At 37.7% G+C, this 72089-nt stretch overlaps 1 protein-coding gene and 1 long non-coding RNA gene across 2 annotated transcripts; both read right to left on the reverse strand.

Moving 5' to 3' along the window:
- Positions 1-6737: 6737 nt before the first annotated feature.
- On the reverse strand, positions 6738-7442 carry LOC133517539 (uncharacterized). The gene has a single exon (XM_061850864.1). The coding sequence runs from the start codon at positions 7440-7442 to the stop codon at positions 6738-6740; it is 705 nt and encodes a 234-aa protein (XP_061706848.1).
- A 21750-nt stretch (positions 7443-29192) lies between these two features.
- LOC133517372 (uncharacterized) lies at positions 29193-32676 on the reverse strand. Its single transcript, XR_009799365.1, has 2 exons — positions 31443-32676; positions 29193-29391 (listed from the first exon to the last, which is right to left on the reverse strand). It is a non-coding gene; the product is annotated as an uncharacterized LOC133517372 (long non-coding RNA).
- Between the last annotated feature and the right edge of the window lie 39413 nt (positions 32677-72089).

The following is a 72089-nucleotide window of genomic DNA, read 5'->3' on the forward strand; positions in this document are numbered from 1 at the left end:
TTTTAAGTTTTTGGTTTTATTTTTGCATGCGAATAAATACATATACGATACAGATGTGATTTAACATATTGAATTTCTCTTAAAACTTAGTAGTATAACGCAGGTTAACATGATTTTGTTAATACAATAAACCTTTTTTTGTGAATATTTCCAAGACTTAAACCTAGTGAGCATTACTAATTCGTCATTTAACGGGCTTTTAGTATAGGAATGCATACAAATTACTTCAATATGTATAGTCATTACATAGTTAAAAAACGGTTACAGTCCAATAACGTGTTTATTACAAATGTTTTCTAGGTAATATTTTAACAGATAAAATACTATAAAATTGTTCAGTACCTTTGCGGTTATTAAGCTATGTTTTGTTTAGTACACAATTCACAATTACGATACTATAAACACGTAAATTGACTTGGCCGTTATTTAGTTATTTTTTATATGTTATTCAATTCTAAAGAACAGTTAAGGTATACTTAACGGTGTTTTAGGAGTAATATTGCACATATTTTAGTAATTATTTGCAACACTAAAACACAAAATTGTGATTTTCTAATTAATAATATAATATTTGAGGAAATGGTTTTCAAACAAAGTAAGGATAAATTTATTTTTAATTTTTGCACAAAAGAAATCCGGAAAAAATGTACACATTTTCTAGAGATATGGGTTTGAACGTTTTTTGCCCATATCTCAAAACTATAATTTGTGGGTTAGATAGGTTTTAGTGATAGGACGGCAGTTTTGTAGGGAGATATTTATATGTATGTCGTTTTGCCTTATCTCTTACAAAAAAAATATATTTAGGGTAATATAATCCCCCTAGCCCTAGGTACCGCTTGAGAGATGAAGTGCAAAAAGACCTTAGCGAACTCGGCGCCGTCGACTAGACAGAAACGGCTTTGGACAGAGAAGCATCAGAGCAGAGATCCTCTACGGAACGCTGCAACACAGCAGTAAGTAAGTAAGAATCTATCTATCCAGCTGTAGCTATGGCGTCCTGACGGTCTTCGGCCATTTGGAACTCCAAAGTACGCCCTCCAGACTGCATGATCTTCATCCATCCGGATTACGTGCCCGAGCCATCGCTCGTGCATGCGATGCATGTGCGAGCCGCTGGATAGACGAAGTGCAAAAAGACCTTAGCGAACTCGGCGCCGTTGACTGGACAGAAACGGCTTTGGACAGAGAAGCATGGCGGTCTTTAGTGTCGGAGGCCAAGATCCACTTCGGGTCGCTGCGCCACAGCAGTAAGTAAGTAAAATAATATAAACAAAAAGCCTTTTAAAAGAAAAAAAAAAGACAAAAAGTGTGGATTGAACGAAGATGGTAGTGACAAATATTGAGAAAGGTATGTTGAGAATAAAGTGAAGTATTTCAGGATGATTCACACTAGACCGGGGCGGGGCCAGGCCGGATCTTCCAGCGCTCCGTTTTCTATGGAAAGCACCACGTGATCACGGATCAGCCGTCATAGAAAATAACGTGTCTGACGTCTAGGCCCGGGCTCGGGCCGGTCTAGCGTAATCCGCGTGCGATTATCACTTACTATCTCTCTCTGTCTTCCGTTCTAAAATAAACATAATAACAAAACCTGTGATAACTCAGGGCACATTCTAGGGATGTGATAACGATAAAAAAGATGTCGATATATAAAAATACATGTGCTCAGCGAAAATTCTCGAAATAGTTTTGATAAAGAACTCGTTTCAGGTATATTTTACAAAATAAATATGGTTTGTCTTGAAATGGTTTATGTACCTAATGGTGTTTTTATGACTTAAGGTAAATTTCACATTTTATGTACTTTAAGCAATAAATGAAGATGGTGTAATGTTTAAGATATTACAAATGACGATATAAAATGATTATAATTAAACATTTAGCGCCAATGTGGAAATACTGACCTGGCAAAAATAAAATAAAAATCTTCCAAAAAACATCTTTTTAGAATTTACGCAACAGTATGCAAAGCGATTTTGTATAAACATCTTTATTTTGCAAAACATGTTTTTTTTTTTAATTCAGAAACAAACAGTCATTCAATAACATTGGACAGTAGATTAAGCAGCAGTAAATTGACCTATAGTTTCCTTAATTTACATATCAAAATACGAAGCTAATGCACTTTTTAAATACAAAAAAATATCGTATAAATTGCAAACAATTTTTACAATACTTTAAACAAATATCTACAGCTTGTCTATATACAGTACAAGTTGATTAACACCTAAAGATAAAAGTGAACATCAAAGTCATGTGAAATTTAAGCTAAATAACAAGCAAAGATGTATATATCTCAATTATTAGAAAAAATATGCTTATTTAGGTATTCTTAATACATATCATGTGAATGCGTTTTTTAGATGTTGACAGTAACATCGATATATTTAACTGTCGATAAAATATTTAACTACGTCACTTTAGTATAAGTGCCCCGAGTTATCCCAGGTTTGACAATAACATTTATACAAATAAACGTTTAAACTGTGTTGCCGCAAATAAATTAAAATATACGAAACAAAGTTACAACAACGTAATTAGACTTATTACCCGCAATCTCTTCGAAACAACTTTCGGCCGCAAAAGACACCCGTACATAATAATGAAGGAGCAATATCGTTGACAAAGAACTTGGTTCACGTATGGAACGATCTCGGGGAACCAATTAAAAGTTCTCAACTTTGATACAGATCACTTTCTTGCCAGACGAAACGTAGATTTATTGTTATGTTAATAATCAATAATAATAATAATAATAATAAATAAATAATAGTCGTTTCAACGAATGGTCTCATAGCGAAGAGTCTCGACCAACACCTTGAGAGACTCTCGCTAGGTGGTTGGATCAAGGGTCAGATGCAGAAGGCGGTGATCTTGGACACGGCGCGGATAGTCCGCCGGTTCCTCTCTCTGCGGCCCTGACCACCGGCAGCTTGGGCCCTGCCCCGCTGCTGGCGGCACCCTAGGTTAGGTTTTTTATAATGTGTTTATATATATTTTGTATTGTTTTGTAAGTGTTTTTATATTTTACTTTTATATTCATATTATAAATGACCTAGCCTAAGACCAAAAATAAATAAAGGGAATAATAATAAATAAATAATAATAAATATTATAGGTCATTATTACACAAATTGACTAAGTCCCACAGTAAGCTCCACAAGGCTTGTGTTGAGGGTACTTAGACAACGATATATATAATATATAAATATTTATAAATACTTAAATACATAGAAAACACCCATGACTCAGGAACAAATATCCTTGCTCATCACACGAATAAATGCCCTTACCAGGATTTGAACCCGGGACCATCAGCTTTGTAGGCAGGGTACCCACTAGGCCAAACCGATCGTCGATGATGAAATTAATAACTCAATGTATATATTAGGTAATCCGTAATTTTTGACATTAAGATTTTATTCTAGAACATTTCTAGACTAGTATTTTAATACAATTTTGATGTTTGACGATCAGGTTAGACGATTCAATTTGACATATCTATAATAATTTAATGTTTTATAAGAAAAATATTAACTGCATCAATAAATTGTTCTGATATTTAGATTAAGATGATATTTGTAAGACTTGAAAATATTATAAATATACTACCAACACATTTATTCAGCAAATACAATACAGATTATAACTTACACTTACTTACTCCGTTGGCTCAGCGACCCAAAATGAGACTTGGCCTCCGACTCAAGACAGCGCCACCTTTCTCGGTCCTATGCGACCTCTCACACAGATTATAACAGTAGAAATTAAATAAATAAATATCTGGTAAAACGTCTGTCAGTCGGAGTGTGGAAGGGCGGCACCATCATTTGTAAAACTTGATAATTTAAAAGTGCTTGTTGCTAGGCCTATTTGAATAAAGAATATATTGACTGATTTTAACTTGAATTTAGATTATGACACATGAGTATGAGGCGATTTACGATCACCAAATATTAATGTTGCAGCCAACTGGTAAAATGAACTAGCTAATTAGTCGATTGAAGAACAACAAGCCAAGTCATTGATCGCAATGTTTAACAATATCGCTGAACGTCGTGTAGTCATTTAGTTAATTTGGACATTGCAGAATTTGATGTTTGGTTACGATAGGTTAGTGTTTCATTGTAAATTTATTAATTATTTATTTATTTTATCTTATGTAATTCCATTTACGTATAAACGTTGAGTGGTTTTTTAACCGACTTCAAAAAAGGAGGAGGTTCTCAACTCGACGGGATTTTTTTTTTGTATGTGTTACTCGATATCTCCGAGAATCGTGAACCCATTTTCAAATATTTTTCAAATATCTACTAGTGTGCTCAGCTTGAGTGTGTGTGTGTGTTTTTTAATTAGTTTTGTCCACTAATGACTGAGTTGGATATTTTTTTATTATACATATAGGAGGCAAATGAGCGGACAAAGCGCCTAATGGTAAGCATCAATTACCGTCGCCCATGGAAACTTGCAATACCAGAGGGGTTGCAAGAGCGTTGTCGGCTTTTAAGATGATAGTACGCTCTTCTTGAAGGTCGTATCGGTCCGAAAATGCCGTAACAAATGTGACAAGTACATGTTAAAGAGATAGAAAAAAGCGTGACAAGGTTGGGTTAGGTTAGAGGTGCCAAAAACTCGAAATTTTGTGTGACATAATTAATGGATGACGCCTCACTTAAGACGAAAGTGGAGGACCCGCGCGAAAGCGCCCTTTCATACAAACGTAGTCCTCATTTTCCTCTTTGGGTAGTAATATTTTTGAAAAGGTTATGATACAATTTATTGTATATCAACCACAGCTATGCCCTTGCGTTTGATTCATGTTCGATTTTCTAATTATTATAAAAGTTAGGAGTTAAAAAGTCAAACGCGTAGTTTAAGCTATGTTTAATATACATCAAATTATGTAAAAATATTTCCCAAAATGTCAGTATCCAGAGAGGAAAATGGGGACTACGTTTGCATAGAGAAGCGGCCGTCCCCTTTTCTCTCTAAACTGGACAGCATGCAAAGCATAACCTAGATAACCTTAAGTGACTGTGAACGTAAACATTTCATACGGAGTCTGCAGTTCGTGGTCTAAGCCCCCAAATACATCGGCTTTTTATACCCCTTTAATAAGGTTGCTTTTAGGAACTTGGCCTATTGATGTTTGTGATAGTTTAGGCTTTTTGTGTTAAATACGTTTTTGTGTTAAATAAGTTTTTGTGTTAAATACGTTTTTGTGTTAAATACGTTTTTGTGTTAAATAAGTTTTTGTGTTAAATACGTTTTTGTGTTAAACACGTTTTTGGGCTATATACGAATTTAAGAGTGAAGTGATCGTCCATAAAAAGAAAAAACTTTTTTCCACTTCTTAATATTTTCCATTCTCCATGATTTTTAGAGCTCCGTACAAAACTTTGTTGACGGAGCTCTTATTTAGTATATTAATAATAATTTAATAATAATAAATCTTTATTGCTTTAAACCTTACATTACAATTCATATTGTAAAATTTATGAGTAAGACAGGTGTATTAGGTTTGTAACACATTTAGATACATATTATTGACACATTGAAAAAATTGTTTTTAGGTTTTTTTTTTCAAAATTTGCAAAACAAAAAAATTTAAGCGAAACCTATAAACCTAAAATATATAATGCTGAAGCGATCGACATAGGTCGATCTGTGTAACACTTTCCTATCATATTTAAATATAAAATAGGTTCACTAAGCGATTGGAATACCACCTGTGGGCCTTTTTGCCTTCAATCTCCATAAATTACGAAACGACTTACAAAACCGAGTTTTAATTATCGTTTAGGCTTTGTGGGTTCGTTTTTAGGGTACCGTAGTCAACATCTATGTTAATGTCTAAAGGTGACGTTTAGATTCAGACTGCACTAGCATTACTGCAGTATTGCAGCGCGACATTGCTGCTAACTGCATAGCTGCCGCGTCTGTCTCAGGCAGAAGGGGCAAAGTCCCCGCTCTGAGTCGTTCCTGGTGCAAAGGCTGTCCATAATCCAGCGAGGAAATGCTGTGAGCATCATGGGCACCTTTGCACCGGGGACGGTGAGGAGCGGTTTGTTTGTATATATTCAAACCTGCAAGAAAAGAGCGTAATCCCATCTTAAAGGCCGGCAACGCACTTATAACCCCCCTGTTGTTGCAGGTATCCATGGGCGTCACCTCGTTTGCCTTCTGATATCATAAAAACAGAGTTTTAATTTTTAGTTGTATTATTTATTTGTATTTTAACTGTGTTTTGTAATATTTTGTTATAGTGACTGAATACAATTTATTTATTTAAACTTTATTGCACGATATAAAATTTTACAAATGGCGGACATCATGCCTTAAGGCATTCTCTACCAGTCAACCATTGTGTCAAACGGAAACTTGTAGTTTTAGGTAGGATTGTGCACAACGAGATGAATATGAAACACAAATCAAGTTATTCAAAACAATATAACTGTTTCCGCCGAAAGCTGCCGAGTTCTTCTTTTTGCCATCAGATATTGGTACTTGGGTAACGTTGAAATGACACTCCAACACATTAGATTTTTTCCATATGTATTAAAATGGTTACATCGTAAAAATTACAAATATCGAACAATCGATAGCAAAACATGCGCGTGAGCGCGATGAAGATCGTAGGGTCTCTGCCAGGCAGCGCCGCGGCGGTGAGAGGGGAGGGCGGCTGCGCCTGCCGGGGCCCGTTCCCCGCGCGTCTCCTCCCGTGCGTCAACGCTTTATGTATTGGCGTTAACATCCTCGGGGGCCTTGAAACCTCCTGGTTTCAAGATCGTTGCTTGGTCATCGTCTTCTTGGTTAGAAGGTAGGGGACGGAGCTTAGAGACAGCTCGTCGAACCAGCCCTTTTCCTGTTCGGACGTCTACAACTCTCGTGACGCCGTCGGATCCTGGGTGCAGAGTTTCGACGCGGCCAAGACTCCACTTCAATGGCGGTAAGTTGTCGTCTTTGAGAATAACTAGGTCCCCAAGTTTGACCCCGTGTCCTGTGGCTCTCCATTTCACACGCTGTTGAAGATCAGAAAGGAACTCCCGAGTCCATCGCTTCCAGAAGTGTTGTCTAAGGGCTTCAAGATGATGGTAGCGGTTGAGGTTCATCTTCTGTGTAGGCGGAGATGGCAACGAAGCCAATGGCCGCCCGATCAGGAAGTGACCAGGTGTAAGCGGTGAGAGATCGGATGGGTCGGAAGACATAGGTGTCAACGGCCGCGAATTCAATATAGCTTCTACTTGAGTGAACAGTGTGGTTAACTCCTCAAAGGTTAAGTTAGAAGATCCTACTACACGTTTAAGGTGAAATTTCGCGGCTTTAACTCCCGCCTCCCATAAACCCCCGAAATTAGGAGAATATGCCGGACTGAATTTAAAATCTATACCGTTGCTAGATGCGAACCCATTGACGGGCTCCTGGCTTGCCTTAAGCATACGTTGGAGCTCGCTGTTTGCGCCAACGAAATTGGTACCGTTGTCGCAATAAATAGTTTTCGGTTTTCCGCGTCGCGATATAAATCTGCGTAGGCTTAAAATAAAAGAATTTGTGCTCAGGTCGCTAACGACTTCTAAATGAACCGCCTTTGTGAAAAAACAAACAAACAGGCACAAATAGCATTTTGATACTTTCGCGCCTCGACCCTTTTTGTTCAAAATGGAAAAGGGCCCAGCGAAATCGACGCCGCAGGTCTCAAATGGTGGAGCAGGAACTACACGCGATTTAGGAAGGTTACCCATAATAGGTTGCATGGTTTTAGCCTTTAATCTTTTACACGTGAGGCAGTTGTGCACAGTGCTTCTAGCCAAAACTCTACCCTTAGTTGGCCAAAAATGTTCCCGAACTCCACTGAGGAGTAGCTGCGGACCACAATGAAGTAAACGCAGATGTTCACTTTTAAAAATTAATCTAGCGAGCGGATGTTTGCCATCTAATAGCATTGGATGCCTTTGATCGTATGAACACTGAGCATCATGCAAACGTCCACCAACTCTTAGTACACTGTTATCGTCTAAGAACGGGTTAAGAGATAAAATGCTAGATTTAGCTTTCATTTTCTTATTTTGTCTCAAAGAATTTATTTCATGAGTGAAAGAAACCGCTTGTGACAATTTCGTCAACAGTTGTAAGGAAGTTTTTAACTCTTGTATGGTAAGTGAACCATTTACATTTTTATTTTTGCACGCATTTATGAAGCGTAATACGTACGCGAACATATTTATTAAAGTGCTTAATTTAGAATATTTGTTAAAATCTACCACCGTAGGGGAATGATTAACTTTTATATTTAAGTTTGTTTTTATTTCAGGTATGTCATCTTCAATGGACGTCACTTCCGGCCATGCATCATTTCCTTGAAGAAGAAAAGCAGGCCCAGTCCACCACAGAGTATTCCCATTTAATTCCTGACACTTTATACCCCTTGATGCTAGATCCGCCGGATTGTCAGTAGGTTCGTGTCTCCATGCATGTTCATCTGTTAAATCGCGAATTTCCTGTATGCGATTGCAAACGAAAGTCTTTAGAGTCTTAGGCTGAGCTCTGATCACTGCATAATGAGGAAGAACGTAGCCAAAGTCCGGTCGTGGGACCTTGGTTAAATGCCCCAGCTGTTCATACTCATGAATGAAGTCCATGTACATTTGTTTAAGATAAGGCTTACTTTGTAATTTTCTTTCTAAATTAAAGAAACGTCTTTTTGCGATACAGTGAGAATCACCAAGACTTTGCTCTGGTGACGCCTTGAGTGGCATTTTCACGGAAAATCTGCCATCGGGAAGCCGAGTAACATCAATATTAAATTGATCTTCGCAGAATTGTTCATCGCTACACAAGAGTTTGTTTTTTGTGGGTATCTCTTCGAGTTCCCAGAACATGGAAAGCCTATCTTTTATTTCTCGAGTGAAATTACATTTTATATTTTTACTGGTTTTATGGGTGCGTTCACCGATCGGTCCGGCAACTAACCAACCCAAGTGCGATTTTACTAATGTAGGTTTATTTTTTCCTAACTTGACGAGGGTTTCTTCCACCAAGTCGTAGAACACGTCACCTCCGAGAAGCAAATCAACATTAGAGGGACGGAAAAAGTCTGGGTCTGCAAGATCTATATTTTCAGGCAAATTGAGTTTAGTGTAGTCTACAGGCGCGTTAGGGAGAGTGCCCGTAAGTTTAGGTATAACCAGACATGACACCGATGTATTAAATGAATTAAGTCTTGACTTGACACTTATCTCACAATGACGTTGAGGAATATCAAAGTCGTTGTCATTGATGCCACAAATGGTAATGTAATCTTCATTAGATGCCGGTAGGTTTAACATGCTTTTTAACTTTTCAGTGATAAACGATGACTGACTACAATTGTCCAAAACAGCACGCGCGCGGATTGTATTATATGGACCAACTATGTCTACGATTGCCGTGCACAACAATACTTCCCCGCAGAAAGCAGCATTAACACGCACACAAGGATTAGGTAATTTTGGCTGCTCTTTGGTTTGCCCATCATTGCGAGGAGTATCTACCTTATCTATAGAAATGTCCTGACGATTGTCACAATTATTGTTACTATTTGCTTCATTGTTGTTGCTACTGTTATGCTGTATATGTACTAATGCATTGTGTTTTCTGTTACAGATGGTGCACGGACCCCTGCGGCAACGAGACTGGTGATGACCCGGCCGGAAGCAGTTAACACACAATTTCAACCGCCTCACAGTACTTAACCTTGACTCTGGGTTCATTACTTTAAAATTAGGACAGTACTCAAGCCTGTGGTCTTGTTGACACAAAGCACATTCAACTATATTACCACTCGTTGACGCAACATGAAGCAATTTTGTTTGTTTACCTGACGAATTTTTATTAATTGTGGGACGCTCGATACGACCTGCATCAAATTTACTATATTGTATTGTTTCTAGTACATCTGCTCGATCGCGCAAAAACTGATAGAACTCCTTTAAAGTTACTAAGTCTGACAAGGTACTTCTATGTTCCTCCCATTTGCGACCTGTGGCGGCGTCCAATTTTGAGGACATGTTGAATATGATCAGTGTGTCCCAGTGCTCAGTAGGCTCACCTAAGCTACTTAATGCACGCAAGTTTTTTGAAACGTGGTCAATCATGAGCCTTAATGAAGTATGCGATTCCTTTGTAAATGCTTCTAAATTGTACAAAGATTTTAAGTGATTATTGATCAAAATTCTTTTATTATTAAACCTCTCACATAACAGTTCCCATGCTAAATTGTAGTTATTTGCCGTAAAATCAATTGACTTTATTGCGACAGCAGCGCCACCTTCGAGGGAAGAGCGTAAGTAATGAAACTTATTCATGGGAGGAATATGATCATTATCGTGGATTAGCGATTCGAACATATCCCGAAATTCCAGCCATTTTAGATGATCTCCGTCGAAGGTAGGTAGCTTGATTGTTGGTAATTTTATTTGTTGGTAATGACCAAACGCAGCACCATCATTAGACCTGACAGATAAATGAGAGGAAGCCGCGTCATTATTTTCTACGGGGTTCAATATGATCCCGGAGGTAGCAATTAAATTACAAATCTTACTTTCGATTCGTTCGCGTTCGTCAATTTCACCTTCAAGCTCTGAAGGCATTACAAATACTTCGATTTGTGACTGAATGTCATCAAACTTTGTTGACAGTTCTTCAAATTTAGTTAATCTAATCTGAAATTCACGGGTTTGTAACGTTGTTGCATTTTCTGATTTAAAACTAGACACGTAATTTTCATACTTTGTTATTTGCCCTTTGATGCTGCTGCGCTTTTGTCTCAAAACAGCTAATTTTTGTTCCGACTCAGTCATTGTCACTTTATTATAAACGCAAACAACGAGTTTAAAATCAACGTAAACTTAAATAAAATAAAAGTGCAAGATCTGACCAGCTAGTCCTTCAATGGGCACAGCATCTAGAGGAGGTGATCTGTGACGCGTCGTCCCCAGCCGCCAAGATACTCGTAGGTACTTGGCGCACGTAATTGCGAGACTCGCGACGATCCCGTGGAACACGAAACGTAGGAAACCTGGAATTTGCGTTTTAGCGAAGTAGTTTATGTTTACAGCAAAAGCAATAAGTACCTGCAGAGATAGTTATTGTTTTTTCCTCAAAAAATATGTTAAGATTATTGCATTTAACCAAATTTTACCAATAAGTGCTTTTAAGGACTTAAAATACGTGCATTTATGCAAAAAGCCTTCACACAGGTGCGGGAATGTTATAAATAAGATATAAATGCACAAGAATAGCTTTATTTTAAATCGAAGTAACTTATTTATGTTAATGCTAACTAAAGAAAGTTATTTATTGTAAACTTTTGTAGATTTACTTGAGAGACCTTTTGTTTATATTAGTAGGCAAGCTGATTCTTTTGGAAAATGAAAAAAAAAGTGATTTTAAATTTGTATAGAAACCGAAATAGACGAAATAAAAAATAGCCCCACAAAATAGGTAAGTAGTAATGCAGCTTTTATTGCCTATCGACAACCAAAAACACGTAATACGCAACTCACTGTTCACTCAAATAGAAAAAAGCGGTACAAGCTGTACTTACGTTTTTATTACTGCATATACTTACACCAACTTAAACCTGGTACACTTTCGTCACAAACAACCACCAACAACGAATACCTATCTTCAAATATTTCGTTGCTCAGGTTTGAACTTTCAATTCAACCGCTCGGTGTCTGTGACCACAAGTTTCGATGAGTGGCGTCGTCGAAGTTTCTAGATAAATCACGTCGGGGTCACCAAAATGTTTCCGCCGAAAGCTGCCGAGTTCTTCTTTTTGCCATCAGATATTGGTACTTGGGTAACGTTGAAATGACACTCCAACACATTAGATTTTTTCCATATGTATTAAAATGGTTACATCGTAAAAATTACAAATATCGAACAATCGATAGCAAAACATGCGCGTGAGCGCGATGAAGATCGTAGGGTCTCTGCCAGGCAGCGCCGCGGCGGTGAGAGGGGAGGGCGGCTGCGCCTGCCGGGGCCCGTTCCCCGCGCGTCTCCTCCCGTGCGTCAACGCTTTATGTATTGGCGTTAACATAACAATATTATATTTGTACACTAACATATATAAAAACTATAGCAATATATACATACATATATATACAACATACATACATATATATATATAAAAAAATTATATTATCAATTTATCGTGAAATTTATATCAAATTTGACATTACGATAATGTCGACTGTATTACAGCCTCTTATGTTAAAATCGATGTTGCTGCCCGGTATTTTGACATTTGCTGCAACAATGTAGTCGGCAGTAATGCCGCGCTGCAATACTGCAGCAGAAATGACAACAGAACAAAAACATTTCGCAAATATTAATTTATTACCTACGATTTTATCTCAAAATTTATCGCAGCCCAACGTTAATTTTGTCAATAATAACATATTTTATTCGATTGAACACCAAATTCGTGAATTGTTTGCGAATGGAAATATGTGAATAATTAATTAAATTACGCAGAATCATAAAATAACCATGACAATGTTTTGGGAAAGTCAATATTTTACTAACAAAGTGAATCCTGCTAATAAGTGGGTACTTACTATTTGAATGTGATAATATGTGTTTCGATATTTATTGCAATTCGGAGGGCTCGTACCAATGAGTTTTTCGGAACTTATGTACGAACTATCATTTGATATCAGTATTTTTTCGGTGAAGGAAAACATCGTGAAGAAACCGGATTAATCCTAATAAGGCCTAGTCCACTCTGGGTTGAAAGGTCAGATGGCAGTCGCTTTCGTAAAGTCTAATGCCTACGCCAATTCTCGGGATTAGTTGCCAAGCGGACCCCAGGCTTCCATGAGCCGTAGCAAAAATGCCGGGACAACGCGAGGATAAGACATGGATTTTCGTACATAAATTCGTACATTAATCTCTGACTTCTGGATGAGCTCAGGACCGGGACAAATGGCGTACTAGAAGAGAGGCCTATGCTCAGTAGTGGGCGATAAAGGGCTTACATGATGATCATTGCTATCTCTCTTGCTATGCTGCTGTCACGCTCGCACAGTGACATTTATGAGTAAGACAGGTGTATTAGGTTTGTAACACATTTAGATACATATTATTGACACATTGAAAAAATTGTTTTTAGGTTTTTTTTTCAAAATTTGCAAAACAAAAAAAATTAAGCGAAACCTATAAACCTAAAATATATAATGCTGAAGCGATCGACATCAAAATCAAAGTGATTTGTTAAGATTTAGTGGAAAACGTTTTGTCCCGAAATGGAATTTAATAGAAAAAATACCGTTATTTCGCTACGATCGCAAAACTATTCTTGCCTCATAAGTAATAGTTTAGGCTTTAACAAACAAATTTTCATCGTCTTTATAAAAAACACAGTGACACTGACAGCCGGCATCATGGAACGGGAGAGGAAAACCTAGGAAAAGGTGGATGGATTGTGTGAGAGATGACAACGAACGCGAGTGAGTGATGAGATGACGGGTGACAGAAAGATATGGAAGGAAAAGACATGCTGCGCCGACCCCAAATGACCTGGACCCGGGTACGTCCTTGGACCCGGGTACGTCCTTAAACTACGTCCAAAAGAGAGGTATGGGCATTGTGAATTTCATCTCGATTTGTGTGGTAGGGCACAGCCAGTGGATGTCATTCCAGATCTAGAGCAGAGCCCAACTGGGGAAGTACCTCCACCTTAAGAAAACAGCAGCCAAATAACACTAGACCCTACTCATAGTGTTGTGTTCCTGTCGGTGAGTAAGGTTGCCAGAGCTCAACGAGGGGTGGCGGGGTTACGGTCGGCAACGCGCATGTAACTCCTCTAGAGTTGCAGGCGTACATAGGCTAAGGAGACTGCTTACCATCAGGCGGGCCGTATGCATGTTTGCCACCGACGTAGTATAAAAAAAAAAAATGAATGGGATAAGGGCAAGCGGATGATGACTATATATATAGTATTGATAGGAGGGCCAAGGATATTATTGAGCGCGAAAACATTTCACATCAAACGCAAAAAAAATGGAAAGCGAAAGCCAAATGACAAAGTAAATGTCCACGGCCATTAGTCCGATGCACGATTACTTACTTTAGATGGCGCATGTAATACTAATAACTCAAGGTCACTAAGTAGGGCACCAATTCTAATAAAAGTGACGTTCGCATTACTGTAACATTACTGCGTCGTATTACTGTATATATTAATTTCCTTGATAAAATGAGCGACGTTCGCCGCCGAGTTAGTACCTAATGTAGCCAGCTAACCTTTCCAATACAATATTTGAGTATTTTCTGTTCTGAGAAATCTGTCATGTTTATCAAGACTATTAAAATTAACAGTACTTATGTATTAACATGTAGGCAATGGTGTGGCTCAGATAATAATTTTATTGTAAAAAAAAAAACAATTGCTTATTATCTTGAAACAAATCTTAGAGGACGGTTTTTGGTAATTTTACTGTTTTTATTATTTAAGATTGAGGTAAACACTAAATTCGGGTTCCAATATTGGCTAGTACAGAAAATCTCAGTTCTTTTAAATACTACCGGTTCTGAAATCTCTACTACTCACAAAACAAACACACTGATAAATTATTACGCTTAAATTGCTTGATGATGCAGAGTCTAGTAGGTAGTCTGTGGTCTGACGCATAAAGAGAGATTAAACAGAGCAGATGGGACTTTTCTTTTCTTTGTTGCATAATGATGCTGTCATTGGTTTGTTTTTGGCAAAAATATGTGCCGTTTTCAACCAAAAGGATACTTATTGTCGGGTGTCAATAAGACGCTATTTTCATAAGGCTTCAATTCGAAATCAACCTTACCGACAATGTGGTACCTTTTAGTTAAAAACGTCAAAAATGTTAAAAAAAAAAAACAATGTTTAATGTTGTGTTCGTAAAGGATCCGTCCAACAAAAACATAAATGTGAAATGATGGCCAAGTTCAATATTAAGAATGTGTGTCGTTGTTGACTCGCCGACAAAAGAATTGAGATCTATATGGGTGCCAAGTTCTAAGCTGTGCAGAAAATCCTGAAATTATACAGGATTCGACTTGGCTAGGTTTTACCAACAAACCAAATTTCAATTTTAAAGTAACATAGATAAATACCCTAGCCTATACGTAAAAACTAGCCATGACAAATCCTTTATAATTTCAGGATTTTCTACACAGTACAGAACTTGGCACCCATATAGATCTCAATTCTTTTGTCGGCGAGTCAATAACGACACATATTATAGATAGATAGATAAAAACTTTATTCGTTTCCACAACATACATGGTAGGTAGGTATAGACAATAAGAAGAACATGCAGCTTAGAATTATTCTTAAAACTAGTTTACAATTCTTGAATGCAAAACCATGTGTCGTGGCAGAGAATAGGCGCTGGCTCAGCATGATGACGCGGCAAGCCACATCGCTGATATTCTGCCAGGACCTTACAAAAACAAAAAAGACAGTACAACGCTTAATTCTTATTAATATAACCTAATTATGCTCATGTTGTGTTGTGTGTGTAATGGCGTGTGCTTTTGTGTATTCGATATAGTAGGTAGCTACATTATTGAGATTTAATTTATATGTTACAATTTGACCCTAAGATTTTGTAAAATTTGAATTTAAATAAATAAATGAGACTACTTCATCTACGAGGGAGTTTCAACCTTGAAGTTTTTGATGGTTTTGGTGGATGGATGGGTTTGATGGTATTCTTAATAATGAACTTGGCTCTCATTTCAGATTTATGTTTTTGTTGGGATATTATTACATTTTGTACCAAAATTACTATAATATTAATGATGAAAGTAGCTTTGCCTCTATATATATAGAGGAAAAAATCGGAAAACTGAAAATGTTTGATAATTCGATGGCTAAAAATCATATAATGATAATTATTAGATTAATTAAGACTTATAGACAAAAACCTACCCCACTTCTAGATGACCTAGGAACTTGATATTTGGCATGAAGGTAGACTATTAGGCGAATACAAAGGAAATCTGAAAAATGTTTTTTTTTGACAATTGACCTCGCCAGGTCTCATTTTCAGCTTGGGCAAGCTCGGCTTGTATTGGAAGTACTAGACGGCAATATATATAATAAAGATAATAGTAGTTTATGTGATTGCTACATAATAAGAGGCATTAAAATACACGAGTGTGGGCTTAAGAAACGAACCAAGTGAGTTTCTTAATAGGATCACACGAGTTTTTTAATGCCTAGTTATGTACAGTTACATACACTATTTTATCTACACACATATTATAAACTTTCTATGATATATTCACTAACCCAAATGACAGCCAACGGGCATCGTCGATCTCTTGGCGGAACTCGCGGATATGTGGTGGCGTCACCGAAATATTTGTATCGCTCATTTTACACGAAACTTTTGATATAATTACTTTAAAAACAACAAAACATATTCATTTTATACTTAAAACTAATTAAAAGATAAACTGTACGTCAAATGGCGGTAAATTATAACTTTTTACGCATATCACGCATTCGTAGTTTTTTTTTAATTCAGAGACAAACTAGAGTCTGGGACCTATTTTCGTATCATTCGATACAAACTAACATGCGAGATATGTGAAAATTGTATGCAATTGACATTTCATTTCGAACAAAAAGGCATCTCGACTGATATTAGAATAGAGGTCAAATCGAATTGCTTTTTTAGGGTTCCGTAGCCAAATGGCAAAAAACGGAACCCTTATAGATTCGTCATGTCCGTCTGTCTGTCCGATTCTGTCACAGCCACTTTTTTCCGAAACTATAAAAGCTATACTGTTCAAACTTGGTAAGTAGATGTATTCTATGAACCGCATTATGATGTTCACACAAAAATAGAAAAAAAACAATAAATTTTGGGGGTTCCCCATACTTAGAACTGAAACTCAAAAAATCTTTTTTCATCAAACTCATACGTGTGGGGTATCTATGGATAGGTCTTTAAAAATGATATTGAGGTTTTTAATATCATTTTTTTCTAAACTGAAAAGTTTGCGCGAGAGACACTTCCAAAGTGGTAAAAAGTGTGTCCCCCCCCCCGTAACTTCTAAAATAACAGAATGAAAAATCTAAAAAAAATATATGATATACATTGCTATGCAAACTTCCACCGAAAATTGGTTCGAACGAGATCTAGTAAGTAGTTTTTTTTTAATACGTCATAAAAATTAAAAAAAAAAATTTTTTTCATCAAACCCATACGTGTGGGGTATCTATGGATAGGTCTTCAAAAATGATATTTAGGTTTCTAATATCATTTTTTTCTAAACTGAATAGTTTGCGCGAGAGACACTTCCAAAGTGAAAAAATGTGTGTCCCCCCCCTGTAACTTCTAAAATAACAGAATGAAAAATCTAAAAAAAATATATGATATACATTGCCATGCAAACTTCCACCGAAAATTGGTTCGAACGAGATCTAGTAAGTTGTTTTTTTTAAATACGTCATAAAAAATTTAAAAAAAAAATTTTTTCATCAAACCCATACGTGTGGGGTATCTATGGATAGGTTTTCAAAAATGATATTTAGGTTCCTAACATCATTTTTTTCTAAACTGAATAGTTTGCGCGAGAGACAGTTCCAAAGTGGTAAAATGTGTGTCCAAAGTGGTAAAATGTTGAAGAAGATCTAGCAAGTAGATTTTTTTTAATACGTCTTAAATGGTACGGAACCCTTCATGCGCGAGTCCGACTCGCACTTGGCCGCTTTTTTTCTAAACTGAATAGTTTGCGCGAGAGACACTTCCAAAGTGAAAAAATGTGTGTCCCCCCCCCCTGTAACTTCTAAAATAACAGAATGAAAAATCTAAAAAAAATATATGATATACATTGCCATGCAAACTTCCACCGAAAATTGGTTCGAACGAGATCTAGTAAGTAGTTTTTTTTAAATACGTCATAAAAATTTAAAAAAAATTTTTTTCATCAAACCCATACGTGTGGGGTATCTATGGATAGGTCTTCAAAAATGATATTTAGGTTTCTAATATAATTTTTTTCTAAACTGAATAGTTTGCGCGAGAGACACTTCCAAAGTGAAAAAATGTGTGCCCCCCCCCCTGTAACTTCTAAAATAACAGAATGAAAAATCTAAAAAAAATATATGATATACATTACCATGCAAACTTCCACCGAAAATTGGTTTGAACGAGATCTAGTGAATAGTTTTTTTTTAATACGTCAATAAATTAAAAAAAAATTTTTTTTCATCAAACCCATACGTGTGGGGTATCTATGGATAGGTCTTCAAAAATGATATTTAGGTTCCTAACATCATTTTTTTTCTAAACTGAATAGTTTGCGCGAGAGACAGTTCCAAAGTGGTAAAATGTGTGTCCAAAGTGGTAAAATGTTGAACAAGATCTAGCAAGTAGATTTTTTTTAATACGTCTTAAATGGTACGGAACCCTTCATGCGCGAGTCCGACTCGCACTTGGCCGCTTTTTTTAAGATGTTCTAAATTTGAATGTATAACCAAATCGATTTTGATGTAGTTATGATCAATTACAACATCATCACAGATAAGCAATTTGTTGTAACAAAACAGTTTATCGTAATGTTGGCCATTATTTACGGATTTTGAAGGCATCATAGAGGGTTTATGATATGTGTGTAGATAAACCACACGCCTCCGCTGGCTCGGTCACCTAGAGAGGATGGGAGAGGATCGTGCCGTGAGAAGAGCGTATGTGGGGCACCCGGGTGGAAAACGTCCGTCTGGACGTCTCAGATACCGCTGGAGTGACGAAGTCCTAAAAGACCTGTTCGCCCTCGGAATACCCAACTGGCGTGAAGTGGCGCAGGATAGGGCAGAGTGGCGCTCTCTTGTATCAGAGGCCAAGATCCTGTTTGGGTCACTGAGCCAGTGAAGAAGAAGAAGAAGTGTAGATAAAGATAGTTTATTCATCAATTAGGCATATTACAATGCACTTATGAACGTCAAATAAAACTACGCCGGCTCTAACTCTACACCGAGAAGATCTGATTTATTTACTTCATAACTTATAGAAGGGTATCCGAATATGGGACCGGTAAAAAACTCAGCGGAAACTAAAAGGCAGAAAACATCCATACCTCAGGAACAAATGTGATAAACACACAAATCAATGCCCTAGGTTTGAACCCGGGACGTTCTAATTAATGGTAGGTGTCATGGCATTGTCAAGAACTGGTATATTTAGGTTAAATTGTACGTCATTCCGTGGATCCCGAAAGCCACAGTCAACATCTAATGACTCGGGTCGAGTTACCAAATTGACTCAATCGAATCTATTCCGAACGCTTGTCTATAACCAGTCGAATATTTCTTTTTCGCCTCGAGTTCCGTATGAGATGTGGAAAGTCAAATTGGCACTTTTGTTTGCTATTATTTCATGAACTACGTTAGAGTCAGCAACGCGTATGTAACTCCTCTGGAGTTGCAGGCGTACATAGGCTACGGAGACTGCTTACCATCAGGCGGGCCGTATGCTTGTTTGCCACCGACTTAGTATAAAAATAGAACTATTAGGGGTATAAAGACGATTTTTTTATTATTGAGAAAGGCTTTCTTACATTCCATTTCCTTTGGTTGTACTCGCCACTTCTTCGTTTTTTTTATACTACGTCGGTGGCAAACAAGCATACGGCCCGCCTGATGGTAGTCTCCGTAGCCTATGTACGCCTGCAACTCCAGAGGAGAGGAGTTACATGCGCGTTGCCGACCCTAACCCCCTTCCCCCCTCGTTGAACTCTGACAATCTTACTCACCGGCGAGCTTAAGCGAGCATGACATGTTCAAGCTAACGACTTGCAATCCGGAGGTCGCGGGTTCAAACCCCGGCTCGTACCAATGAGTTTTTCGGAACTTATGTACGAAATGTTATTTGATATTTACCAGTCGCTTTTCGGTGAAGGAAAACATCGTGAGGAAACCGGACTAATCCCAACAAGGCCTAGTACCCTCTGGGTTGCAAGGTCAGATGGCAGTCGCTTTCGTAAAAACTAATGCCTACGCCAAATCTTGGGATTAGTTGTCAAAGCGAACCCCAGGCTCCCTTGAGCCGTGGCAATATGCCGGGATAACGCTAGGAAGAAAGACATGTTCAAGCTAACGGGGTATATTAATATTTAAATAGTAATAACATGTAGCTGTGAGACACAACATTTTGTGCTTGTATGTTATATAAAAGCGGCCAAGTGCGAGTCGGGCTCGCCCATGAAGGGTTCCGTACCATTTATGACGTATTAAAAAAACTACTTACTAGATCTGGTTCAAACCAATTTTCATTGGAAGTTTGCATGGTAATGTATATCATATATTTTTTTTAGATTTATCATTCCGTTATTTTAGAAGTTACAGGGGGGGGGGACACACTTTTTCACTTTGGAAGTGTCTCTCGCGCAAAACTATTCAGTTCAGAAAAAAATAATATTAGAAACCTAAATATCATTTTTGAAGACCTATCCTTAGATACCCCACACGTATGGGTTTGATGAAAAAAATTTTTTTTTTTAATTTTTATGGCGTATTAAAAAAAAACTACTTACTAGATCTCGTTCGAACCAATTTTCGGTGGAAGTTTGCATGGCAATGTATATCATATATTTTTCATTCTGTTATTTTAGAAGTTACGGGGGGGGGGGGGGGACACACTTTTTACCACTTTGGAAGTGTCTCTCGCGCAAACTATTCACTTTAGAAAAAAATTATATTAGAAACCTCAAAATCATTTTTAAAGACCTATCCATAGATACCCCACACGTATGGGTTTGATGAAAAAAGATTTTTTTGAGTTTCAGTTCTAAGTATGGGGAACCCCCAAAATTTATTGTTTTTTTTCTATTTTTGTGTAAACATCATAATGCGGTTCATAGAATACATCTACTTACCAAGTTTGAACAGTATAGCTTTTATAGTTTCGGAAAAAAGTGGCTGTGACAGAATCGGACAGACAGACGGACATGACGAATCTATAAGGGTTCCGTTTTTTGCCATTTGGCTACGGAACCCTAAAAAGACGGCATAGCTACACAAAATTACCATTTTTATTATTGTATGTGTGTTAGTTGGCACCCATGATCACGGGTATTACAAAGACGCAAAGGCTTCAGTGGCTCAGTCATCTAAAGCGAATGGGAGGTGATCGAGCGGTGAAAAGAGCATTTGAAGGAAAATCGACAGCATGCCGGCCGGCCGGTCGACCTAGGTATCGATGGACGGATGTGGTGGACACGGATCTGTGCGGGTTCCAGGTTGAAGGCTGGCGAGAAACTGCACAGGACCGGGATCAGTGGCGAGAAGTCGTGTTGAAGGCCAAGACTTTGGGTCGCTGCGCCAGAGGAGTAAGTAAAATGCAGTGGAGTATGTATCTGTAGGCCTTATTTGCCTGAAAATAAGTAATATTTAATTTAATTTATATCCCCTAGGCTACACGGTAACGGTGACACCCGATACAATTTTCCGAGTGTATCTATTGTACCCCAGAGACTTGAAAATTGTGAAAACAATATTAATATTAAATTAAATAAAGCTCTATACAAAAAGCGTGCATTTTGTGACGTCACATCATATATGTATGCAAAAGAGTTATGAAAAATACGTTTATCGTTATTTACGCCAAAAAATTCGTTTTAAAAAAATATGATTGCCGTATATTTTTCTTCTCGTTGTAAAATAAGTAAAAAAATAATAAAAGTCTTTTATTTCAGACCGATAAGATCTATAATTTTGTTCGTAACAGTAATAGTTATTTGTGTCCCAAGGGAAGAAAAGTAGGAAATTGCGTGCCGCGTGTAAAATTGTTACCCGAGCCGAAGGCGAGGGTGGCAATCACGCGGTATGGAATGTCCTACGTTTCCTCCCGTGGTGCGCATACCTACAATTTTTATATTTATATAAATTCTTACTTACACCCTACGTTACTATCAATTAACTTAAATAAAATAAATTAAAATTTAACTATCCAGCTTATTTCCTACTTCTACCCAGTAGCTCGTGAGATGGCAATCAAGGCGTTCAGCCAACGTCCTTAGGAGTCTGTCGCTACTGCCGCGCACGCGTGTTATGTGTATTGAATGAATTGTTTGACATAACTGTATAATTTATTTTTGCATATTTGACATTGTGTTTGTTTCTTGATTCTATTTAATTTTTATTTTATTATTGTTTTTTAATAAATTCTGACTTGACGATCCTTTCAGGTGAACATTTCCATTTATTAATTGTTGCTATCTGGATTATGATGTTATTTTTAGTCATGATTAGAATTTATTTTTGACAATCACAATATAGATTCATATAAATTGACATGAATGTAATTTGTAATGCAATCGTATGTTGTGTAATAAATAAATCTAAATCTAAATCTAAATCTAAATCTAAATCTAAATCTAAATCTAAATCTAAATCTAAATCTGAATCTGAATCTGAATCTAAATCTAAATCTTCTTTGTTTGTTTTAGCATTAGAAAGGACTTCATAGAAGTAAGCTCGTGTTTCCAAATCGGGCACTTTTTGCGGTAAAATGTTGAAGTAAATTATACGTATTGACCACGCTACATGAGATAATTCATATTTTATCACTTATCACATTTGAAGAGCCTACAAAAACTGCACGCTTACTTCTGTAAAGTTCTTTCTAATGCCCAAAAACGATGTTTAGTGTTTAATATACACAAGATAGAATAATTTGGAAAATGTGCCGACAAAAAAATTGTTTCCAAGTCAATCTGTACGCTCTCTGAGCATTAGGAATACTCAAAGCTAATGGTGAATAATCTTCAGTGTACATTAGTGGCTGGCTGATCGATATAATGGAGGTACACTCGAGTTCATGGCTATTATGGCCATAATGGTCCTTGACATTGTGTGGCTCAAAATTCTTTTCACTGTATTTTTGACGACCGGTTTGGCCTAGTGGGTAGTGACCCTGCCTATGAAGCTGATGGTCCCGGGTTCAAATCCATGTAATAGCATATATTTGTGTGATGAACATGGATATTTGTTTCTGAGTCATGGGTGTTTTCTATGTATTTAAGTATTTATAATTATATATTATCGTTGTCTAGGTACCTACAACACAAGCCTTATTGAGCTTACTGTGGGACTTAGTCAATTTGTGTAATAATGTCCTATAATATTTATTTATTATTATTTATTTTTTCCTTTCCCCAAAAATGTGACGGACAGTAGCTTTTTGTGTAACATGAAATTTAGTTTTTAATTTTTCTCATGGTAAATGTAATCTTCAGCTAAAAAGATATACAATAGCACTCATCACACTCCTGAGTGGTGCAAAACAAGGCATCGAATTTTTTTTTTGACCCGTGTATTCATGCTGCGATAGAAATAATACAGGGTGGACCAGTCTTTTTACATTTCAAACTAAAAGAAAATGTAAACTAATTATATCAGTACCCCTAGTGTAACTTTGATCGACATCATAACGTGACGAACGCGTTTGCGTTAAGTCTCATTTTGTATAGGATTTTGAGTTTCCAAAACGTCCCGCTTGGCGCGCTCTTTCGAAATCCAATACAAAATGAGACTAAACGCAAACGCAGACGTCACGTTTGGAAATCGAATTTATTTACACTAGGGGTACAGATGAAAACCGTTTATTAATTATGAAAACACATGAACAGGGATTCTATTTTTTTTTAAATTACATTATCCATATGTGATCCTTCATTATTTCTTTTCACTTCGTAACCCCGCCGCCCTACCCCGCCACCGCTCCCCGACGCAGCTACCGATTCAAAAGTTAACAGACTTTTGGTCCACACATTGGGCGTACATTGAATCCTGAACGAGGCGAAAGATTCTATAATAGAATCTCGAGAGTAGCAAGTCTAACATTAGATTCCTGAGCGTAGTAAGGGATTCAAATGTTAACGCCCAAGGTGGAAAAAAAATTGCTACTATATGACACACTGCTTTTCACATCACGTGATAAACGTGGTAAACCAAAATGTTGCAATTTATACAGTCGGCAAATTGGCTGCAAAGGCAAAGCTGAGATGTGTAAATATGTTCGCTGCAGCGAGCTGATCATCGCTTAAGCCACATGTCACAGACCACTTTACCACTAGATACCGCATATCGTTAGGTGACAACAAAAGTCACTAACTGCAAATTTGCTGCAACTCTGTCGATGCGGAGATTTGTAAATATGTCAGCTGCAGCGAGCTAATAAACGCTGGCCGCATATCACAGACCATTTTACCACTAGATGACGCATATCGTTAGGTGACAACAAAAGTCACTAACTGCAAATTGGCTGCAACTTCGTCGAATCTGAGATGTGTTTTAAATATGTTAGCTAGTTAGCATTGACAGTAAAAAAAGACTGCAAATTTGAAAAAACAAGTGAAATTCACCCAATGCTACTGACAATGTTATGTATGGAGCGAATTTCCATGGTTTCTCCTTAAATTGGCCGAATGTGTAATCATGTTAGCGACTGCAGCGAGCTAATAAGTGCTTAAGCCGCATGTCACAGATCACTTGCCCATTAGAGGGCGCATAATTCAGCTACGCCTAAATATGTCTCCAATGTTGTTTGCTGGTTCATAGAGAATTAAGAAGACCAAGAGACTCAATCTATGCCACGGTTTTGTTACCAAAAATACTATTATTTTAGTAGTCTACATCTAGCGTCAAGTAGCGGAACTCTCAGTAATGCTAGTCGACAATAGATGTCGCGGCGAACAAAATGTATAATGCTCAACGATTTCCAACTAATATTATAACCAGAGTAAGCGTAGGAGTTGCAAAAAGAGTTCCAGTTCGCAAAACCTGCGCAGCAAGATGTTGATACAATTCCTCGCCAGTCTGCCTGTGACCACGAACGTAACGTCACGTTCGAAACGTCAGGCCATATAATAAACGTAACTTTACGCGATTAAGTCCCGTATTCGTTTTAAAAGTATGGTGGTCCCTAGAAACTTTGACTGCTCTGTGTTTATAGGTGAGTGCTCATTATGTAGGTACTTTAAAGGATGACTCAGCTATAGTCCGGGTCCGGACCGAGGCGTTCGACATTTCAGTTTTTTTATATCATGCGATCATCGATGACTTGTTATAGAAAATGAAGCGTTCGACGCCTCAACCCGAACTTGAGCCTTGGCCCGAAATGCAAGAAAAAGTTATTATAATATACTTAAATGAATTTTTAAATGATAATTTTGTAATTTAAATTTATTAAAAGTGTACTTTTATAGTGGGATCTCGTTTGTGACATGTGATTAGTATTGTTTAATAATTAAATGCATTATACATAATGTGCGTTAATTATGTCAATTATTTTATATCGCATGTAACGTAATTGAGATTATTATTCGCCTTAAAGATAGGTTATAATGGACAACCATTTCAGAAGAGATGCTTTGAATGAATACAGATGTATTATCTACATATAACCAACAATTATTTATTTATTACATACAAAATGTGAACAGCATTACAGTGAGGCACTATACAAATTCATTGATAAAAGGAAAAGGATACACAAGAAATAACAGAAACATAAGAATTTCAAGTGACATCTAGAGTTTCACAATACTTTTGGCATGTTTATTTATACTACGTCGGTGGCAAACAAGCATACGGCCCGCCTGATGGTAAGCAGTCTCCGTAGCCTATGTACGCCTGACAATCCAGAGGAGCTAAATGCGCGTTGCCGACCCTAACCCCCCCACCCCCACGTTGAGCTCTGACAACCTTACTCACCGGCAGGCTGTCCGACATATATTTGCCAAGGGAGTTGCAAAAATATCACTTGATGCCCATGACAGAAGCACAAAATCATGGCAGAAACAATAAAGAATTGAATTGAATTGAATTAAATTGAATTGAACCTATTCCGTGAGTCATCCTTCATGCGGGATCTATATATGGTAGTCTATTAAGCTCATTCCACTAAGCCCTAGTTCCAAGAACAGACCATCCACTTAACTTAACAAACGCTCGGTTTCAAAAATAGAACAGAATAAAATAAACAAATAATAATGAATATTTTGGGGACAATCTGTCACACGACCGACGAGTCTTTAATCGTCCTAGCCCCAAATTAAGGAAAGCTAAGGAAAGCAAAATCCTAAACCATAGTATATATGGGTACTAGGCGTCAATATACATAACTACATGAAAAACACCCATGACTCAGGAACAAAATATCTGTGTTCATTACACCAATAAATGCCCTTACCGGGATTCGAACCCGGGACCATCGGCTTCATAGGCAAGATCACTAACTCACCCACTAGGCCAGACCGGTCGTAACACGTTAATTACTTATGATACTAGTGCTTAAAGTAGGAAATTTGAATGACCTATTTGCACGTGTATTGTACAACGTTTTACAGTACATAAAATAAATAAATAAATAAATATTATAGGACATTATTACACAAATTGACTAAGTCCCACAGTAAGCTCAATAAGGCTTATGTTGAGGGTACTTAGACAACGATATATATAATATATAAATATTTATAAATACTTAAATACATAGAAAACACCCATGACTCAGGAACAAATATCCATGCTCATCACACGAATAAATGCCCTTACCAGGATTTGAACCCGGGACCATCAGCTTCGTAGGCAGGGTCACTACCCACTAGGTCAAACCGGTCGTCGAAACACATCGAAGTCGTCGAAGTACATATTATGGCCCTTTAAAATTTCGACATAGATACGTGTCTATGTCGAAATTAGTGCGGTAATTAGCACTATACATACGTATGTATAGTGCTTATTACCGCACTAATTTACTGTAGCAGTACATTACGATAGAAATGCGAAAAATAGGGAATTCGAAGCGAGTCGCGGTTAATTAAAACACGACTGAAGGGAGTGTTTTAAATCGACACGAATTGCGAATTTGTACAATGGTCTACAGACCATTGTACAAATTCTACAGAATAAAGATTAAAAAAAAGAAATTTAGAATAAAGATTTTCATTTCATTTTCATTTCAATAAATTGTACAACGCTTAAACAGTTAATGATTTTGGCTCTTTAAATTTTCGACATAGTTACGTAATGTGCTAATTACTGCACTAATGCGGTAACTTAGCGCCATATGTACTGTGAAAACCTTTTAACAAATGATAAATAGTAATTATTATCTTAAACTTAAATTATGCAAAAAAAAAGCGTACCTGGTTCGCCTAGCAGGAGGACGTCCTATCGGACGCCCTAGGTAAAGCTGGAGTGACATGGTGGAGGCGGATCTGCGCGAGCTTCGAGTCGACAATTGGCGAGAGGAGAGGAAAAGTGGCGCTGTCTTGTGTCAGAGGCCAAGTCTCATTTTGGGTCGCTGAACCAACGGAGTAAGTAAGTAAGTAAATAATGCAGCAGTCATAAATTAAAACATAGGCTGCACTTTCTGGACAGCATCAAGCCAGCAATGGCAGCCGGCAAGGCTTACATTCCCAGCCGGTAATTAGACTGCCTTCAAGACTCGACTCATTGTGCGTTGTGCTCATTATTAATTATGAGATTATGCTTTCAGTCACTACTTATTGTTGTGTTATAGCATAAAGTAAATATATATAGAGTAACAAACCCATAGTAGTCTCGATTAGTTCCAGAGAAAATCAAGAGATGTCACTCAGAGCACCATTTGGCCTACATCGGTATTTATTTTATTTCAAATCTCTCCAACTATCAACCAAACGTGTATAATTCCAATTGATTGGCATATTACAACAAAAAAACTTTTAAAAAGGCCATTTAAACATAATTAATCGATGCGGAAAAAAATCGATGTAATATCGCGAGATTTATTATAAGCGCCATCTAACGCGCCATTTGGCAGTTTAACTTCTTACCAGTGTACGAGATAGCTAGATTGTTTAAGGATAAGTATCAAAAGATGTCACTGTAGTTATCCTACATATAAAATATAAACTAAAAATATTTTATTCTTAGAAAAGTTACAATAATTATTTATATCGCTATATATAAATATTTATATACATAGAAAATATCCATGACTCGGGAACAAATATTTGTGATGAACACGCAAATAAATGTCCTTATCAGGATTCGAACCAGGAACCTTCTGCTTCGTAGGCAGAGTCACTACCGACTAGTTAGCCGTTGAAATAATATATTATTTTGAGTCGGATCGTATAATCCGCCATATTACATTATGGCTAGCCGTTATCAAAAACAGGGCCGTTTTGAAATACGGCGGTTCAACAATTAACCGTTTTGAATGCCGTTTTATTTTGTATGGTCATTGGTCACCCTACAATCTAAATAGTAGTACGATCATTGACATATATATCTAAGGACGGGCCTTACGTACAATAAGAATGGGGCCAGTACAGCGGTGTCACGCACACGAATTCCAGCCAATCGTGCAGTCTAACGCCGCAACGCGATTGGTTGATGAGTTCGCATCACGCGCGCGACTGGGCGCAACTAGTTGCGTTAGACTGCACGATTGGCTCGAATTCGAGAGTGACACCACTGAACTAGCGCCATTCTTAGTGCCCGTCCTTAGATATATATGTCAATGAGTACGATGCGATGCGGCTAAACGTGGGCCGCCTTATTGACGAACGTATCACAATGACAATCTGGCTAATCGTTGAACCGCCGCAATTCAAAACGACCCTGTTTTTGATAACAGCTAGCCGTAGTGTAATACGGCGGATTAAACAATCCGACTGCGATATGCGAAGATACACTTTTTTTATTCTTATACTATGTGTAGACGTGTAGAACACTACTAATATGCTAAGTAGATGTCCTATTATGGAAAAGGCTCATAACTAGAGATGTCACGAATAGTGGTTTAGGCCGAATACCGAATGTTCGGCCACACCGTAGACCGAAGCGCCGAATATTCGGTAAAAAATGTGTACTATTGTGAGATACATTTATTATTGAAACTGGTAGACTACTAAGGGATATGTTTGCTAAGATTGAAGTCTATACACACACTCTACTAATGAACAACTTTACTATGAAATTTGTCTTCCTTCGTAAGTAGATGTAAGTAATAGATAATCCTCTAAATAACTATCTCCATAGCAAATTTTACCTAAATCAGTTCAGTGGTTTTAGAGTTGGATGGAGATAATATTGGTTGTAGCAATTGAGTAGACATCATTGAGGGGGTAAACAAAAATAAAATAATTGACAAGTGTTTCTTTTTTATGAGGATTTATTACTATTAAAAAGATTTTCGTAGCTTGTGTCTGTATCCATTGAGGCAGGTATAAAAATTGTTACCATTTTTACCTCAAAATATTTTAATTGGGTAATGAGATGCATTGACCATATCTCATCTCATTGTCTTGCCCCATACTATACTGTTACTTCTAGTAGCTAGAGACTGGTTCCTGAAATAAGAAAATATATTTGTTAAAAAGTTCTATAACAATCCTTATAGATACAGTTTTCCTAACCTGCATGTTGACTTGACAAGAATAAGTCTACAACAGACAGTCATAGAACTTGGGCAACCAACATCAACACTGAACAGACCATTCGAAAACATTCTTGAATGTCCTTCTTTATAAAATTGGAAGCATTCTCATATAGATTATGTTATTCACAACAATGCGTGCCTTGACTCGTATTGTCATGTTATTAAAGGTTAGATTTGACAAATATGTGCGTCACCTTTTTAAAGAGAAGGATGCAAGACTGTATTTTTTTGCGTCGACTGTACCTAGGGCAGTAAAGTAAGAATTGTCTCAGATCAGATGTAATTGAAGTGATGTAATGGAAACATGTAGTAAATAGTATGGAGGCCACAGAGATAAAAATAGATGACAACACCATTGAGTATGTAACAGAATATATATATTTAGGTCAACTAATATCCAACCATGACTCAACAACAAAGGAAATAGACAGAAGAATTGGAAACGCGTGGAAGAGATACTGGTCTCTTAAAGAGGTCATGAAAAATAGTCAAACAAGTATGCACATCAAAAGAAAACTCTTCAATACATGCATTCTACCAATTTTCACATACGGCTGCCAGACATGGGCACTCACCAAAGCACAATGTAAAAGGTTGAGTATAACTCAGAGAGCCATGGAAAGAAGCATCTTAAAGAGAAGAAGAATTGACAAAATAAGTAACAAGGATTTAAGAGACAAAACAGGATTTACTGATGTGACATACAAAACAAAACAACTGAAATGGAAGTGGGCTGGACATACTATTAGAGGAGGAGATAAATGGAGCAAAATTGTAACACTATGGCATCCTAGAGGACATAAAAGAAACAGAGGTAGGCAATTTAAAAGATGGTCCGATGAAATAGAAGACATGGCTGGAAGGACTAAAATATGGACCAGATTAGTGCAAAATAAGGAAGAGTGGAGAAGATTGGGGGAGGCCTTTGCCCAAAGGCACACAGAATCGGTTATCGTAGATTAAGGAAAAACTATAGATACAGTATAAAAAAATGTATTTCTGATATGAGGCTATAAATATAAATATAATGGAAACATGTGATCTGAGGCTTTCTTATTGACTTCTCGAGGTGTGTATATTATTATCTGTTTGATGGAGCTGGAAAGCGGTAGCTTAGTTTAGCGCAGCATGCCGAAAAATGACGCTTTCGCACTATTAATATTTTCAAAATAAGTGTGTTTAAATTTAGTAATTTGGTTTGTCTAATGTGTCAATTGAATCATTTTGAATTATGTCAAATGTTGAATTCACTGCAATTTTAAATTTCAAAACTTCTAAAATAACGACTTGTGTTTTTCATTTTAAACCATAGATAGTAAAATTAGATTTGAATAATACAATAAAAAAAGTCTATCTTTTAAAATGAAATACTTGACTCTTTTTTTATACATACAAAATAAATTCTAAATACTATTATCTATTGGTTTTTTGTATACGAATAGCTAGATTTATTTTGACGTTCATAGATTCATTTCGGTGAAGAAAAACATCGTGAGGAAACCGGACTAATCCCAATAAGGCCTAGTTTACCCTCTGGGTTGAAAGGTCAGATACCAGTCGCTTTCGTAAAAACCAGTGCCTACGCCAATTCTGGGGATTATTTGTCAAGCGGACCCCAGGCTCCCATGAGCCGTGGCATAAATGCCGGAACAACGCGAGGAAGGAGATCACAATATAGATTCATATATATTGACATGAATGTTATTTGTAATGCAATCGTATGTTGTGTAATAAATAAATCTGAATCTAAACAACAGGAATTCCATTTACTTTTCTGAAACGCCCAAATCAAGTTTGACAAAAAATACTTAAGAGTATCACTCTGGTTTTAACATATACAACATACTTACATATTCGTGCGCATGATCGTTTTCAGTTCAGATTGACAGGAAGTAAAAATAAAGTTATTAAGAGTAGGTATTGAATTGTTTCAGTACCTAGTTACACAAATTAACGACTTACCTTAAGTGATAATCCATTCGCATGCAATTTTCATCACTGATTCCCAAACCGGAACTTCATTTCAATAGCTTTAGCTTTACTTTAGTTGAATTCACTATTTTGTGCCTGCAAGACAAAGTCGCAAGTGACGTTCAGTATGTATCTAATCAAATTTCTACATTTAGAATCAAATCAAAAATCAAAGAAAGATTTATTCAAAAACATTACATTACAAATTGGATTGGAACAGTGACAACTTATTTTGAGTGTTGCCATTTAAATTTCTTTGTCTCCCTAAAAATAACTTCACGATTGTGCTTGTCTAGTGCATGTGTGTTCAGTTAGAATAAAATAAAGCATAATATATTGTATAAAAATACAATAAAATATAATATGCTTCAATTTTAAATATATTTTTTTAAGAAACAACTTGACAACTTTACCCTGAAGTAGGGGAGTGTTTTAAAATGTCTTGTGCCGTAGAGAGGAACGTTATGAAAGTACAATTTGGGTAACAATAATTTCGTACTTCAATGAAAGCAGGCGACGTTGCCAGCCTGCCAAATCGCAACGACGGTGACCGTGAAGCTAATGACCTGACAACATCGCATCCTAAAGTTCGAATCGTACGTACTTATGTTTTTAAGTTTGTCAAATTATTCACAACGTGAGTACCTACATACGAGTTGAATGCTTCCTCGGGCAAAAATCACAACAAAAAGTTGTACCTCAAACAACTATTATTCATCTTTAAGTGGCTTATTCCAGAAATATTTAGGACTTGAAGTTAAAATCTACTTTACTCAACTTTGACATCAATGTACACGGGGGTGGATTACATCGCTAAAATTTTCACCAATTTTAGTAATTTAAGGCGCTACGCGCCGTTTGTTGTCGAAAAACTGTTAACTTCTGGAGCCCATTTCTTCTAAATGGGTCAACAAAAAATTATGAAAAAAAGTATATATGAATGATCATTTTATGTACAACATGACTGATAGTGATGCGCTTTAGCGCGCGCAACACGGTGTTTTGAGGTCTATTATAAGTTATAACGAAAGTAATGTAATGTAAGTACCCCACGTATGTTTGAGATATTTTTTAGTTTAGAAGTTTTACGTACTTCCATCCTTTCATAATAATGTTCCTTTTCTAAACAAAAAATAATTGATTTAACATAAGCTACCTATTACGTTGTATGTATACGTTGTATGTATACCTATTACGTTGTATGTAGTACCTCTTATAACATTTAGTAAATTGCCTATCCACAATGAGTTTTTCTACCCACCACCCCAACGCCTAAAGTCCCGAAGTCCTGCGTATGCTGCTGCTCAAACTCTAAATGGTTTCAATGTGACTGAAGCCTGGAAAACTGAATGGACCACTGCTTCTGCTGGCTCTCACGTAGAAACCATAGACCCGACTTCTAAACCATTAGGATTCAACCTCCCCCGGAGATTGTGGTGCCGCTTTAATAGACTGAGAACGGGTCACGGTCGCTGCAATTACTTTCTGCATAAATGGGGGTGGAAGGACTCTGCAATGTGCGAGTGTGACGAAGAAGTCCAGACTATGGAGCATATAATTCAGCGATGCCCTCTGCACTCATACTCGGGACCACCAGAGGACCTGCTGCGCCTAACACCCGACGCAATTGCGTGGCTGAACGCTCTGGATATTGACATTTAATTTTAATTGTAATGTAATTTTTATTCTGTGATATTTATGTAACTACCTATTTTTTGTATAAGCCATACGATTAAATAAATAAATTTAGTAAATATTTAGTAGTGTAAAGCGGTGGTGGCCGAGTGGATCTGACATCTGACATTCAATCACGAGGTTGCAAACGAGGGTTCAAATCCTGGCTCGTGCCAATGTGTTTTCGGAACAAACAATGCAATGTGGTACGGAATATTATTTGATATTTACCACGAGCTTTTCGGTGAAGGAAAACATCGTGAGGAAACCTGCATGCATCCGTGAAGAATTTCAAAGATGTATGTGAAGATTGTGAGGACTATAGCCTCTCGCGCATGAGAGGAGGCATGTGCTCAGAAGTGGGACGTATATAGGACGTATGAATTATTATTATCTTTTGTTGCGAATGCAACTTATTATTGTATAATATCAATGCAGTAGCTAAACGCAGCCGTCGGGCTCGGCTAGTATTCGGAGGCTTTTCAAACGCACCAATAGGAGCGCTCCACATATTTTCTAACGCGGCTAATTAGAAGCATCTAAATTTAAACCACTTTTTGTACTGATCATATAGTGCAAATAACTCTTTCATCATCCTCCATACTATCAACATCCACTTTCTACATTTAACCGTTTTGGCAAGAACCCTTGTAAACCAGTACCTTTTGGAAGATTATACTTCACTTCATTATAAATCGAAGTTTTAGTTAAGTCGTCGAGATCCTGACCTGCACGGCGGCTACATCTTTATTTATCTTTCATCTTAGGCTAGGTTTTTATAATATGAATATAAAAGTAAAATAAAAAAGCTATACAAAAATAATACAACATACTATAAAAAAACCACCCACGAAAAACCACGGCTTTTTATAAACATATTATTAAAAAAACCTAACCTAGGGTGCCTCCAATAGCGGTGCACCCTAAGCTGCCACAGAGAAAGGAACCGACGTACAATACGTGTCCAAGAACTCCAAGATTACCGCCTTCTGAATCTGACCCTTGATCCAGCCAGCCAGCGAGTCTCTCTAGATGTTGGTCGAGCTACGAGCGTAGCGTTACAAAAACGTTGGTAGCGAATGTGTTATATGATGCAATGCAAACTACTGTCCATGAGTAGATTAAACAGCCACGGTGCCGCTTCACATCCTTGCCTAAAACTCTTTTTTTATGCTAAACCACTCCACTGTCCGTTTACTCTCACACAACCACTGAAATAGAGCGGTTCAAAATACAATGGACTGAAAGGCTTTTTTATAGGCAACTGAGTGACTAAAAATAAATATTAAATCGGAAAATAATTACCTACTCATTTATTTATTTCTCTTATGTGTAACTTTAAACATCTAAAGTTATACAATAATATTAAATCACGCAACGATGCATTTATACTAAGTTTTAGCTATAAATGTTGAATACCTCTAATTTTTGTGTTTCGAATCGTTTTTATAAATGTGGGCCTCTCAGTAGGATGATAAAATCTAGTCAATTAAGTGGATTTCTGCAAAATATCATTATTTTTTGCAATATATGCAAATAGTTTTTGAATAAAACGATACAATAACCGATTTCCCGTTCATTTTGTTATTTAATAAAAATATTCGAATTTTATTCGAATATCTCGTCAGTAAAAATCGAATATTCGAATACTTGAAAGTTTCGAATATCATTGTGACTCGCGCGCGCAACATGGTGTTTCGAACAAATAAACGGCCGCGCGCGCCCCCACATTGTAGGCTGAAATTTGGCTACCATTGATATAGATACAAAGTTGTTATTTTCAATTTTATTTTATTGAAATAGATTTTGCCTAGCATTGTTATGATAACGTTTAAATTTGGGACAATTTTGCAAAAACAAAAAAATTATATGATTCAAGAACTACAAAAAAATACAGTAATATCCTCGCAGATGGTTATATTACTATTATGGAATTATTTGTGAGTTTTTTACATACTTCATATTTCCGTAACGAGTGTACACACAAATAGGCGTATAGCGCCACCCGCGCGCCTCTTTTGAGCTGCTTCTTATTCCTTGAACATCGTTGCGTGCGATCGTCAGTACTCAGTAGAGGGGTAGCACTTGGACAGAGCTCTTAGCTCTGCTCCAAAGCCCCGACGCTCAAGGGCATTGGGCCGACTATCGTCTTAACACGATTCAAGTTATCTAAAGTGATGGCTGTATGTTGCGTATATTTATGGTATTTATTCAATCATTAGTGGCTTAAATTGGAACATATCGCTTTCGGAAAATAAGAACGTAAGATGGTGATTGGTGATGACCATAGATATAAGAAGGTGATGACAATCATGCGAGTCATGCGACGGTAATGACTCTTTTATGGACGGTGAAGATACTGCATGTATGGTGAAACCTTTTTAATTGGAGTGGTTTCAAACTTTAATGAATATTATAAATAACATGTTTTTTTTGTATTCGCATACAAATAATTAATTATAATTCCGATAATAATAAATAATATGGCGGAGCGGAGATAAGAGCAGAATAGCATTGGTTGATTCCCCACATCTTCGCTCTGCTCCTCTTCAGTGGACAAGCATTCCTCACCAGGGAGTGGCAGAGGGAGGGAAGCAGCTGCACCCATTATAGTAGCAATATTTAGACACTTCTACATATTGCTGCGTCCATGTCAAATTCTACATATAATGTATGCCCCCTACGGCGTCTGCCCCCCCCTCCCCCCCGGCCTCCGTTGAGGTCAACTTGCACCCCTACCCCCCCTGTTCACGGGCTAGCAGTGCTTAAATAAAAAATTAAGTAATTCAGACTAAAGTCCCCTGTTAGTTGAGGCCCTTTTCAGATTTAAGAAATTTAAATCAAAGTTGCTATCTGGCAGGGCGCGGACAAAGCCACGTGCGGCCGAGCGTTCCCATGTGTGTGTGGTCACTGGTCACGCACACAGATACCCGACGCGCGCTCGCGCCGTTGCGTCGCTTCGCCTCACCGCAATATAGCTCGTGCTCATTCTCATGATATGATTCTAACTTCTTGACTCGCCACACGTTTATTTTGATTCAATACTTATCCCGCTACTATTTGTGGCTGTGCTATTCTTTAACTAGACTTTTACCGATCAGTAATTATTTCGGCTTGATTTGTTTACCTACTGGACCTTACCGGGTTATCTAACCGTACCTCTTGAAGTTTGTATCACCTATAATAAGTGTCCATGTAATGTAATCCCATCCGCCAACCGTCCGATAAGGAACTTCGTTGCAAAAAGTCGTTCCAACGTCCAACAAACTTATACTAGATTAAGTAAGGCGTGTGAAGCGCTTTAGGTACTCTATGTAGTTATAGACCCCGGCATGCACTTAATAACATAGTTATGGTGTCTACTGATACATAATTATATAGACAAAGATATGAGACATTACGAAACTTGCCTCGCGACGTTGTCAGCTTGCTCAGCTTTGAAGGCATTCTATTGAGCTGGCAACAACGCGAGCACTGCGAGCAGTCTTCTACATTATTTTCTGGAGACTATGGGCCGGGCCTCTACAAACTTCATTAATAATTAAATGCGATTTGCGTAACATGTTTGCATTGCGGCAGATGATTTGCACATCGCTTTGGGCGAGTGGGACGTCGCGGATTACACGTACTACGTATAAGTAAATAAATAAGAAATAAATATTATAGGACATCATTTTACACAAATTGACTAAGTCCCACAGTAAGCAGTACTTAAGCTCAATAAGGCTTGTGTTGAGGTTACTTAGACAACGATATATATATATTATATAAATATTTATAAATACTTAAATACATAGAAAACACCCGTACCCATACGTTTGTTGGCCTAAGTAGTTTAAAATGAATTCGGCGACCGCATTAGGTGAACAACAAAGTGTAATTTGCAGCTTTAAGTGCAACTAATTCAACCGATCGGTCAAATTCCGCACAAATCGCACGCAATTTATCGGTGAGGTTTGTAGAGGCCTTGAAAATTTTCACTAATATGTATTGTCTTTTAAAAACGTTAAATATTTTGTTCCCATTATCTAAACTCCAAATGAAATTATGTTAATATTAGTCAAATAAAATCTATGTATAACGTTAATTATGTATTTATTTATAAGTATCAACCAATACCAACCTGATTACGTCATTACCTACAATTATACATATGCCTGCCTACATATTGTACATCACGTAAATAGGTAAAATAATAATAAATATTATAATTTTTATTTTTAATAATATTAAAATGACGAAATAAATTTAAAATATATTTCTAAGTCCCGTGTTTAAATTCAATTCAAATTTAAACGAAAAAAAGACACTTTGGAATTTGTGAGGATTGATAGAAATTAAACTGGCAATACTATATCGTTGACCTGCACTGCAAAGGGCCTACCGCGAACCACATTCAACGTGTTACCTCTCTGTCACATTTACGTGCGAAGTTACAAGTGCGATAGAGAGGCAACACGTCAAACGTGGTTCGCGGTAGGTCCTCTCCTCTGTTTCGGAACGGAACAGTACTGTAGTGTCTGTGGTTTCGGTATGCGACTCCTGCGTATGCGCTCTTTGTTATTCGTTACTTTTTATTCATTGTTTTGTTTTTTGTTATTTGACTTCGGCATTCTCTACGGACTTACGATTGCTCCACGAAACGGATTTGTTTTACAAGGGATAACGACAACAAGGCACACTGAACGGACAAAGAAACACAAAAAACATGGCTCCTACCCGGCGCTGTCAATACATAAATTGCCTAAATACAAGCGGAACTCATTCATTATTCCGTTTTCCTGTAAAGGATACAAATCGTCTACGAACATGGATAAACAATTCAGGTATGTTTTGTTTTATTTACTTAATTAAGTACAAAAATATTTCTATAACTGTATACAAGTCATCAATTTCATGTTCCAAGTTTTTTTTTATTTTAACTGGTTAAAATGTTCTTGTTGTAGGGGATTGATTTTGTTTTTTGTTAATGCATCCACCCAAGATATCGTTTTTACTAAAAATTACATTGATTCATGTGAATAACCTAGTACTAAATTGACAAAATGCGTAGGTACAAACTACCGTAAAACTACCCAACTCTAGGCCAATAGTTCAAATATACATAGTCCACAAGTCCAATACATAACTGAGTATCAATACCAACATTATTTTATGGCTTGTCTGGGTTTTTGTTCTGAAAATATGACTTGGCACTACCTACAGACATAAATAATACCACTGAACTAGCACCATTCTTGGGCACTAAGGTAAGGCCAGTCTGTAACTACCTACTATTAATGAGATGTTATATTTAGGGTAGTAATGGTAAATATTGGATAACCTAGGTATGTGATTGGAGTACCTATGACTTAAATCAGTTTGGGTTTTCTTTAGTATGATGGGGCCTACATACACTTCCAACATATATACATACACATTACATAGATTTCCATGACCAATTGCCTCCCGGGCGAAAACTCCTATAGTGGTTAATGGCTATGTATAATAACCCTTGTGCACGTCAGCTGCCGCTCCATTGGTGGTTGAGGAATGGCAGCCACCGAAACACGTAAAAAAATATTGTCATCGCCTCACTTTTGATACTTTATTTATTTAATCTTTATTGCACAATACATGAAGGTACAAATGGCGGACTTAATGCCTTAAGGCATTCTCTACCAGTCAACCAATGGGCTAAACCAGAAAGATTAAGTAGGTGCAGTGTCTTTTAAATTAAATGACCGAGACTATATATGAATATAAACTATAATTTGATAAACTTACACATATACTTAATACAAATAAACATACATATATTAATACATACATAATTATACCAAGTGTGAAAGTTTGTCAAGGAAATACTCGTGCAACATGCGCTTGAATGTGAATTTGGTCTGCGCTTGTCTGATAGAGAGTGGGAGAATGTTCCAAAGTGTGATTGCCTGGACAGTGAAAGAATTGGACATGAAACCCGTTCGGTGTTGGGGGACAATGAGCTTAAGACTACGGGAAGAGTGAAGATCTGTGCCTGGACATGGGGTAACAAATTTAAATTTCGAACAGAGATAATCTGGGGCAGACGGGTCTAAACAAGATTGAGTAGAGAGTACAATAGAATATGAAGGGACCTATGCTCTCGAATAGGGAGCCAATTAAGTTAATACTTTGTCAGATGATAGTTCAGGTGCTATTGTTAATTAAAGAAATCGTTTAAAAAAACCCAGTAGTTATCACTGGTAACTAGTGGGAATAACCCATTTGCATTATATGTAGAAAACGAGCTTAGTGGTCAAAAACCGAGAAACAAAAATAAGGTCTTTTAAGTTCATTTTGGCTTTGCAGCTCAGGATCTGAGCTATCACTAGCTAGGGGATGAGCTGCTAAGCTCTCAGTTCGCTATGTATTAAAAAATAACACTGTATAGCAGCACAGGATCTGGTAGCAGCTCTTAGTTCGCTATGTATTAAAAAAACGCTGTATAGCAGCACAGGATCTGGTAGCAGCTCTCAGTTCCCTATGTATTAAAAAAACGCTGTATAGCAGCACAGGATCTGGTAGCAGCTCTCAGTTCCCTATGTATTAAAAAAACACTGTATATTCATATTAATTTTAACTGGTATACAATTTCACGGACGTAAACAACGGAACAAAATGGCTAAGAGCAGGAGAGAGATGGCAAAGGTAGTCTCCGACGTCCGTTAGGGCATGGAAAATGAAAAAGAAGATAGAAGATTCAATTTCAGCTTTGATGTATGAATATCATAAATAAATTCAAACAATTATTGTTTTCAGGCAACATAAAACTCACAACATTGACACCCGACGAATTAAAGAACCGATATCTTTGTGAAGTGCATTTTGATCCATGCTACAAAAATCAAAATGATCAACAAAGAAGATTGGTTGGTACAGCAATTCCAAGACGTCACAACTCTGAAGATGATGCCATTGAGATTGTGAGCTCAGTATCCATACGCGATCAACAATTGAAAGGTAAAACATGTACATGCATACTAATTCATAATTAATATTATAAATGCGAAATTGTGTCAGTTTGTGTATTTGTTACCTCTTCATGCTAAAACGACTGCACGGATTTGGTTAAAATTTGGTATAGAGATAGTTTGAGTCATGGGGAAGGATATAGGATAGATTTATTCCGAAAATCGTCTCATAAGAGGGTTTTAAAGCAGGGTGGAAATATGTTCAGCCAAGGTATGGTTGGATCGGACCGATACAGTGTTAGTACATAATGCTTGATTTATATAAAATATAATCCTTATTTAATTTAGTTGTTAGGAAAGTATGTTCTTGCTGTGTAACTTTTTCCTATTTAACCATTTGTTCACTCTATGTTATTTGACTTTCTTCTTCTTGTCTGTTACCTCCCATGATTCTTCTCACTTAATGGTCTCATCGGAAGATCAGCGATGGAAGCCTCCAGCAACATGCTGAGATGAGGTCATTTCGTGGCACTTTATACTTTCTGTTATTGTTATATTATGTAATGTCTTGTTTGTGTTTAAGTAATTCTATTCTATTTTATTCTAAAAGTTAGAGGGGCACATATTTTGGTTGTTGAAGACCCTTATTTGTTTTAAAAGACCTATCCAACGATGCCCGACACCTATCAGTTCAGTTCAGCAGAAGAAAATAAAATTGTAAAATCAGGGTTTTTTTTTACCACAATAAAAGATTTATTTATTTTTATTTTATTTTTATTTTATGGATATAAACGAAAAAATAAAATAAAAACAAAAATTGTTTTCTCAATGTAACTTTTTTCTATTCGTAGACTGTAATTATTGAATTAAGATTGCGTATACCAAACTATAATTGGGTACTTTTCATGTATGGAGCCCCTACATAAAGGTAACAGACAAGCAGAAGAAAGTCAAATAATATAGAGTGAACAAATGGTTAAATAGGAAAAAGTTACACAACAAGAACATACTTTCCTAACGACTAAATTAAAGAAGGATTATATTTTATATAAATCAAGCATTATGTACCTACATAACACTGTATCGGTCCGATCCAACCATACCTTGGCTGTACATTACAACTGCATATGCAACTAGCACCAACGGTAGCTTTTGTTGCATAGGTCAAAAATATGAATAAATTGTAAAATTAAAGGTTATTAAATACTTTAAATGAAAACTACAGCGAACATGATGGGTCCAGCCATTTTTGAGTTATTGCAAAAGTTTTCTCATCTTAGTAAAAAGACGTAGAAAGCGCTGCGAAGGTACTCCCTTATGCTTGTAATGTAACATGATACATGAACCCTACCTACACTGAGCATGGCCCGACATGCTCTTGGCCGATTTTTATTTAAAGGAACTTTTTCGTTTTTTATATTTGTATCGAAATATTATTTCTCAATTCCAAATCTAATTTCAGAAACTGCAGTTGAAGTGACACCTGATACATCACCACAAAAATTAAAGGTGTTGACCCCAAGAAATGTGTATGGAAAACGAGCGTTGCAAGTATTACACGATCAAGAAGCGGGAAGCTCATCAACTTCGTCACAATTTGAACAAGAGATGAACATGCCAAGCCCGAAAAAAATTAAGCGTGAAAAATCTTGCATGGAGGAGGAGTGCCGTAAGAGAAAAAGATTACTTCACGCTGCTCAAATCGCATTAAAAAATAACAAGGCCCAAATTAAGAGACTTAAAGCGAAACTGGCACCTGAAAACATATTAAAAAAAAAGATGTTCCCGAACACTTCTTCCAAGCTCATCGCCACGATGCAAATACGAAAAAACAATCGTAAGTGGACGAAGGAGGAGAGGCGGTTTTCTTTGGCGCTATTTTATAAATCGCCTGCCGCCTATATATTTTTAAGGGATCAAGGAGTTGTGCTACCTGCTGTGTCAAGCATCAAGCGGTGGTTGTCGGAGTCCGATTGTTTACCGGGAGTAGCAAAAGATACTTTTTCGCAAATACAGAAAAAATTTGAAGATGCCACTCTCATGGAAAAAGCCTGTGTATTGACTTTTGATGAAATGTCTATTATGACATGTTTAGAATATAACAAAAAATTTGATTTTATTGAGGGATTTGAGGACTTTGGCAGAGGAGAGAGATCCCAAAATGTGGCGAAATACGCACTAGTGTTTCTGGCAAGAGGTATATATTCTAACTGGAAAATACCACTATGCTACTTCTTGTCTCATTCCAACGTGAAGTCTCAGAAGTTGCAAACTTTGATTAAAGTGGTAATTAACAAGCTTTTTGAAGCAGGATTGTTACCAAAAGCAACAGTCTGCGATCAAGTCAGCACCAACCAAAGTGCTTTAAAAGGCCTTGGTGTATCAAAGAACATTCCATTTTTCTATGTTAGCGGTCGCAAACTGTTTGCAATTTTTGATGCACCACATTGCATTAAAAACTTAAGGAACAACTGGCTGTGTAACAATTATATATATGGAAATAAGGAAGTTTCATTCAAGGACGTAATTGCAGCATATGATATCGATAAAAAAAATAAAAGCCGGACGCTACTAAAAATTACGCCGAGCCATTTAAGCCCTAACTCATTCCAAAAAATGAAGGTAAAATTAGCTACACAAATATTTTCCCATTCAGTTGGCGCAGCGATCAACACAGCAATACAAACAGGAGAACTGTCAAGCCCTACTGCTGCGAACACAGCCCAGTTTATTGTTCAGATAAACGACTTGTTTGACGCTCTCAACAGCAAAACTAAATTTGACAAGAATCCAAAGAAATGTGGATTAACAAAAGATAACGCTGCGAGGCAAGCGTTAGAAAATGGTCTCAGAATTCTACAAGACTTAAAAAAAATTGTTGTTAAAGGAAATCTAAAAAAGAACACTACGCCTCCTTGTTTCGAGGGCTTACAGCAAAGCATTAATGGCATAATACTATTGTACACAGAAGAAAACACCGAAGGTGTACAGTACTTGTTAACAAACAGGTTAAATCAGGATGTGTTAGAAAATTTATTTTCAACATATAGACTAAAGGGCGGGAACAATAAAAATCCAAGCGCTCGAATGTTAAGGTCAGTCTTTCGTAGCTATTTAACTGAAATGCTAGTACGGCTACCGGGTCATCAAAATTGCGAGCAGACAGATGTATCAAATTGTGACCTATCTGACAATAGACAGAACCTCACCAAGGAGCCGGAGCCCGAGCCTCGGTATTCGGATTCCGAGGAGACGCCCGAGCCTACAGCAAGTGTAGTGCCCCGCAGCGCGGCCCTGCAGCAAGTGGAGACGGCTCCGACGCCCTGCACATCTCGCGCAGCCGCCCGCGCCGATAGCACAGGGACTCCGACTCTCGAACAATGCTCTGTCACTTATTTCGCAGGATATATAGCAAAAAAATGTTTCGACAACTTTAAGTGTAACAAATGCTTGAAGTCGATGACTAAAAATGTCGATTTAAGTGATAAAAAACAATTATTTATACTAGAGAAAACCTATGGGCTCGCTGAAAACACAACATTAAAATGCCCAAGTGTCAATTTTTACCAAGTCATTGACGTTTGTCTAACAAATTATGAGGACCAATTTAATATTATAAAACATAAATTAAATGTATTAAAAAACATGACTAATCATTTAATATGTATTTTGAAAATAGATCACGCTACCGCATATAATATATACTGTACAGAGCATTTGAAATACAGTGTAGAAAAATTAATTGAAACAAAAATCAATTATTACTGCAAATCACAAAAAAGAAACATGATTCAAAATCAACAAAAGCTTAGGTTGTTACAAAATAAATAAAATAAGTAGTTGTCATGCTTGTTGTTTTATTTCCCTAGGCATTTGAAATACCTAGTATGTACTATATATGAATAATCATACGTAATACATATAATGTATGAAGCAGGTACAGTGCTGATGATACCAGTGGTACATGCACTTTCTTACGCCAGTAGGCAATGTCTAAAGTGTATTCCCATTTGTGGGAAGGATCCATTCCCATCTGTGACCGCCTCGGTTTTTTCCTGTCATTGTTTTGACAGTTGCTATTTGAACAGTTAATCGACATTTGTATAATAATAAGGACAGGAAGAAACCGGGGCGGTCACAGGTGAGAAGGATTCATTCTCATTTGTCCCCGCCAGCAACAATGTGAATGGATTCTTCCCATTTGTGCCCGGTGGGGACATGTATTGTGGGAACAGATGAGAATACACCATGTCTAATTCTTTTACCGTGGCCGTGTGGCCGTGGTGGGTGGTAGCAGGCGCAAAATTATTATGACATTTTTATTTTCAGCAGGTCAAATCACTTAGGTAAGACTTGACTATGTAGCGTAGGTATAATATTACCAGCAGAGTTTAATTTTCAGAAAGTATATTAGAACCCGTTTTTGACTACGCTATTTCTCTGTACCCTGCCTCTTCTCCACACCTGTATTGCCTAATATAAGTGCCCTAATTCAGTACACCGCCCTATACGAAAAATAGTTCATAAATTATACATATAGGTACTAAAGATCCGCCATCCCTGTCCTAACGTCATTCAAGTAACGTGACAGTGGTCCAACCAATGGAATGTTGTAAGTAATTAATTACATGCGGACTAATATCGTAAGTATGCATTACTACCACCAAGTTGTTGCTATCGGTAACATGGGAATTAGTTTTTCATCTGTTACCACTGGGAACAACTAAGATATTTTTTTATCGAATCCATTGAATGGGGTTGGCTGGCCCATAGGTTTTACCGGCCAGTCCTACGAATAGTGTCAAATTCTTGTTTTTAGGGTTCCGTACCCAAAGGGTCAAAAGGGACCCTATTACCGAGACTCCGCTGTCCGTCCGTCCGTCCGTCTGTAACCAGGCTGTATCTCATGAATCGTGATAGTTAGCCAGTTGAAATTTCTACAGATTATGTATTTCTGTTGCCGCTATAACAACAAATACTAAAAACAGAATAAAATAAATATCTCTTTCCAATCACCGAAGTTAAGCAACGTCGGGCGGGGTCAATACTTGGATGGGTGACCGTTTTTTATAGATAATGGTACGGAACCCTTCCAGTACGAGTCTGACTTGCACTTGGCCGGTTTTCTTTTTTCTATTGAAATTTTACCGCCTGGATATCCTTTAAGCCAAATCTAATAGAACAAAACTAGAATTAGGCTACCGCGACATAATTTCATTATTATTTCGCGGTAAACCCGTTCATATTATTAAATAGACAAAACCTATGCTACCTATGTTTGTTGCCAACTGCATTGGTTGACCACACTTAGCCGGCAATGTATCTAAAACCGCTTGTGATTTGCCATAGGGCGAGAGGCCTTTAGAGGTTATTACATTTAATCTTCAGCGTGACACTTTCTACTAGCTTGTTGCGTAGATTCTTAGCATCAGAGAAATGTTAATATATTTTTCTCTGTCCCTCTCACCAGAAAAATCTAAAAAATTGTATATGTGATAACTATTTATCAAACAGCTATCTTCGGCAAATAATTAACCTATACAAGGATCCCGGTGGATTCACCTCACACGAAGTCGTGGTCGGTTTTAAAAATGCCAGCAATATAAATAGGCCGACGGCTGTCGCTAAATCGAACGTGTAAGTCCGTCTCTATCGCTCTTGCGCAATTCCAGTGGCAGATGCCCAGATAGACAATTTCCTTATTTCGATATTCGTGGTATAGGGAAACAGTTTCTGGAGATGCTGGTTCGAACCCCGCTGGAATCATGGATCATATTTAACTTCACTTCACTAATAGTTTGACACAACAAACTCATTTTTAAATTATTTTAAATATTTTCTTAATAAGTTATCGCAAGAAAATAAATCTATTCAATTTACTCAATAAAGTGACACCTGTTGATTATTCGTAATCGTTGACAACGACATGTCTAAATAACTTTCAATGAAGATGTATAGATGTCGCTAGGAGTAATAATATTATATGGTATTGATGATATTTCCTAAAAAGTTTTATGATCTGGATGTGACACTTAACGCCATCTAGTCTCCATATTAGGCAACAGCGCATTTTCAGTGACGCCATCTAGTATCGACGCGCTTTTAGGCGGTCGCATTTTAATGTATGGGGTGGCCATATCTTATATATATCTAATCTGTGTATATACTGCGATTAGAAAATCTTAATAAAAGTTCATTTTTTACAGTATGCCTAACAGACTCGCTTATTGATGGATTTTCAGTGTTACTTTTTTTTTAATACTAAGTCGGTGGCAAACCAGCATACGGCCCGCATATGTACGCCTGCAACTCCAGAGGAGTTACATGCGCGTTGCCGACCCTAACCCCCTCCCTCCCCTCGTTGAGCTCTGGCAACCTTACTCACCGGCAGGAACACAACACTATGAGTAAGGTCTAGTGTTATTTGGCTGCGATTTTCTGAAAAACGCATTTTCACTTGAAATTACGTTAGGGTTTGCATTATTATTTTTGACCCGGATGAAGTCCAAGTTCTCATGATGGAGTCAGGAGTTGGTCACCAGAACTCCTAATCTACTAATTATAATCCCATCGTGTTTGGGCTCAAAAGATTTGCCCTGACGAACACCATCTATCTAGATGAGGTCCAGGGTCTCATGATGGAGTCAGGAGTTGGTCACTAGAACTCCTAATCTACTCATTATAATTCCATCGTGTTTGGGCTCAACAGAGTTGCCCTGATGAGCACCTTCAATCTAGATGAGGTCCAGGGTCTCATGATGGAGTCAGGAGCTGGTCACCAGAACTCCTAATCTACTCATCATAACTCCATCGTGTTTGGGTTCAATAGAGTTGCCCTGACGAGCACCATCAATCTAGATGAGGTCCAGGGTCTCATGATGGAGTCAGGAGCTGGTCACCAGAACTCCTAATCTACTCATCATAACTCCATCGTGTTTGGGCTCAATAGATTTGCCCTGATGAACACCATCGATCTAGATGAGGCCCAGGGTCTTATGATGGAGTCAGGAGTTGGTCACCAGAACTCCTAAACTACTCATCATAACCTCATCGTGTTCGGGCTCAATAGATTTGCCCTGACGAGCATCATCAATCTAGATAAAGTCCAGGGTCTCATGATGGAGTCAGGAGTTGGTCACTAGAACTCCTAATCTACTCATTATAATTCCAACGTGTTTGGGCTCAAAAGATTTGCCCTGATGAGCACCATCGATCTAGATGAGGTCCAGGGTCTCATGATGGAGTCAGGAGTTGGTCACCAGAACTCCTACTCTACTCATCATAACTCCATCGTGTTTGGGCTCAATAGAGTTGCCCTGACGAGCACCTTCAATCTAGATGAGGTCCAGGGTCTCATGATGGAGTCAGGAGCTGGTCACCAGAACTCCTAATCTACTCATCATAACTCCATCGTGTTTGGGTTCAATAGAGTTGCCCTGACGAGCACCATCAATCTAGATGAGGTCCAGGGTCTCATGATGGAGTCAGGAGCTGGTTACCAGAACTCCTAATCTACTCATCATAACTCCATCGTGTTTGGGCTCAATAGATTTGCCCTGATGAACACCATCGATCTAGATGAGGCCCAGGGTCTCATGATGGAGTCAGGAGTTGGTCACCAGAACTCCTAATCTACTCATCATAACCTCATCGTGTTCGGGCTCAATAGATTTGCCCTGACGAGCATCATCAATCTAGATAAAGTCCAGGGCCTCATGATGGAGTCAGGAGTTGGTCACTAGAACTCCTAATCTACTCATTATAATTCCAACGTGTTTGGGCTCAAAAGATTTGCCCTGATGAGCACCATCGATCTAGATGAGGTCCAGGGTCTCATGATGGAGTCAGGAGTTGGTCACCAGAAATCCTAATCTACTCATCATAACTCCATCGTGTTTGGGCTCAATAGATTTGCCCTGATGAACACCATCGATCTAGATGAGGTCCAGGGTCTCATGATGGAGTCAGGAGTTGGTCACCAGAACTCCGAAACTACTCATCATAACCTCATCGTGTTTGGGCTCAATAGATTTGCCCTGACGAGCATCATCAATCTAGATAAAGTCCAGGGTCTCATGATGGAGTCAGGAGTTGTTCACTAGAACTCCTAATCTACTCATTATAATTCCAACGTGTTTGGGCTCAAAAGATTTGCCCTGACGAGCACCATCGATCTAGATAAGGTCCAGGGTCTCATGATGGAGTCAGGAGTTGGTCACCAGAACTCCTAATCTACTCATCATAACTCCATCGTGTATGGGCTCAATAGAGTTGCCCTGACGAGCACCATCAATCTAGATCAGGTCCAGGGTCTCATGATGGACTCAGGAGTTGATCACCAGAACTCCTAGTCTATTCATCATAACTCCATCGTGTTTGGGCTCAAAAGATTTGCCCTGACGAGTACCATCGATCTAGATTAAGTCGAGGGTCTCATGATGGACTCAGTAGTTGGTCACCAGAACTCCTAATCTATTCATCATAATGGTAATTTGATGGTGCTTGTCGGAGTAAATCTATTGAGCCCAAACACGATGGCGTTATGATAAATAGATTACGAGTTCTGGTGACCAACTCCTGACTCCATCATGAGATCCTGGACTTCATCTAGATCGATGGTACTCGTCAGGGCAAATCTTTTGAGCCCAAACACGATGGAATTATAATGAGTAGATTAGGAGTTCTAGTGACCAACTCCTGACTCCATCATGAGACCCTGAACATCATCTAGATTGATGGTGCTCGTGAGGGCAAATCTATTGAGCCCAAACACGATGGAGTTATGATGAGTAGATTAGGAATTATGGTGACCAACTCCTGACTCCATCATGAGACCCTTGACTTTATCTAGATCGATGGTACTCGTCAGGGCAAATCTTTTGAGCCCAAACACGATGGAATTATAATGAGTAGATTAGGAGTTCTAGTGACCAACTCCTGACTCCATCATGAGACCCTGAACATCATCTAGATTGATGGTGCTCGTGAGGGCAAATCTATTGAGCCCAAACACGATGGAGTTATGATGAGTAGATTAGGAATTATGGTGACCAACTCCTGACTCCATCATGAGACCCTGGACTTCATCTAGATCGATGGTACTCGTCAGGGCAAATCTTTTGAGCCCAAACACGATGGAATTATAATGAGTAGATTAGGAGTTCTGGTGACCAACTCCTGACTCCATCATGAGACCCTGGACTTCATTTAGATCGATGGTACTCGTCAGGGCAAATCTATTGAGCTCGAATACGATGGAATTATAATGAGTAGATTAGGAGTTCTAGTGACCTACTCCTGACTCCATCATGAGACCCTGGACTTCATCTAGATTGATGGTGCTCATCAGGGTAAATCTATTGAGCCCAAACTCGATGGAGTTATGATGAGTAGATTAGGAGTTCTGGGGAGTTCTGGTGACCAACTCCTGACTCCGTCATGAGACCCTGGACCTCATCTAGATCGATGGTGTTCGTCAGGGCAAATCTTTTGAGCCCAAGCACGATGGAATTATAATGAGTAGATTAGGAGTTCTGGTGACCAACTCCTGACTCCATCATAAGAACCTGGATGGACTTCATTCGGGTCAAAAATAATAATACAAACCCTAACGTGATTTCAAATAACACTGAAACTCTATAGCACTAATGTGCGCAAACGATTGGCATCTTGACTACGCAGCATGGGTGCGTAGCCACCATGCCAATCGATACGACAACGAAACACTATCTGTCTCTCTCTCGTACTAATTTTTTAAATTTGTCTTCTTTGTGGTGCAATAAAGAATATTTACTTACTTACTTACTTACTAATATGCACAAACGATTGGCATCTTGGCTGGGCAGCATGGGTGCGTAGCCAACATGCCAAACGTTTACGATACGACAAGGAAACACTATCTGTCTCTCTATCGCACTAATATGCGCAATCGATTGGCTTCTTGGCTAGGTATCATGGGTGCGTAGCCAACATGCCAATCGTTTACGATACGACAACGAAACACTACTCTCTCTCTCTATCGCACTAATATACGCAAACGATTGATATTTTGGCTAGGCACTAAGCAAGTGTGTGGCCAACATGCCAATCGTTTACGATACGACAACGAAACACTATCTGTCTCTCTATCGCACTAATATACTTTATTTATACCTGCAGTCATTTAGTAACTTCTTCATTTTCCATTGGTGTGAAAGAGACAGAATAAAGAGCAAGGGTTATAGTACACTCTGTAGTCTGTACACTTATTAGTAGTGTACATAAAAAAAAAAAACTACTGTGCATATACAATAAAATAAAGAGTGCCCATATGATATCATATGACACTAAAATTAATGTTGCTTGAAATTATATTGAAAACTATCAAGATTATTCTAGTCTGCATTGAAACGCGCGTCGCGTTGCCGGCGCTCGCGTACCGAGCGCCAACGCCATCTATCGAGCGTTATTTCGTGAAATCGGAGAACGCTCCAAGGATTAAGGGCTCTTAAGTGCATTATGTAATAATTATAGAAGTGTAGGTATTTTTGGCGGAAACGTAGATTTGACTGCCATGTATTTAGTAGCACATCGATTCCGGTAAATCAAAATGGTGATTGGTGATTGCTTGATGATTTCTATAGAAAACTGAAGTATGGGACGCCTCAGCCTGGACCCGGACTGTCCTAGCGTGGATTTATTTATTTATACTTTATTGCACACATAAACAAATATGTACAAATAGCGGACTCTACCAGTCAACAATTGGGTCAAACAGAGACATTTATGTTGATGCAGTAGAAATTAATACCTATCTAACAAGGACCAATTGAACCGTGAAATCAAACAATATTATATATAAACATAAAATAAACCTACATAACTCTAATTTAATACTACTACTTATTATGTATAAAGTAGGAACAGCGATACACAATAATATCTACTTAACTATTACAAAACCTGGGGCGATGGACATGACCACTCTCTCGCAAACGGCAGACTTCCCCTATAAACGACTTGGCCTCAGCACACCAACAGCCAGTGGTTTCCACAACAGCCACAACGCAACAGCCAGTAGTTTTATATATAAAATAATCATCCTTTATTCGCTAAGCAATGACAATACTGGCTCCATTCCATAGTTGCTGCGTCCCGGCGAAATCCATCGCGTGAGTTATGAATAAATTACGCCGTCCACTTTTATTTCTCTTTATTGTTTGCCAGCTTTCTGTTATGATGGGGCGGATGGCTTGTTTAGGTGCTGAGGTAATGCCAAAATAGGGTCATTACATCATTATATCAGACTTCTATCGCCTGTTATTTTGCGTTTGAGCACTAATTTCCTGCGTCTCCCTCAGACGCTTCCAGCCTTCTGACACACGTGGAGTTCGGCCTTCGGCCTTCGCTTTTAAGAGACTTGGAGAAGTTGCGGAAACTGCACACAAGTCAGATGTTCCGGGTCTTCGACCCTATGCGGACTGTCACTGCTAAGGCCTCTCTTCGAGTACGCAACATGTCCCGGTCCTGAGCTAATCGCATTCAGAAGTGACGCGCAATCTTCCGAATGACGTCCACCCGACGAGCCAACGGACGCTGGCCGCTCCGGGACGAAAGCGGCCACCATTCCGTCAAAATTTTGGTCTTCGTGCCATTCTGAGGAGTAACATGGACCGATCAATTCTATTATAGTTTGGTTATGTCGTATCCCACGTAAAACTAGGTATCAACTTTGAGGTGGTGCGTTAAAGGACTTTAGCTGAAGTGTATAGGTTTATCGAGGTTAAAGTTACAATGTACGCTATATATAGTTAGGTGCAACAGTGTGAGTGTGGCGTTACACACACACTACACAACAAATATTAGGAAAAAACTCTAAGAATCTTTTTATTCAGGCAAGCCTTTGAACTCCTTAAAATTGTGCCAAAGGGTTCCAAAATTTCGGGGCACTAAACCGGTTAAAAGTACAAGATAATTTTAGAATAATTCATATTACCAACAATTTCATTCCTATACCATTTCAACGGACTTTGAATTGTAATGATTATATTTATTTAATTCCTATAGATAGGTACATTATCCAAGTACTAAGCTCGAAAAACAGAATTCTCCCGTCGGTTTTCGTTAGAAATGCCAAAAAATAAGGCGGTGAAATTTATCGTAAGCGGGAACTCTTATCAATGGGGCTTGAACACGCAATGCCTGATTTTATGTGTGTAAGTAATGTGCGAAATACACGCTTCAGATGTATACGCTGTTGTAGATGTAGATATTTGAATGGAATGAAAATATTATATGTTCTAAAAAAATTGCTAACTTCAACTCCGTCTTTACATTTAGCAAAAAAAAATATACTACGTAAACTGCCCGCCTGATGGTAAGCAGGCTCTACTCTCTGTAGCTTATGTACGCCTGTAAATTCAGAGGAGTTACATGCGCGTTGCCGATCCTAGTACCGCACCCTCGTTGAGCTCTGGCAACCTTACTCACCGGCAGGAACACAACACTATCATCAGTATGGTCTAGTGTAATTTGGCTGCGGTTTTCTGTAAGGTGGAGGTACTTCCCCAGTTGGGCTCTGCTCTAGATCTGGAATGACATCCGCTGTGCTGTACCCTACCACACAAAGCGAGATGACATTCACAATCCCGATAGCTCTCTTATATTATATAGTCAGTTACACACCCATGCCTCTGTAAGGCAGTCTGGAAGAGATCGCTTTTTAGCGATAAGACCGCCTGTTGTTACCTACTTCTATTTTCCTTTAAAATTTATTTGTAGTTTTTACATGTATGTAAAATACATACCTATGATTGTTGGTGCAATAAAGAATCTTATACCTTTAAACGAGCAATTCTTGTATATATATTTATATATATATTTCTGTGATCTCGGAAACGGCTCTAACGATTTCGCTGAAATTTGGTATATGGGGGTTTTTGGGGGTATACAATCTATCTAGATTAGTCTTATATTTGGGAAAACGCGTGTTTTCGAGTTTTCATGCGTTTTTTTTTGTCGCAGAATATGGTCGCTAATTTCGTGTTGCCCACCAATGTCCGTCTGGTCCAGCGGGTTAAGACGCGGACTGCTAAACGAGTGTTACGGGTTCGAATCTCGCCCGGTGACAAACTTTTAATTTTTTTTATATGTTCAAGTTTATATATAATTTTTTAATTGTTATTGTTTTAGACAAGTTTAATTTAGTAAAAAAATGTAGTTAAGATTATCACCTATACACCACCATATTACATTAAATAGTTATAACCGAGCAAAACTCGGTCGCCCAGGTACTAAATATTTAATTACTTACTAACCTCTCTAAATAGACTAAACAAATTGACTAATTTTTTTTTTCCATCCATGTTTTGGGAAATCACCATACAATTCTCAGCGAGACACGGGGTTGCCGGCCGCGTATCCCTATCCGGTCTCACTACGCTCGGCCGTCTGTATCTACTTGGCCTGCAACACTTCGTTTCCCGGCATCCATAGTAATGTTCCATTAAGACAGCGTTTGTAAATAGCTACTCAGCTACCCACTGAGCGTATCGGAAGGAATCAACAGTAAATCAGCCGTCTGATAAATGAGATTTAGCGCCATTAGTACCTAGAATTACCCGCCTGGCTGCGAAAGAGAAATATTGCTTCCTGCTCTGGCAGGATGGTTCCATTTTTAAATTTTTTATCGCTTGTCACTATGCCCGTCGCTTTCGCACTTACATACTTGTTAGAACGTGACAGGCATGGTGACAAATGATAAAGAGCTAACCATGCCCTACTGAGCGATGGCCTTTTGACTATACACGAGTTTTTTTGACGTCTATCGTAAAAATCGGCCAAGTGCGAGTCGGACTCGTGCACGAAGGGTTCCGTAATTAAATATTTATTCTATTCTGTTTTTTTTTGTATTTGTTGTTATAGCGGCAACAGAAATACATGAGATACAGCCTGGTGACAGACGGACGGATGGACGGGCGGATGGACAGCGGAGTCTCAGTAATAGGGTCCCGTTTGACCCTTTGGGTACAGAACCCTAAACATGGCTGTTCTATAGAAAATTTCCTGATAAATGTTTTGAGCAGATCTGCAAATACCCGTACTAATAAATTTATTATTTACTTTAACGGGACATTCTTTTTTTATACTACGTCGGTGGCAAACGAGCAATACGGCCCGCCTGATGGTAAGCAGTCTCCGTAGCCTATGGACGCCTGCAACTCACCGGCAGGAACAAAACACTGTGAGTAGGGTCTAGTGTTATTTGGCTGCGGTTTTCTGTAAGGTACTTCCCTAGTTGGGCTCTGATCATCTGGAATGACATCCGCTGTGCTGTGCCCTACCACACAAAGGGAGATGACATTCACAATGCCCAAAGCTCACATTTGGACGTAGTTTAAGGACGTACCCGGATATAAGTTAAACTATATATTAAACCTTAAAATTACCTCCGATTTTTTTTAAGACCCCAAGGAGAGTGCCGTACTCAAAACGCCGGGAGTAATTTTAAAATCTAGCCATATTAAACACCCCTATAATTGAACAGCCACCAGTAATGGGATGGTATAGACAAATCCAGTTAAACAAGTATTTACCATCAGTTTTTAATCGCTGGCAACATTTTTTTTTTATACCACGACGGTAGCAAAAAGCATACGGCCCGCCTGATGGTAAGCAGTCACCGCAGCCTATGGACGCCTGCAACTCCAGAGGTGTTACATGCGCGTTGCCGACCCTTTAAAAACCTGTACACTCCTTTTTTGATTTTACCATAAACAAGAGACAAAGAGCTGCTTACGTTTGATTTTTCATTTATATTTGTTAGTTACAAAATTAATTGCGCCATCCCATGACTGGAGCAAAAAACCATAGTTTTAATTGGTTAATAATATTGAAACCAATTGAAGTTAGAAACCAAGAAAGATCGATAACTAAACGACATGTCAAAATTGACGTTTATTTCGATTCCGCTGTCATCCCAGTAAGATCTATCTCCAATATGTCTAACGTCAAATAATCGGTTGCCAGATTCAAGCTGCTTCTGTCAATTATACGACATCCAAACGATATCTAATTGAGAACTTATTTAAACTAGAACTTATCGTTATCGTATCTCATTCTTCAAATCGAGCTGTTAGAAACAAACAGTCTCGTATTGTTACATGAGACATGATACTAATTTATGTAAACCTACACAATAAAACATTAAAATATTAAAGTAAAATAGTTTATCGCAAAAATGATTAGCTAAGTGTGTGGAAAAGGGGGCGGAATGAACTATGAAACTACAAATTCTCTACAGTGGGAGTCAAGCCACATAAATTAAGTTATTATTTATTTCCAAAATCTTTTGAGAGTACTCAAGTAAACATACCCACTCATAAGCACACACAAGCACACACACACACACAAACACACACACACACACACACACACACACACTCTAATATACCAGACACACAGCAACATTAAAAACGGACGCAACACTTGTAACCACCTCTATTTAGACTAAGTTTATTGTAGATAGTTTTAAGTCCTACCTTCTCTTGTTTTAATTTCATTTGACTAATTTGTAACTTTCATTAAATTTATCGTGTCTTATTGGCTTTCGCAAAAAAAAAAAACACAGCATTGGAAATTCATGCCTGAAACGGTTACCTACGAGACAGGCTTCGCCTAGTGTAGGAGCCAGTGAAACCTACTGAAATTCAAAAAATAACAATAAATTCATTTATCTAAATTTGTTTTCCAAAATCTCAAGTCTTTTTTGTAATATTAATAATCAATCATCAGTATTACGTTCACGGACCCCTAGGGTTCCGTAGCTACGGAACCCGGGTTCCGAAATCTTATCGGTAATTAACGTAATAGCTGTAAGACACCACAAAGCGCATCGGAAATTTATAATAAACCAAACGTTATTCTAAGTACCGACCTCCAGGGTGCCGTAGCTACGGACCCCGGGGTCCATGATCTTATCAGCAATGAAGACATGTACCGCAAAAAGCATCTCAAATTGACAATAAACCAATTAGTATTCTACGTACAAACCGACAGGGTTCCGTAGCTACCTAGGGGTCCGTAATCTTATCGGCCATAAACGTAACATTTTAAGACACCACAAAGGGCGTGGCAAATTGATTATAAACCAATCAGTATTCTAAGTACTGACACCCAGGGTTCCGTAGCTACGGACCCAGGGGTCCGTAATTTTATTGGCAATAAAGGTAACAGCTGTAAGACAGGCACCGCAAAGGGCATCGCAAATTACTTACATTGTACGAGTTGTAGTGAGGACAGCCTCTTCACTACATTTATGTGTTTGTGTATCAACTTTTTCTTGTCACTGATTGCCATGGTTAAGAGGCTGTCAATACCTAAAGCGCGCACACTGTCTATTTGTATCGGAGTAAATGAGATGACTGTCGCATGTTACTGGGCCTGGGCAAGGGAATAATAAGAAAAATATAAAAAAAAGTGGTTTATTAGTGTAATATTTTACTCAATAGCGGTTTAGATATAAATCTTTTGAAATTGTGATTTTAATTGCAGACCCATAAGTCAAAACAATAAAGACATATGAATGAATGAATAAATGAATGACATAGAACCGTTTAATTGTGATTTTAAGACCAATCTTTGCAATTATTTTCTATCGAGCCGATTTCGTTCAATCATGTATCGAGTACAACCACGGTCTTTGAAATATAATTAATATGAACATATATTTTTCTTATTTGACTAAAACAAATAGTCTTTCTTAAAAAACTGTGTAAGTAAAATCAATTTCAAGGACATTGGGTGTTGACAGCCTCTTAAGGTCCTATCGGTTATCATTTAAACCCTTGTTTTATAGCGTTTAAACTAGTGGCTCTGTGTAGACCTCGCGATAAGAATAAAAAAACAAAAAATACTTAACACTGATTTAAACTTCCACGATTTTTACACATTATTAACACGTGAACGAGACTAAGTGCGGGTAGTTCGAAAAACTCGCGCGGCTAGAAGATGTTTATGTCAACATTAGCCAGTGTTCTCCGAGACCACGGAGACAACGCCGTCCTCGAAACGTTGGAGGTAAATTAAAAAAAAAATGTTATTTATTCAGGTATTAACCCATTAAATTACAATAACGCAACAATACAATAAAATAAAATATACAATTAAAATTAAGGCTAATTATATAGGTGCAGCGGGGAAACCTTGCTCATACAGTAGCAGGTTGTATACACTACTTTAACAATACTGTTAACTCAAACTTAATACGCGATTAAGTCCCGTTTCTATGAGTTAATAATGTAAAAATACTTACTTCGTTAAGTCATTTTCACGGTGTACTTACAAATGTCTTATCAAGGTAGCCATACCAACGCAGTTGGCTCTTAATGTAACTCAAACTCGTTATTTGTAATCATGCTGTGCTCTCTGGGCCCCACGCAGTGCGGAATTAGCATCCACGGGTGAATATTAAAGGATCCAGCAAACTTACACTTACAGCTAAACAAACCTAGAACTAACAACATTACGAACAAATCTCATTAAAACCCTACCAACGCCAACTGCAAATATAGCTTGGTAAACGTGCCTGACTTACGAATAGTTATTGAAATATGAAAGGTCGAATGTTACGCGAAATTGAAATTTATTGCGTTGTCTTAAGAGTTAATTAGTGTTTTTATTATGCTGTAAAATGGTACATAGTTTTAATAGCGACAGGAGATCGTAATTAAATCTTGTTTATGTTTTACACAAACAAACACACACAGTACACAGTAGTAGTGTTTTACAGTACCGTAAAACCACCCAACTATAGTCCAATGCTCCCAACTATGGTCCACAAATAAATAAATATTATAAATAAATAATAATAAATATAAATAATAATAAATATTATAGGACATTATTACACAAATTGACTAAGTCCCACAGTAAGCTTAATAAGGCTTGTGTTGAGGGTACTTAGACAACGATATATATAATATATAAATATTTATAAATACTTAAATACATAGAAAACACCCATGACTCAGGAACAAATATCCATGCTCATCACACGAATAAATGCCCTTACCAGGATTTGAACCCGGGACCATCAGCTTCGTAGGCAGGGTCACTACCCACTAGGCCAAACCGGTCGTCAACAAATAAACTCAATTTTTCTCGTTCAGGTGTGTAATTTACGTAATTTACTATATTTTTGTAGTTCTAAGGCAAAGTATGTTTATAAATGGAAGGTAAAACTAGGAGTGAACCACAAGGAACATTGGTATAGATACTTAATTTCCTTTTGAACTTGTGGACCATAGTTGCAGTTTTGGACTATAGTTGGGTGGTTTTACAGTATGGGGTTCTTCAAAAAAGGAGTGTACAGGTTTTTAAAGGGTCGGCAACGCGCATGTAATGCCACTGGTGTTGCAGGCGTCCATAGGCTACGGTGACTGCTTACCATCAGGCGGGCCGTATGCTTGTTTGCCACCATCGTGGTATAATAAAAAAAACTTAAGAGGAAACTTGACGATCACTCCTCCATACAAACGAAGTGAAATTATGGTAAATATGTTTACAGTACATAATGGTGCTACTTTACCGCACTAGTGCGAAAATTAGCATATTACGTTACTGAGCCGAACATTTAAAGGGCCATATGTACTGTAAAACGTTGTACGATACATGTGCGAATAGGTAATTCGAAACTCGTGTCGATTTAAAACACTCCCTTCGGTCGTGTTTTAATTTATCGCCACTCGTTTCGGATTTCCTATTTTTCGCACTTGTATCGTAATGTACTATTACATATTTTGATATATTTTAAATAATAATACAATACAACACAAATACTCTTTATTGCACACCTCAATACAGAAACAGTACAAATAATACAACACATAAAGAAGAGGTAAAGAACAGGCGGTCTTATCGCTAAAAAGCGATCTCTTCCAGACAACCTTAATAACGATATTTGTGCTCGTTTCATTTTTTTTATCATTATAAACTATATGGAGCGAAAGACTACTTCCATACAAATGATTAAAAGCCTCCTAACTCCTGACGACCGATCTGGACTAGTGGGTATGAAGCCGATGGTCCCGGTTTCGAATCCCGGTAAGGGCATTTATTTGTGTGATGGACACAGATATATGTTCCTGAGTCATAGGTGTTTTTTATGTATTTATATATTCTGTTTATCGCTGTACCCACAACACAATCCTATTTGAGCTTACTGTGGGGCTGAGGCAATCTTTGTAATGTCCTAAAATATTTATTTATATAATTCATATCGAAATTCGAATTCAGTCAAACAAGCTGGCATAAATGTGGTTGATATACATCCAATTGTGTCAGAGAGGAAAATGGGGACTAATGTGAAGTATGACTATTTAAAACGTCAGGCTGCGTAGCCAACATGCCTATCGTTTATGCTCCGTAGCGAACGAAACGCAACTGTCACTGTCACACTAATATGGAGTGATTAAAATGAAAAATGAAAATGGAAAATGAAAATGGAAAATGAAACTGAAAAATGAAAAATATTTATTTCCTTATAAAGTAAAGGTTTACAATTTGGCATAAGTGGTTGGAGCTTCCTTTTAGGTGAATGAACCTGTATCAGGATGCCCCGTGTGATAGACAAACACAAACTGTTGTCGTAGCCCAAGCGATTGTCACATTGGCTAGACACCCTGTGCGGTTAAGAGGCGGCTTAAAGCGAGGAAATTAGAATGAGACAGAAGATACGGCACGCCGCGTGAATGTTGCGACAGAAAAATTACCGTGGAGCGGGTTTTTAACTTTTATCTCAATTAGGTACTATGAAAACTTTTAGGGTTTACACATGAGTTTTTAGTCACTCGCGCGACATGCCTAGCTCTCCTTTCTCAAGCACTAACAGTGCGACCAGCGTTCACGACTAATCACGACGGCCGTGCTTCGCGTACTGCTACGCGCCGCGTCGCACGCTGCGCGCGCGCTTATAGAACCGGTTTGAATCGGGGGGTGGGGGGGGGGGCGGGATTCTTGCGCTGTCGTAGTAGGCAGGCATAGTGGTGTTTGGGTTTGGGTCACCTAACAGCACGAACTCACTATGTCCGCTACACTTTCACCACACTCACTGGCCTTCTGCTGAAGGATCACATACTTCCTTGCTACAAGTTTATTTATTTATTTGCGTACCTGATCACAAACAAAACTTTTGATAACGCCAAGATGTTACCAGTTTTGGTGAATGAAACGATCAATTTACAATAAATAATTAACGGCTTAAAAACTAACATGCACATTTTCTTAAATAAGTATGGATATTTGTTCCTGAGTCATGGGTGTTTTCTATGTATTTAAGTATTTATAATTATATATATCGTTGTCTAGGTACCTACAACACAAGCCTTATTGAGCTTACTGTGGTACTTAGTCAATTTGTGTAATAATGTCCTATAATATTTATTGATTTATTTATTTATTTAAGTATTTTTTTAATTTTGTAAAATTTCTAATTAGGTATGTTTTTAACATTGACATATATCTAAGGACGGGCCTTACGGGCACTAAGAATGATGCTAGTTCAGCTGTGTTACTCACGAATTCAAGCCAAACGTGCAGACTAACGGAACCAGTTGAGACCAATGGCGCGCGTGATGCGAACTCAATAACTCATCAACCAATCGCGTTGTGGCGTTAGACTGCAGGATTGGCTAGAATTCGTGTGCGTGACACTGCTGTACTGGTCCCATTCTTATTGCCCGTAAGGCCCGTCTTTAGATTTACGTCTATGGTTTTTAATCTCTTTTTAAGGACTGGTCTGCTTAACCTAGGCTACCCTATTTCATATATTCCCTAGGCACTGAATATTTATTTAATCTTGATCTACCCGTGATATTTAAATAGGCAGTTGCAAAACTTCTAAACAAAAAGTAAAGCTATAGCTAACTTAAAAATTCAAGAGCGAGCCAAAATGACACGCGTCCAAGTTCCGAACTTCGCAAACTTTCAGAAACTTTCGGAAACTATGTAAAATGAAAAAGTTTCATCGGACCTTTCTAAGTTACCGAATAAATTTCGCTTTTTAGTTCGCATAAATAAATTGGAATGTTTTTTGCCCGATACATAAATCCATTTTGGGCTGCCGTGTTTACCCTGTGCTAGGGAGGGGATGAGTCGACAAAATTTTCGTCGACTAAATTTATTCATGGTGGTTAAGCGTCCGTAAGGTTTTGAAACGCGTAAGGTTGTGTTCTACCCATTTATAACCTACATATTTATAACTTATACGCTACTCAACTAGAACGGTAGGTATACTACAGTTATGCCATACAATCAATATATTATTTACATAGATATGGCTCTTCGTATGACTTTGCTCGTTTTTTTTATCATTATAAGACTTAAAAGAGAAAATAAAATTTAATACAAATTTCGCAAAGCTCTTAATGTGTATGATAGTTAATCTATAAACCAAGGGGCACCTGTTGTTAAAAACTACACTTCATTGCGTAAAAATATATTCTATAATGAAAAAGAAAAATGAGGACTAACGTTCTTATGCAGAAGTGGTCACGGGAGTTCGTCCCCTTTCATTTTAATTTGTAAGACATCTAGTGGGATGTGTGTCAAAACGACACAGATTACGCCAAAAAAAATTCCGACACAAATTTTTTCATCCCTACTCTTTAGGTTACTTACGTTTTTTTGGTGTCAATCAAGCATACTGCCCGCCTAATGGTAAGCAGTCTCCGTATCCTATGGACGCCTGCATCTCCAGAGGAGTTGCATGCGCGTTGCTGACTCTAACACCACAGCTCCACGCTCTCGTTGAACTTTGGCAACCTTACTCACTGACAGGAACACAACATTATGAGTTGGGTTAGTGATATTTGGCTGCGGTTTTCTGTATAGTGGAGGTACTTCCCCAGTTGGGTTCTTCTCTAGATCTGGAATGACAATCAATTATGTTATCATTATGTACCCGAGCTTTGCAATTATGTATCCGCAAAGTCGTGTAGGATGTTTATTTAGTCACCTGCAATAATTTACGGGGTGAATATATAGCTCATACTGAGCAACTTTTACCATAGGACCAACCCTGAAATCGGAAAAACGGTTGTTTCATACATTTTTGCTATATTAACCTTGACATTTTCTACGGGAAAATAATTTCTTTTAATTAATAATTTTTACGGGAAAATATCGGAGTTGACCCCATAGTAAAAGTTGTTCAGTATGACTATGTATTCACCCCGTAAATTATTACAGGTGACTAAATATATACTTTCTATGGCCCGCCTGGTGGTAAGCTAGTAAGCGTATACATGCTTGCAACTCGAGTGGTGTTCAATGCGCGCTATCGACTCAAAAAAAATCTCCGACCAAAAAGCACCGACAAAATGTTCTCGTCCCTACTCTTTACGTTACTTGCGCTTTCAATTATGTACCCGAGCTTTCCATCACATAAGCTTTTAGGATTACGAGGATCACAATACATTTTTAAACGGATATTTTCTTGTTTTCCTAACCTATCATGTATTATAAGATCAGCAGTATTTTAGCAATAACGCGAAAACAAGAAAAAGGATTGGGGAGAGTTTTGACACGTGTGCGTAAAGCCTATATACAGTAAAAGTCAAAGTCAAAATATTCTTTATTCAAATAGGCCTAGCAACAAGCACTTTTAAATCGTCAAATTTTACTAATATCATCTTAATCTAAATATCAGAGCAATTTATTGATGCAGTTATTATTGTTCTAATAAAACATTGAACTATTATAGATATGGTAAACTTAATAATAAGAATTTTACAAAAGGATCGTCAAACGTCAAAATTGTATAAATATACTAGTCTAGAAACTTTCTAGAATAAAATCTAAATGTCAAAAAATACGGTATATATGCATTGAATTATCAATTTCATCATTAATAACATAACAATAAATAATTCATTATTTATAATCACACTTAATCCCACGGTGTTTCATCATTCATGTAGTCTTGTGTGCTATAATAGGCTTTAGAGATAAGCTTACGTTTTACATAATTTTTAAATTTACTAACAGACAATTCAGTTATAATATTAGGAAGTTTATTGTAAAATCTTACACAATTACCCATGAATGATTTTTTAATCTAAACAAATTGTATACATTTTTTTACTGTTTACTGTGTTTAAATCATCATAACAAAAACACACATTATTATAGAAACTAAATAAAAATGGCTTAAAAGAAAATTGAGACGACATAATTTTTAAGAAAAAAAAAACCGACTTCAATGAGGGAGACCGGTGAAAGAACGATTATTGTTGATTGTAGATTTCATACAATGTAATTTAAACAGATCCCTACTATTTTTGTTCACCTTGTATGATCCTGGGACCTAATCAGAGAGATGACCTGAATCCTGAAAAAACACTGAGATCCAGGAGTTAATGGCCGAGCCCAATATCATCGGCGAAACGAAAGCCCACAGATATCGCTGGTTCGGTCACCTACTCAGAATGGGAGAGGCTCGGGCTGTCAAGAGGGCGTTCTTGGGACGACCGACTGGTCGCCGTCCGGTGGGTCGGCCAGGCATCGCTGGGACAGTGTGGCGGCGAATCTGCATCAGCTTCGCGTCAACTGGCAGGAAGTTGCGCAGGATCGGGACAGGTGGCACGCTCTCGTTTCGGAGGCCTAGATTCTTTTAGGATCACTGATCCAAAATAGTTAGTTAGTTAGTTTGTATGATAGTTTTTTTTACTAGTGTCTGTACAAAACCAATCAACTATATAGTGCAAAGTCTTTCTGCAACTGTGGTCCAAAATCTTGTGTGTTGAAAGTGACTATTTGTTTTTTTTAGACTACTCAAACAAGCATTCGGCCCGCCTGATGGAAAGCAGTCTCCGTAGGCAATGGACGCCTGTAACTCCAGAGGTTTTACATGCGCGTTGCTGACCCTGACACTCCGCGCCTTCGTTGAGCTCCGGCAACCTTACTCACCGGCAGGAACACAACACTATGAGTAGGGTCTAGTGTTATTTGGCTGCGGTTTTCTGTAAGGTAAAAAAGGTTATTTCCCAGTTCGGCTCTGCTCTAGACCTGGAATGACATCCGACTGTGCTGTGCCCTACCACACAAAGCGAGATGACATTCACAATGCCCATACCTCTCTTTTGAATGTAGCTTAAAGACATACCCGGGTCCAAATGGTACCTTTAGTATCGGTGTCAAATTACACTAGGATCAATTGTACAGTCGATTGCATCTTTTGTGAATATACTCCCTTGTAATCAAGCGACCAAGATTGCCGTTCACTGCCTTTCCAGCTTACTTAGTTCCACAGATAACGTACTATTAGATGGAGCATACGACTATCACCCCACATTAACAAAGAGATTTAATTTTAAAGAGCGGACGACTTAACGGAGCCTCGCCGTTATGTCGCTTTAATAATGTTTATGTTTAATTCTATGAGATTGATATGTACAGCCACGGACTTTGATTGTTGAGCCATTTAGGATTTACTTTACATTGGACATTTCACACCGTATTGACGACCAAATTAGCTTGAACCGTACCTATGTTAGACTCTGAGGTATTTGTAATATGGACCCTGTTGCTTGAATCAAATAATCAAATAAATTGATCGATGGACGTTCCGTCGCTAATTTCAGTAAGTGATTATAAACACTTATGTAAAGTATAAAAGTTAATACTAATATAATATAGTTCTTAATTTACAGGTAAACACCCATTTCAAAAACTACAAAGTACAATACACAATATAAAAATAAAATAGTAAACAATGTAAAATGTACAAAAAATACCTAAAATTAATAAAAGTTAGGCAGTCATAGTCAGGATCGTCACCTCCTGTTCCTCTCACGGTGCACGGAAATCCAGTATTTACGTATAGGATTGCCCAGATACCCGGACAGCTCACTGAGAATACTGTTGTCAGACGTTCTTAGGCGGCTCCAGAAGGAAGCGACGCTGGAGCGAATGATAGCAAAAAAATCAGGGACTTCGGCCTCAGCAAACATGGTCGACATGGTGGTTAAGTCCAAGGGATAAACAAAGACGACTGTTTGATAATAGAACTTCTAAAAAGCTTTAGAAAACTGTTTATAAGCGGAGGTCTTTGTAGGGTTGCAAACATGCGTGTGTTAAGTGTGAGTGTGCAAGTTATAATCGTTCATAGACCTCGGCACCTGATCCACCCACTTTTTTGCCCCAAAAAATAATAATTTAACAGCGTATTAGTATTATTGTAGACGACGCTTTAAACTGGTCATGAAATGAATAACCTGAAACATAAAAATTTTATAATTAGTATACATTTTGATTTAATTTTATAAAAATATGTGTTAATAAAGTGTGCGAGAGAGCATGCATATGTGTGCAATGAGTATCGGCTATCGACATCGACCAATCATGGTCAGTTCCCTATACGCTTCCGAGCGATACACGCATGTCCATGCTAGTCCAGTTAGTTAGTTAGTGCTTCTGGGCATTTTCCGCAAATCGACAACCATTGTGCCTATTTTGCGTGAAACGAGGTAGCGCTACTCTAACCACCCCAGCTCCTCCACGAAGCCTAGCAAAGTTTTCAGGTTGCTAATTGCCTCTCCTAGTGTGCACGGAGTCCCTAGGTATTTGTTCCTGTATACTTCTACCTGTTTGCAGTCTAGGAGAATATGTTTTGTTGTTTCTTCTTCTTCCATGCACGCTTTGCACATGGGGCTGTCTGTTTTACCCATATTGTGTAGGTGTTTGTTAAGTGTGTTATGTCCTGTAATTAATCCTACTATTTTACGTAGTTGATGTCTAGTTGTTTGTCGCTCTAACGCTTACCTCAAAAAGTAACCCTAGTTGTTATTATTCTGCTCCTCTCCACCTGTGGCTGCAACCGTCGGCTACAATTATACTACTAAAAAGAGTCCTCGCAAACGCGTCGAAACGTGGTTTTTGTGAGAAGGAATATCAGGGACTATATTATATTACATTAGCAATCCAATAACTTTGTAAACCAGTAGTGGACAGTCGCCATCAAATATATCGGAGCGGCCGAGGTGCTCACAAATATCTGAACACGTCTATAGAGACGCCAATAGTGTGAAGGCGTTAGAGTGCGTGTTCAGATATTTGTGCTCACAACCTCGTACACTCCGATATATCTGATGGCGAGTGGACATTTAAGTGTGGTGTCTATCGGAGGCCATCAATATTTAGTCGGTATTTTGGCCACATGCCAAGATTTCAGATCAATTAAGATGGTTATGATAGCGACGGGAGTGGAGCACCGGAACTTGAAAATTAAACCGTTTTAATAGACTTTTGGGACGTCCGTGGAAGTTATTTTTATCAAAAAGGTGTAATCTAACTTGCGGTAATTTAATTTCAATTTCAATTTATTCAATACTGTATTGCCATGTACATAATAAAGATAAAGATAGTTTATTATTCAAGTAGGCATATTACAATGCGCTTATGAACGTCAAATAAAGCTACACCGGCTCTAACCCTACACCACTGACCCAAGATTTAAATCCCCCCTCAATTGGAGTAGGGTATCCCAATATGGACCGGCAAGAAACTCGGCGGGACACATCTTTTCATCATCTTAATAGGTAAGTTAGATCATGACACCCTGTAAGGGCACACAATAATATTATTCTACATATTCTATTCTAGACTATTAGGTTACATAATAATACCATTTTACTTAATAACAATTAAATAAAACGAAAATAAAGGACAGAAAATCTTATCAGTAAATCTAAGAACAAAACGTCAATGTCAACAATATATTGATAAATGATTAATTGAATTGATTCGTTTAATTGATTAATAATAAGTATGCGTAGGGCCGGAGGGACATTACAGTGCGTGAATATAGGCAGACCGACGATATTTATCAATGTATGTTATTATTTTCGGTATCGTCAATAAATTCTTGAAGGCTACAGTAGCTATTATTTACAAGAAATTGTTTAAGTTCATGTATGAATTTATTTTCAGATGTTTCGTTTAATTTGTTGTCTTTTTAATGTCTGACAACATTTCCATCTTCACCACTTAGATGGTTACGTTTCTCAAGATAGTATACCGCTTCCTCCTGCTTCGTACAAATGAATGGACGGAACCCTTGTCCGCGGTATTTCCGGACCGATACGACTCGAACTTCCGAAAGATTCTCGGGACCCGGGTACGCCCTTAAACTATATCCAAAAGAGAGGTATGGGCATTGTGAATGTCATCTCGCTTTGTGTGGTAGGGCACAGTCAGTGGATATCATTCCAGATCTAGAGCAGAGCCCAACTGGGGAAGTACCTCCACCTTACAGAAAACATCAGCCAAATAACACTAGACCCTACTCATAGTGTTGTGTTCCTGCCGGTGAGAAAGATTGCCAGAGCTCAACGTGGGGGGTTTAGGTTCGGCAACGCGCAAATAACACATCTGGAGGCATACATAGACTACAGATAGAATTATAAGACAAACGGCTATAGTTATTTAATTTTTTTTCTCCATTCTTGTCTGCCGGATTTTGATGGAAATGAATACTATTTTTTTATGATTTTTCAACATTTCCTAAAAAAACACATTTTTCGTTACTCGATTGCTGTGAAGATCATAAACGAAATCTACATATTTTGGTTTGTCTTTGACGTATCTAAAAACTGGACTGAGATTTTAATTTTAAAATGAACAAAAAACTTATTGCCAGGAAAACAGTTTTTTGGGCTGAAACCGTTCAACTTTGATGTCAAATATCTCGAAGACAATGAACTTTAAAGTAAATATAGGATGCAATATTGTTTGAAGCCGTTACTGTTAATATGATAAGCTACAAAAAATATTAGAAAACGGATTCAGATCGAAGGTCATTGGCGTCAGGGAGACCCTTAAGTCGTTCAGCTATTACCGTATAACCTTAAAGCATTATTAGCCTTTTCAAAATGTGACGTCATCGGCCCGCTTTTGTTTCCGCACCAACTCGCTCTCATTTACAATTTATGACCCTTATTTTTTCACAAACAGAACCGTTTCTTTGTGCGATTTCAAGCATAATATCAAAGCATAGATTGCGTCCCGTAGATTCTGCATTATAACATTAATATTAAATTTCTTGATTTTTCCGGTATACTTTAGAAACAAGAAACTGGTCCAGAAGCGCTGGTGGCCTAGGGATAAGAGCGTGCGACTTGCAATCCGGAGGTCGCGGGTGCAAACTCCGGCTCGTACCAATGAGTTTTTCGGAACTTATGTACGAAATATTCATATTCATATTTATTATTAATAATGTACACATACATTACATGTCAAAATTACAATTAGTGAAATGATCATTAAGCGGATTTTAGAATATCATTTGATATTTACCAGTCGGTTTTCGGTGAAGGAAAACATCGTGAGGAAACCGGACTAATCCCAACAAGGCCTAGTTTACCCTCTGGGTTGGAAGGTCATATGGCAGTCGCTTTCATAAAAACTAGTCCCTATGCCAAATCTTGGCATTAGTTGTCAAGCGGACTCCAGGCTCCCATGAGCCGTGGAAAAATGCCAAAAAATGGAAAAATGCGTAGTACAAAAGTGAACTTGTTGAGTTTCTCAAATGGATCTCTTCCTGGCCAACGTTGAAGTCAGTTGTATGCCTCACTATAATTATAAGGTTTCCCTTTTTTTGTATTCTAAAAGTGATTTCCGTAACACTGCTATTGTATTATATACTAAAACCGGTGACACAATCAAGTAATATTATATAATATTAATTTATATTAAATCAATAATATTGTATTTTAAATTATAATGCGTCTCCATTAAATTTATAACCTGTTCTTCACACACGAGTACAACTGAGTCAAAAATATATGGAAAACCAGCGTATTACATCGGTCAACAAGTATTTGGATACATTTTCTAAGACTCTTATCATATTACTTTTGTATGAGTAAAATAAACCTAAACAATGAAACTAAATACCTAAATAGTAGTATTTTTGTTTTACTTTATCCCATATAAATAAAGTAAGAAAATTATTATTTGTAAAGTCTTTTTATTCGATGATGTTTACAGAAAAGTCGCATAACCTTACCTCATACTAAAAAAGTTTTTGACCCAACTATTAAGATTGAAATTATTTATACTGCCGAGCTGTGTGCGAGCATAAAACTCATCATCTAGTGACAGTAATCTATGTAAAAGGCATAATATCAGAGTTACGGACTGGATTGAATACCTTATTTTCTGCAAAGAAATTCGTTTATTCTTAAGATCTCGAATTCACGTAAAATATGCAAAGTGTATGATTTGGAAGGCTGTGAATTTATTAGCTGAATGCTTTTATTGGTATTACCTGCTTAAAGAACGTGAGTCGTTTTAAACATCTGTTTTATTTTGAAAAAGAAAAAAGTAAGAATATTAGATGGAATTGGAAAAAAGTTTCTTCTAAATTCAAATTTAAAATATTATCGAATTCTTTTTACTGACCTTTAGGGCTAAGATGGTCGGCTTTTTATCATTTGTCACCATGTCTGTCACGTTCTAAGTATGTAAGTGTGAAAGTAACGGGAATAGTGACAAGCGATAAAAATGGAACCATGCTGCCACTGCCGGTAATACAATTAGTGTTAAGTACTGGACATACGCACGGGAGGAGACGCGCGGGCGGCGGACAGAGCGCGACGTCATCGCGGCAAGCCGCAAGCGCCGCGCGGCAGACACTCGGCTTCACAAACTCCATCGGCAACGGACGAATACCGTAATAGTTTTTTTTATAATTGTTTGGCCGGGATTCTTTGTGATTAAGGCGGAATAAACCAGCCTATTTTAATACAGTCCGCATTTTCATTTCTACGTCCAGTAGGACCCTAACAATTAGTATGCTAATACTAAAACAAACCTGAAATTATAAGAATTCAGTCTCAAAATTCAAAATTCGAACTCAAAATTTATTCTGCAAGTAGGCCTCAAGGGCTTCTTACATTTAAAGTAACATCATATAGTGTCATGAAAAAGCTGTAAAGTCTCTCTCTCTCTTTCTAAATAAGTAAAATTTAGTCTAATATACGTCCAGTGATCGGCAAAGATCTCTTCTTAGGTATAACGAGGCCCAATGCGGGTTAGAGACTACACTATACACCTTTAAATTTCTTCGCAGATGTATGTAGGTTTGCGATTTGAAAAGACGTCAGATCCACTCGGCCACTGCCGATTCATACAAATAGATAACATTATTTTGGTTGAAATGACCAATGATTGAGTTGTCATACCCTCCTACAATTTAGGAAGGATTTAAATCTTCTCGGCTCAGAGGTGTAGGGTTAGAGCCGGTGTAGCTTTATTTGACGTTCATAAGCGCATTGTAATACGCCTACTTGAATAATAAACTATCTTTATCTTTGTGCTTAAGTTGTGTTTAAGTATAATAACCCACTTTAATTATTGTTCTGGTGTATTTTTATTTACTTTACAGATAAACAATTTGGCAAATAATAATTTATGAAACAGTGTACTTAAAACTTAGTTAAACGAATGTTGTATTTTATTAACAAACATGATTTCGCATTTTAAATAGGTATTTCTTTGTTGAAATGTGCTACTATTTGGCGAAGTGCCCATAATTGTAGATGAAAATAATGATCTGCATTGGAATAGACTGCAACGATTTGAATTTTAAACAGTTATAGCTGCCAATACTCGGGTTAAGGCGTAGTACGTTCAAAGTCAATTATATTATAGAACTATAGATAGTTTATACTTATAAAAGATGACCCAAAATGAACGCAAGATTTAAAGCCGCCATTTTTGCATTTGAGCTGGCAACCTTAAAAAATTAACAGCTGAAGACTTAAGGTTTGTAAAAATGGCGGGCTATATGAAATAACAACGTGTTTTCATTGTTGAACAATATTTCAAAAGTAATGGAAACTTGACGGGCACAGTTCAAAAAATTCGTGCAAAATGTGGTCGGAATATTGATTTGACTTGATCAACTGTGAGAAGAGTGATTGCAAAATTCAGGGAAAGTGGATCAATTCATGATGGTGATGAGGGGGTTTTTTTTTGAAGGGGTATTTCGTAAGGCTTTGCTTACCAAAGCCGTTGCTAACTAAAACCCTTTCATTTGGCTCTTTAAACGCTTCATAATACGGGTAAGCTGATACCCGTTCCTAAGCGCTAACCCTTTGAAGAGGTATCGATTATAAATTATATTAGAGCTAAGTCAAATGAACGGGTAAGCCATTCAAAGGGAAAGCCAATCGTTGGGGCTATTCGATGAACGGCTAAGCCATTTAAAGGCTTTTTCTGAGAAGGGGTGGACGGGTCCCTGCTAAATACAAGCCGTTATGGAAATATGGACAACATACTGGAAAATTCAGTCGAATTTATGCAAAATGGTCACGGAAAAATGTTAACATCTATTTAGTGTCCTCGAGACACCAGCTTATACTCACTATCTCTCAGATGGTTGTTGTTATTGCGCTCCAGCATCTTGTGAAGAACTTTGAGGTCATAAGGTTGGGTTAGTATTTTGGATTTTGGTCACACTTTTGATAGTTGTCAGGCAATCTTGTACATAGCATTGTAGATATGCGCCTTAATTGCTGCATAGTTTGGCATGGACGAATCTGCAACGGACTTTATGTGCAAGTTACAGTTGCGCGTACAAATAAATTATCGACTGTAAAATAGTTGTAAAGAAATATTGACAATAATTATTCATAACAAATATTGGCATATTTACATGACGTATCTAAGATAATATACTGCTTTCAGTGCAAAAGACAATATTTTATATAATCGTAACATAATAGAGAGCTTTTCAGTCGAGTACAGTGTTTAAGCAATGAAGCTTGCTGAGTTGCCTAAGTAAGGTAAAAAATTGAGAAGCTGCTTGATCATATCCAGGGCCCGTACTTTTCATGCCGTTGACAGAAAAATGACGTCACGCTACATAGAGTATTATTCCAATTAATATTTTCGTAATAATTAATCATTTATCAACCTCTTTAGGTAAGTTATACATATACTTGACAATCAGTACAGAAACGTCTAACTGACTTTCATCTTATTGTCACTCAAATAA

The sequence above is a fragment of the Cydia pomonella genome, chromosome 4 (genome assembly GCF_033807575.1).
Source record: "Cydia pomonella isolate Wapato2018A chromosome 4, ilCydPomo1, whole genome shotgun sequence".
NCBI classification, from domain to species: Eukaryota; Metazoa; Arthropoda; class Insecta; order Lepidoptera; family Tortricidae; genus Cydia; species Cydia pomonella.

What these genes read in the sequence shown, in the direction of transcription:
- LOC133517539 (XM_061850864.1), bottom strand. Translation starts at nt 7,442, where the DNA reads ATGCTTAAGGCAAGCCAGGAGCCCGTCAATGGGTTCGCATCTAGCAAC.